Raw genomic sequence first — 70,877 nt, 5'->3', positions numbered from 1 at the left:
GACATGTTTTTGAAAGTTCCAAGTAGTTATCCATTTCTTGTAAAATATTAGGCTGTTTAAAGAATAAACTTTCAAATCTGCATCTGTATTGTAATATATGGAAACGTTGAACTAATGGAGTCATACTTTTTTATTGCAGTATGAAATAAATCAACAGTCTCTTGTGTGGGCTGTTTTACATCTCTGGGCCTCTGTACAGGACATTTCCTGACTCATTATGTAACCATATTTATATTTTTACTATTTATATATTTATATTCTATTTATATTATGTTAACATGAACTCATGGTGTAGGAGCTTCCTTGCATTTTTTGTCATTATAACGTAATATTATTAATAATAATAATTGTAGTAGTAGAAGCTGTATTATAATAACAACTACAACCATACTTGGCCTACTTTTGTGGCCGCCATATTGGATTTTATCCAATCTTCACCCAATTAGATTCTTGTTGAAAGCATGGCCTCATTTGACCACTGGGGGACACTAATAAGTTATAAAGTGCCTTTGCTAATCACTTTTGATTCGTTAGCCTTTTAACAGGGGTTGCTATGTCTAGTGATATCTTGCGGGATCCCAAGGATGAGACATTAATGTGGCCACCATATTGTATTTAATTAAAAATCTTTCAGAGGCAAAATACCTTGACGAATCCACCAAATTTGGCACAGATCATCCTCAGACAAAGCCTCACAAAATGAATCAAAATTTTCAAGATTTTTTTTTTCGGTAGCAAAGCTGCCAAACAAGACATAGACAATCTTTGGTCAATTGATGTGAAACTTGCTAACAGCTGTGCCCTTGACATAATTACATAATGACATCATGGGCTGCTTGGCCCCCTCATCGCTGCTTGCCAGCTATATTTTGTAAACATTCTGTAATTAAAAGTAATTTTATTTATTCTTTACAGTGTAACAGCTATATTTGGGTATATTTGAAATGTGGGTCTGTCATCATTCGCTTTTTTCCACAAAGTGACCAAATCAGGAGACCTCTAAAGAGACCAGGATGTTTTCCTGCCTATTATTTTGCAGGAGAGATGTGCTCTCACACATCTTGAAGATTTAAATAAATGCTAGCATCGTTTACAGCACCTCCAAGTGCAGGGGGGTGGGAGCCATCAGTCAACGGTGGAGTAACGGCAAGTCTACGTCTAAAAGTAACGTCAATAAAATATTTGGGTGATGTCACAACAGGACTGAAGAGAGACTCTGCTCAGAGGGTGGGGGGGGGGGGGGGGGGGTGACTTGAGAGGAGCGAGGGCTTCTCCACTACGTGTCTTGAGTGGGGTTCAAGTGGGTGGGCTGTTGCCGAAGGTGTTCACAAAGTCCACACTGTCCCAGACAGCGCCCCTCCTCTCCCTCCTTCCCTCCCTCCCTCCCCTCTTCCTCCTTCCCCTGTGTGGAGGCTGGCCCTCACTAGACCCAAGCCTGAGGAGCTCTGGAGATTGCCCTCAGACGTCTCTGAAGAACCATGGCCATCTACAGACACTCCTGCTCCAGTGGGTCCAGACTCATCCTGCTGGCTCTCCTCGGCCTGTGTGTGGCCCTCACAAGGACAGGTACAGTGCCTCTACTACCCTGCTCTAGGCAACGGACGCCAAATGGCATATTGCTAGATTCTTGGGGTGAAAATGAATGTAAAGGCCTTCATCGCATTTTCTGCCTGAAGGACTTCCATGCCCTAATTGCATATGTGAAGCTCTGTCTACAGAATGACTAGTTCTACTCTAGCGGTTCTGGAGACGGGGGGAGTGGGTGGGGTCTATATTTATGTGTATTGCTTGTTCTGTATGCTCAAGGTACATGTTGTTTTTCCTCTCCGTTTGACACAAAGGTATGATTTGGAGAACATTCGTTCTCCTTAGACACCTTGGCGACGAAACATTTTTGAAAGTGAATGCTCACCTTCACAAAATTGCCGATCTGCTCCAGTGATCGTTTAGGACAACGTCAACAATATTACTCTGCTCTCTAATGTTAGGCCAGATTGTTTTGCTTGTCTTTAAATATACCATTTAGTTTTACACTCCATTTCACAGAATAGAAGGCTCATTTTTAGCTAGATAAAATGTTCATGTCTATTGGTCTGACTGTTGGCAGTTCCCTCTGAGGACGGATGGAATGAAAGCCTTGTTGGCTCCTGCCTTCTGGCATATGAGTGTTAATCCTTGTCAGTGCTGTGGGAACTATAGACATAAGAATATATGTATATACATATTCTATGTCTATGGTGGGAACAGGAAGGAGGCAGATGTAGCCGTGGCTAGCCTCCCAAAAACAGCTCCTCAAAGGTGAGGGTCCAGAGGCAGGGGTGTAGTGGTCCCTGGAGAAGTGGGTATACTCTTCATTTCTGTAAGCAGCCCATACAGCAAAGGATAATAAAGCTGACTGAAAAAACAGTGGGTATACTGCGTATAGCTGTGTATACCCTGGACTACACCACTGGGCAAGGGTGAGGGCCAGAACAAGTGAACAAAAGCACAGTAACCTCATGCTTATTGTCATTCACTGTGCTCAGTCTATCACAATGGCATCCACTGGACTCTTGTGACATCAAACTCTTAGTAGAGAGATTAAAGTGATTTTGTAATGATGGTGAGGAAAAGATGGAATTTGATGTTAGTTTTTAGGTTATAGTGAAGTAATATTTAATTGAAAAATGAGAGTCGGATGGCATTTGACTTTCCGATGGCTAGATTAAATTGTGCTGACTCATTCTTGCATGTGGGTGGCACCCAAAATCCACTTTAAAGCTCTACAATTAGAAACATTTGTTCTGTGTGTCCAGTTCTGGTGGCAAACACGGTCATCTACTGCCGTGTAGGAGTTTGAGTTTGAAACATCCAGCTTGTTTTTGTCCTGGTCTGAGGTGTGGCGTGGCCAAGGCTAGCAAAGTAAAGATGGCTCCTGGAACCACCCAAACAAGCAGGGTCTCTCTGCTGGTTTTGTTCACAGCTGTCACCACACCCATCAAACAGAGGTGAACTGAGGACATGGGCAGTTTGGCACAACCAGTTTGCCCCCCATTTCAGGCTGTATGCTGCCTTCACACACGCCCGTCGTCTTTGCCATCTCTCTGCTCAATGTGAATTCCTGACTGGAGGTCATCAGGTGACAGTTGTTCATTTTTGCTAAATGATAGCATTCACCATTGACCATAGACAAGCATGGCGCCGGGAACCATAATCAATGCTCCATAGCACCATAGCACTTCAATTGCAGTTCTTTTGAAACTCACTTTGAGACTGTGGGACAGTGTATGTGCAGTGGTGTACTGGTCCCTGGAGAAGTGGGTATACTCTTAATTTTTTTAAGCACCCCATACAGCACAGGATAAACGCCCTGTTTTGAGAAGTGGGTATACGCAATGCTGACTGAAAAATAAGTGGTTATACTCCGTATACCTGCGTATACCCTGGACTACACCACTGTGTATGTGTCACTAAACAGGTTATTCAACCAGGGTGCTCTGAGTCACATGACCAAAAAAGATATTTCTGTAATAGAATAGAAACAGACCCAGTAATCTGGGACGTGGACGTTCCACAGCAGAGGAAAAGCCTGGCAAGATGAATCCTCACCCCAACCATTCTGAACCCATCAAGCCATAGCTCAAAATACAGAGTACCGGAAAAATACAAAAAAAAAAAAAAAAACGTGTAAACAGGGCCTGGCTAGCGCAAATGGAATATGTTGAGGGGGGGGAGGGGAGCAACACTCCTTCATTGCTCAATCTGCTCATCCCAGAGTGTGTGTGTGTGTGTGTGTGTGTGTGTGTGTGTGTGTGTGTGTGTGCTCATCCCAGAGTCGGAGTCTTTCCACAGACTTTCATAAACAAGGTTATTTAACATGCAGTGCCCAGGCTAGATTTGGGCTTGGCCGTTGGAGCGGTGAGCTGCCCTCCCTGACCGCACAAGCAGCCTTTTGTGCCCCAGCTGTGAAGGCCTTATTGATGGAGGCTGCTGGCCTGGGGCCCGCCGGCCCGTATACCTGCGGCTCGCTCCTGCTCAGGAAGCAGCAGAGTATCAGAGAGTAAACACGCCAGCCAGCATCAAAAATACCCCTCGCTTCACTCGCACCTACGCACGCCAAAATTACACCGCTGGCGTCGTTAAAGGAGATAATTACTCGTCCGAGTGTCATGGTGAAAGGGTGGTTATGTAACACCTGTGATGACGTCCTGATATTTGAGCACTTTTGTTGTTTGTTGTTTTTGTTGACGAATGTCCCTGTACCCTGTAAATAAATGCTGTGTGTGTGTGAGAACATGCTCTCCACTGGCGGCTGAAAAGATGGGGGTTATTTTATTACGGACCCTGAACAGCTAAGAAGGAGAGATCCCAGATCCCTTTGCTGTTTTCAGAGCGGAGGAGAGGAGGAGCGGAGGACCCCCTCTGTGTTCGGGTCGAAACCCCCCCTGCTTGTGTCAGTCTGTCATGCAGAAGGGGAGAGGGGGTGACACGGGAAACTGGGGTCATGTTACCATGGCTATGGTGTCGGTGTGAAAAGTCGCGTGGCTGCTCCATGCCAGAGGCTGTGGAATGTGGGTGGTAGATGTGAGAGGAGCAGAGGAAATGTGAGGATGAGGGTTAAAATGGAGGAGAGAGGAGTAAGCGACTGAAGTTACCTGCAGCTAGCGTCAGGACACAAAGGCCCTCTTTTAGCGTCACCGACGGCCAGCCGGCATGGCAACACAGAGCAGCCATTACTACGTCCCCTCCCCCCCTCCCCGTGGCATCAAAGTGGGCCTGTGGTTAACATGTTCTCCCCTCCCCCCTCCACGCTGGCCTCCAGTGCCTTACCTTTATGTTGAGGTAAATAAGGCACTACTTTAGTCACCTTGTTAGCATCCTGAAGGAACGCAGTCATCTCTTCTCAGAAACTCGGCTTCCTCGAAAACACCAAAGACCCTCTTCATCATGGCGGATATGAAGGGCTCGCCTGTTCACAAATGAGTGAGAGGAGAGCGTTGGCGCTTAAAATGACTCTTGAAATGGCGCTTAAAATTACGCTTGAAGTGACGCTTAAAATGGCGCTTAAAATGGTGCTTAAAATGCCATTGTTTCCACAGAAACAGTTGCAGATCCTAATCCCACACTACAGAGTGATAACCAGGACACACTGTCCGGAGGAGGTGCCTTAGATGTGACTACGAAGGAGCCCTTTCAGGAGCTGCCAGAGAACACCATGACACACCCAACAGCCACGGAGGAGGAAGAAGGTGAGGCATTTTAGTAGATTTAAGTCCAGGACACCATGTCCAAGAAGCCAGTGGTACACCACTTGGTTGACACTTTTTAAATTTAGTTTTCATTTATTTGCAACCTCACACTGTTTCAACAACACGGTCAGAAAGTAGCACACTCTCTATTAGCCATGTGCACTATAATTAGTTATAGGTAAACGTTCATTCTGTATGGTTCTGTATGACTGTCTGTATGTTTACCTGCTCAATTATGCATGGGCAACATTTTTAGCAGTGCAGTATTCTACACCGTTCACTATTAAACAATGGCATTTAGTAAAAGATGCTACAAGAGACATGAACACAAAGGCCTCCTTAACACAATTAAGCAATAGAATAGTACATTATATTTAGAATATAGGATAGAAAATCAATTTTTATATAAAAAAGGAAGTTATTTCTTCAGAAATATTACATGTATGGTTCAAAACTGAGTTTATTAATGTGTAATGGATTTGCTGGGTCTGGTGGTCTGTGTGTAGGTATTTTAGGGCCGGGTGCCATCACCGCCATCGTCATCGCTGTGTTTCTGGGGGCGTCTGTGTTACTGGCACTCATCGTCATCACACTGAGGAAGTTCACCGCCTCCTAGACAGGGAGGGATCCCCTCTACCCTCTCAGCTCTCTCTGATCGACAGGGATCCCCTCTACCCTCTCAGCTCTCTCTGATCGACAGGGATCCCCTCTACCCTCTCAGCTCTCTCTGATCGACAGGGATCCCCTCTACCCTCTCAGCTCTCTCTGATCGACAGGGATCCCCTCTACCCTCTCAGCTCTCTCTGATCGACAGGGATCCCCTCTACCCTCTCAGCTCTCTCTGATCGACAGGGATCCCCTCTACCCTCTCAGCTCTCTCCTAGACAGGGATCCCCTCTACCCTCTCAGCTCTCTCTGATCGACAGGGATCCCCTCTACCCTCTCAGCTCTCTCTCCTAGACAGGGATCCCCTCTACCCTCTCAGCTCTCTCTGATCGACAGGGATCCCCTCTACCCTCTCAGCTCTCTCTGATCGACAGGGATCCCCTCTACCCTCTCAGCTCTCTCTGATCTCCCTCCCCTTCATCCAAGTCACATGGCCACCGCAGGTTTGGATGTCATTGAAAGTGGACCCCACAGATTACAAAGCATTACAAAAAATGTGTCAACTAGTTATATAGTTTTGTAATTATAGCAAATTTATAGTCCCTTTTTTATAAGAGGTCCTTCTGAATTGTGATTCTGGCAGGTTGTTCCAGTACATGATCATGTAGTGTTCTAATAGATATAATAGTGAGACTTAATGAATGATATTAATGTTTACTTTCTCTCTGAAAATAGATAGTGTGTGAGCTGGTTTTTTTTTTTTGTCCATTTGATGACATGTAGGTTTTTACTATTATTTTATTATTTTTGGGTCCTCATGTCCCCAATTACAGTTAGCATGGTAAGCATGAGGAGACGGACCTGTTTGTTTGTGTTGGTTTCTGTGTTCATTTTGAATGTGATTGTATGTATGTGTATGTATGTTTGAAATCAATCACAACAATCTCAATTTTGTCAACAAACCAGTTATTATAGAAATGTAACAAAAACTTTATGAAATGAAACATCCTTAAAAAAAAATCTTCTGAGGTCTCTCAGATATATTTTGTTATAGTACCTTGGTAAACACAATGAAATATATTTGATTTAGAACAGTAATCCAGTTTAACATTTTATATAATTTGTTGTTTTTAGTTTCACAGTGATGGTGTCTTAAATACAGGGACGTGTTGATGTACTATGCACTAAAATGATGTAAGGTTTTAATCCAAAACTGGAGTCCATTATTTGTATTTGGCAGCATTGGTCTGTGTTTTTGTAGTTAAACCTTTAAGTGTGTTGGTATTTGGAAGCTGTATCATTACAGTGATGTGGTTTATAAGACCACATTTCTACTAAATTAAATTTTAACCTAATACTTAGGACATTGTTCATCCTTTTGCCTTCATATTATTTTGGTCAATAATGACGACATCTGTTTTCATAAACAGTAAAGAATAACGTGAGAATGAAACACATGCACACATATCTATATGAGTCTATATATACACCTATAAACACATGTCTCCAATTAAAGTATACTTGGTTAGAGACATTTAATGTCAATGAATGTCAATGAATAATGAGGTGCCTAAATACAGAGGATTGATGACATGGACAAACTCTGAGGTTGTGCTTAGTGTTGAAATAGTGGATAAATAGTGCCCCCTAACGTTAGTATCAGGAAACACCATTGACTTTTATGATTAAACTTTTTCTAATGCCTTGTTTCATGTAAATAAATAATAACATACAGCCATCCCTTATTGTACTTGCTGATATTTTATTTCACATTTTCAGAATGATGTACAGTCAGTCATAGCCTGTCCCTCAAAGACCAAACACAGTAAAGACCATAGTCCAGGGGTACTCCATAAGAAACCCAAAAGGCCCACTCACCAAATGTCCAGGGTCAGGAACAGTGACGATCAAATCAATCCCAAAACAGAACTCCAACAAAAACTTTTGAACAATGCACAAAAGGTCCACTTATTAGTGTGAAAGGTCAAACCTTTTTTGTGCCACCTGGGGCCGTATTCACAAAGCCTTTTATCTTACCACTAGGAGTGCTCCTAACTCGCGCTAAAACCTTTTACGTAGGAGTAATTTCTTAAAAGTGATTCACAACGGCTCTGAGACCTACTCATACTAAGGATAATACCAACTCCTAAGCTTAAGATAAAAACTCCGTTGCTATGGATGACGTCGCTTCTCATGCACGAGTTTAGAAGAGGTGAGGACGGTGATTGGTTGTTGACAGGCTCTCTCATTAAAAACTCATTCGTGACGTCTCTCTAACAATCCCACTATATCGACTGAAAATAAGAGAATAACCTAGGCTTCAAATTAAGTCATATTAAATAGTTATGGACAGTGCAGTTAGCAGAATGCACACGCATGATGACAAGTTTGTGCATCCAACGGGAATGACACTTTGCACGTTAAGAGAAATATAAAGCGATCAATATAAAATATGGCAATTGCATGTAATCAAGGCAGTAATAATTAAAGCACCCAGCAAACTGTAAGGCTATTATATTTCCAGCCCTTGACCACTTCAAATATCAGCACATGCGGCCCTTTAAGCCCTCCAATCTTTTAATTGATCAAAGCGAAACGAACGTGAAACGTATAGCCTCAGCGACAGCCTACTGGTCCCAGGACCAATAGCCACTGTCACCCCAGCGGCATCCAGCTGGTAAGTTCTCAAAAACCTGCTGCAGACCGCTCTGCGTTGAAATGCACAAGTCATATACATCCAACTGTTGGATGATGTGGGGTCTACAGTGCGTTGATAGTTTGATGAATTAAACGGCTGAATGATGATCCCCAGTGTCGTCATTTGCGTTTTCCGCGAAGCCAAATAGCCTATCTTTATGTTTCCAAACATTTCACTTCGGGACACATCGTTGTTTAAAGGCGTCATTGCATCCCGCGCTAATTCTACGACAATATTAATACCTTCACGGTTTAAGCAATGTCTTTTATCAATTCCAAGTCGGCTGCAGCCATCTTACGATTTTTTGTGAATAGGTCTTAGTGACTTAGGAGTCCTCATGAGGAGTTTTAAGCTGTCCTAGACTTAGGTGCTACTTTTAGGGATAAAATATTTTGTGAATTGCTCTTAGTAAAAAAAAATAGGAGTCCTACATTTAAGACTGACACGCCCATTATTTTTAGGAGTTTCTCCTAAATTCGCCACTTATGAGCTACTTTTAGCCCTAAGATTCTTTGTGAATACGGCCCCAGTTCTTTAAACTTGGGGCATAAAAGGTGTGAGGGCCAGGCGGAGGCACTGATGTAAGTGCTCCTGTACAGTAAGTTTAGGTATAGAGAGATAGATAGATAGATAGATGAATACTTTATTAATCCAAAGGGAAATTTAGGTCATCCAGTAGTTTATACACTTATACACTTACTTGTTTTTTAGGAAGGCCTGTGAAAAGACCATTGCAGTAGTCAACCCTACGTGAAATAAAAGCATGAATGAGTTTTTTAAAATCATTTTTTAATATAAGTCCTCTAAACTTTGCTATGTTTTCGAGATAATAAAAAGGTGACTTAGTTATTACTTTTATATGGTTGTTTAAACTGAGGTTTTTAACTGTGTCCTTGACTTCAAGAGCCCGCTTTAAAACATCCAGATATTAATTTTGTCAATGCACTGACATAGAGATTGTAGGGGACTAAGGTCGTAAAGTGAGAGTACAAGGTCCGTTTTTGGTGTCATCAGCAAAGCTGTGATAAGACATCTTATTGTCTTTAATGAATTGTCCAAGCAGGAGCATCTAAAGGTCCCTGGGTGTGTAAGTATATCATGTGAGTGAACATGAGATTCATGATCAAGCAGCTGCTGTGACCACAACCACAAAAGACACTTCCGTTTTTCTTATAATTGGCAAGCCACCCATCCTGCAATTCCTAAATAAAGGTTGTGGGTTAGCTCTGTGCAATGTTTTGAACGATTCTAGCGTAACTGAATCAGCCCGAAGTAGTGCGGTAGTAGAATTGTATTAGAATACTTTTCTAAAGTAACTAAAACAAAGAGGCCCAGACTGTGAAAACCCGAAGAAGTGTGGTTTAGGCCCGAAGTACTGGGGCCCAAGGAAATTTCAAGAACACGAAGTACTGCAGTTGTGCCTGACGGACAGTGGCAGAATTATTTGAGCCGGTGTATTGGTGAGTGAGACAGGGTGTTTAAAACGACCTGAAGAAGTGTGGTCAGCCCAACGTATTGTGGCATAGTAACTTGATGATAGCCAGTAGTTGAACACAAAGCATTATAGACAAACATTCAGATTTTATGACACAAATCCATAAGCTTGTGATTTGATCCGATGTAACGGGTAATAATTTGAATATAAATTGTGGATGTGGTTGACTGTTGAAAGAGGCTATTTAATTGTTTTGTGACACCACAGGTCAAAGAGGTTTCAAATAGCAACAAAGAAGTTCCTGTCTCGTAAGTATGATCAGGGCCACTTGATAACCGTACCTGAAAATCCGACCCAATGGTCCAGTCTGTGTAGTAATATGCTATGATCACCAGTGTCAAAGGTTGCGCTAAGGTCCAATAACACTGGACTGATGTTTTGCCTGATGCAGTATCAAGGTGTATGCCATTTAAAACCTATAAGAGCTGTTACAGTGCTGTGATTAGCACGGAAGCCTGACTGAAAGTCATCAAAATACCCATTTAAGGTTAAGAAGACTGTGAGATTTTAAGTGATTTTGTCAATGAATGCTTGATTGGATTTGGGCCAGGTATGGAATGGAAGCATCTAGATTATTATTTGTCTGCTGCTATGAAGTGAAAAAGTTGGTGGGCAGAGTATCTAAACAGCATGTGGAAGAGTTGAGATTCTGTAAACAGGTTCTCAAGGTGAAAAATGACTTAGTAAATTAAAGACTTATGTTACACATGTTACACATCTTTACATACAAATGCAAGTGGCAAGTTGTATAGCAAGTGACAAAATGGTGGGTCTGTAACTTACCAGTGGATCGCCCGAAAATCGATTAGGATACAGCTGACAGTGGTCCACTGGTCTTTTGCTATCTGGGTCAGCAATTACTGCAATCTGAGTGGCCATGTTGCTTCCTCCTAGCCAGATAGAGAGAAAGAGATCCTGCCTTGAATGAAGGGGGGGGGGGAGCTGCTTCCTCCTCTGCTCCCAATCATGAGGATGACTCCATCTCCCTAGCCTCTGATGAGGAAAAGGTGTGAAACATGGGGGAAGAGGAGTGTGAGTCCCACCTTTGGCCTCATCCTCTCCTCTCCTCTCCTCTCCTCTCCTCTCCTCCCCTCCCCTCTCCTCTCCTCTCCTCTCCTCTCCTTTCCTCTCCTCTCCTCTCCTCTCCTCTCCTCTTCTCTCCTCTCCTCTCCTCTCCTCCCCTCTCCTCTCCTCTCCTCCCCTCTCCTCTCCTCTCTTCTCCTCTCCTCTCCTCTCCTCTCCTTTCCTCTCCTCTCCTCTCCTCTCCTCTCCTCTTCCCTTCAGACAGCCAGCACACCTGCTGAACACCGGCTAAAGGATAACTCGTCCAACATGTAAATGCCTGTTAATGAGATATGGGCTCAACTCTGCACTGTGTCTGACTGTATAACGGTCACCATCCGCTGCCCCATTCAGTCCACATGCCTGAGGTACCCGTGGCTCAACCTGTCAGAGAGGGGTGACAAGGACAAAGTGCCCTCTTCGGTCCAGACGTGACTGACATGCAGGTGGCTTTTGAGGCTAACGTTAAGCAGGGGGGGGAAGCTCTGAGAGTCAAGTCAAGTCAAGTCTTTTATTGTCAGATCCACAGAACAACAGAGACGGACTGGGCACTGACATTTTTAGGACATGACACCGTACCACACTACCATAACATAGCAAGACATAACATAACAACAAGCACTCCACATGATGTAACATAACATAACTTAACAATAAGTACTAACATAAGATATATGAAATGAAATACAAGATAGTAGACCTACTAGAAAAACAATAAATATACAATATAGATACTAAACATAAATACACATAATAAACAGATACGTACACATACCTACATGTCTTACTAACTGAGAGAGCAATACTTAAGCAATATAGCACGAGTGGGAGTGGGGTAGGTAAGGGATAATCCCACGGGTGGTGTTCGGCCGTAGCCACCGAGGCCGCCAGGCCGAGTGGCGTAGGCAACAACACCCGTGGGATTATCCCTTACCTACCCCACTCCCACGAGGGCTATATTGCTTTTATAAAACAATTCTACAGTCAACAAATGAACATTTCAACACGAAGTTATTGATTAAAATGTTTTTTTTTCGCCATTGTTTCTCCGCAACAAAAAATAGTTCCATTGTCAACGTCTTGGTTTGGAATTTTAAAAACTTTGAATTAACGGTTATCATCAATGCGAATGTTTCATCGCGGAGTGATTTATTTTTAGCTGTGAAAAGTCTCGTAACTGTAGGTATGTTGACGAATAACCTATAGCATGGAACGTCTCTCGTCCAATCAGAAACAGCTAAATTACGCGCTAGAACCCAATTGTTTTATAATGCCTCTTAAGCATCGCCCGGGGCCCCACCTGCCTCCTGCTACCCCCACCCGGAGCCCGCCCACAACGCAGCCGTGCTGGAGAATCCCCTTGGTACAGCTGCAGTCACAACGAGCTGCAGGTGCTACATGCCCACGGCGCCAAAGCCTCTGATCCAGGCAGACCTTTGCCCCCCAGAGCTCCGTCCGTCCCCAGTGCCCCTCAACCGCCCGCTCAACCGCCCGCTCACCCACAGTCAGACAACAGGTGTTCAAAGTTCAAAGTTCAAAGTTCTTTATTTGTCATTGCCACAAAGACAACGAGACAGTAGAGGCAACCAGACTTCTTACACAGCTAAATAATAATAAATAACAATTAATAAATAGATTCATAAATATCATACATAAAATAATAATAATAATAAAATAATAAATGCAATATATTTCCCTAGGTGTGGACTACGGTTTGGGTTTCCTTTCTGCCAGCTAGGTGGCAAGGACTTCAGTATCTTTACGTTTGCTCCCCTGAATTATGTTTGCTCCCACATAAAAACAGTATACGGTTTGGGTTTCCTTTCTGCCAGCTAGGTGGCAAGCACTTCAGCATCCTTACGTTTGCTCCCCTGAATTATCTTTGCTCTTCACATAAAAACCGTCAATAGGAGCACAACATTGTACAGCGAAGCAAAACATGATGCCTGAAGCACAAACTGTGTTTCTTTTCTTCGTCAGGTTTCAGGTCTGATATGCCCTCAGCTAACCCAGGGCACGGTCTCAATTCAACAGCCTCCCTCTATTGTCTCGGCGTCCAGTATATTTCAGCCCAGTTAATCTGGACACAAAAATGCTCCCTATGCACTCAGTAATGATCTGTGTTGTACTGAGTGCATAGGGAGCATTATTGTGTGTCCAGAGTAACTGGGCTGAAATAAACTGGACGCGGAGACAATAGAGGGAGGCTGTTGCATTGAGAGGGAGCTGTTGCATATATGGTGTAATTATACACTGCGTTTGTGCATAGGCTTGTGACTGCTGCTCCTTCTTCAGCTCATATTGAGCTAGCTGCTTCATGCCCCCCCCCCCCGCTGTTCCTCGGATGAGGTACTTTACGTACAGGACAAAGGATTTCAGATCATCTCAAGTGTACTTTATTGTCAAAAAATCTATGTAACAGGGTTAGCACAGAAGTTTGAAATTGTGCTTGACCAGTTTGACCAGTTTGACCAGTCTCCACTGATTGTGATCTGACCAATTGTTGGTATGCTCGCAGCCTGCACGAGGTTGGCGTTGTCAAAGCAAAGTCTTTTCACACTGGATTGTGCAGGCTATTAAAGCCTCTTACAAACGAAAGGTCTGAGGTCTGCCACAGGTGTGCACCCACTCTACACGTGGTATGGGGACCTCTTGGGCTTTATGTCACAGCTTAAAGCTAATCTGTTTGCTTAATGAGTCAGTTCTGTTACATTCATGTGCATCATTGGATATCACAGCACCATTGTTTGCACAGTGTGTTTTGCTATCAGCGCCTTGTTGCAATTAGGCTTGGTGTCTGACTACTGCTTTCACTGGGCAAGAAGCAGATTGTGCCCTAGCTCTTCACATTACAAGACCTTTCCTATATCCCAATATGTGAGCTGACTCTCACAAAGTGACAGATTGGAGGACGTCTGGTGTCTTTGAAGCCTTGGTCCTCTGGGGGAATGGAATGGAGTGAGACAGAGCTTAGCACAGAGTGTGGGCTTGCCTTGTTCTGACAGGAATTGTCTACAAAGGGAGCAACGACGGGCAGTGAGTTATAAAGCTCATGACCACGGCGGAGTTAGGCTACTCCCCTGCGCAATCATTGCCTACCTAAAGGCTCTATTGCAGGTGTTTCAGCGACTTAAGCTTCATTTATGGTTGGCCTTTAACGAATGCACGCATGCATGCAAGACACGCAAGAGCCCATTGCGTCGTTGCGAGCCCCCTCCGAGCACCTCTTGCGGGCCTCCCCCAAATTGTGTAACTATCCGACAAGGCTATGCAAGCCGCAGGGCTGTGATTGGTCCAACCCATATGTATGTGTACCTTGTGGGCAGTAGCATGTTAACATTAGATAGCTGGTTCAGACACCTTAAGGCCTAGGGTTGCCGAAACAATAAGGGAGACAGAGGCGAGCGAATTGTAATCAAACAATGGTATTTATTAATTAACTTGTCCTCCAAATGGACAGCGGAACAGTCAATGGTGTAGTTCAAGAGCGATAAACAGGTCACGGAAGCACCTCCTATAAAGGCCACAGCCACACCTGCCCGCCGATGTGTGTGTGTGTGTGTGTGTGTGTGTGTGTGTGTGTGTGTGTGTGTGTGTGTGTGTGTGTGTGTGTGTGTGTGCGCGCCTGCCCGCCGGTGAAGCCCCTCAGCTGATCAAGAGCGACCCCGCTCACAAGCAAACCACACAAAGGTTGAATAATAAAGGGTGTAAGATCGACCCCTGGGTGTGTAAGAAATGACAGTATTTCCTGTGGGTGAACGTTGGTCCGAATGTTGGCTAGCCTTCGGATACCCCTTGGCTTCGATTGGTCCGTTAACGACATCATTTTCGGGAATCTCACATTTCCTGTTTCATTCTCTTTATCACAATACCGCCCAAACCCCTAACAGTATTGACGTACGTACAAACCAGCTCCTCATCCGTCTTCTCTTGATGTTGTTCTCGTCTCCAAATATGCATTAAAAGCAACTTCCATGTCAAGCAGCTCCAGCTCCATCAACAGTCTTTGTCTGTTAGTTGCCATGGTTTACTGTGTGTGAAGAAAGCCGGGAGGAGGTAAATAAACATTTGACAAATTCCACACACAAAGACGTCATGGGGTAGGCTTCTCTAAGGTTGTCTTCGACAAAAACAAATTAGCTCCACCTACTGTTCTGGCGGTGAACTGTTTTCAGCACCCATAGCCGGAGAACCATAAATGAAAAAGAGTCGAATCCGTCTGTCCATCGGTCCATAACGGAGTTGTAGAAGTTTATTTCAGCCTGGAGTCGGATAGTTTTGGGAGGTGAACGTCAGGCCACGGAGAGGTGCTTGGAGAGGGTTTCCAACGTCTGAGAGGGCTCTCTGTGTCTCCGAAAACGGACAACCATAAATAAGCCTTAAGTAGTACAGATGAGTAGGCTACATTAAGCATGCGGAACCGCTATCAAGCATCAAGCTATCCATCAGAAACATGTCAGATGGATTCAGGGGCGTTTCTAGGATTCCAAGAAAGGGGGGCTTAGCCGCAAGGGGTGGGCCCATTTGGGGCCGGGGATATTCATTGTTTCAGTTCATAGATTTGTTCAATCAGAAAGTGTGTGATTTTGCCTGCATTCAGTACATGATAGACACAGAATGTCAGGGTCATAGTGAAATTTGAAACACAAATGTGAACTTTTCTAATCTTTTAACTTTTTTTACTAACATTTTTAAAGAGAAAGAGATAATTGTCCTGCTTGTTCAGGAAAGACGGATAAACTAGCTTTCATATCTGCTCCCAGAGGGGAAAAAAGGGAAAGTTTCAACTCTTTACTTGTTTTATTATGAGCAGAAGGAAATACGATTCAGATCAACATTTACATCTACTTGGTTGTGTGTGTGTAGTTTTTGCATACCAGTGATATTTTATGCTCCTTTGGACACTATGGATGGAGAATGGACCTGACAGTGTCAACTCTTGAGTTGTTTACTTGTTTTATTATGAGCAGAGGGAAATATGATTCAGATCAACATTAACATCTATTTGGTTGTGTGTGTAGTTTTTGCATACCAGTGATATTTTATGCTCATTTGGACACTATGGATGGAGAATGGACCTGACAGTGTCAACTTCTGAGTTGTTTACTTGTTTTATTATGAGCAGAAGGGAATAAGATTTTGATCAACATTTATGTCTATTTTGTAGTCCGTGTTGATATTTTATGCTCATTGGACACTATCACTGTAAAGATGAACTAGTTTAATGTCAAATATACCATTCAATGGGGGAAAAAACAGACATAACAAAAACAAAAAAACATATTTCAAATACATCTTATTTATCAACTGATAAATATTGTATGATGAGCTGAAAGGGAAGGCAACCAATGCATTCATTATAATTAAGTCAAACAAGGATTCACTAGCATTAACTTATTATACAACAACTTTCTATAGGGACTTATATAATTGTTTCGAAATACTAAAGAGATATCGATAGTTATTTCTTGTATTTCAAATTCGCTCTTTCACACTCTTGCTCACTGGAGACAGTTTAACAAAATAGCCAGCTAGCTAGCTTAGTGTAAACATAGCCCACTACAATATTCCCTTTCATTTACCTCAAGTAAACCTAAATGTAAGAAGCAAGTAACAATCGTTAACAACTACAGATAACTACATTCTGTAACTACCTATACTTACAATTTCACTCCTTGCCTTATTTACTTTGAGCTAAACTCCTTGGCTGTAATCCTGGCTGTCGTATCACGTTTCTGGGCAGAGTGAGAAATCCAGTGCAGCAGCCTCCGCAAGATCCCCGGGGTTTATACCGTTAAGTATGATGAAAGCCTATTTGATTGTAATTTGAAGGGGGAGAAAACATACAAACCAGAACGCATGCACAAATGAATCACGTAATAGTTATAAATAACTTGTCCATGTGAGAAACAATAGTTTAATTTAATGTCATCCCCCCCCCCCCCCCCAAAAAAAAACGATTAAAAAAAAAGCCAATGCCAAAAACATTCGGGGGTCTGAAGAACATTTTAGGGTGGCTTCAGCCCCCCCCCCCCAAAACATGTCTAACGACGCCCCTGGATGGATTCATACACATATCATGTGATACATTTACACAATATACAAACAACATAAACATGTATGCAAGATACATACAAAATTGATCATGGATAAAGTAGGGAGAGAGCATTCAAGTTTTGTAGAACAGCTATGGGTACCGTACAGTGTGCTAGTAGAGCAATGGAACAGGAAACTATGGTGGCAATTATTTACATTTGCAGTAAATGCTAGCACAGAGTATGGGGTAGAATAAGTTCATGAAAGTGGTGGCTGTGGGTAGGTGTAGGCCGAGGGTTTCTACGAGGAGTAAGGTGGAGAGACTATCCCACAGTGAAGAAAGGCTAGACTTGGGAGGCGTAATTAATGGATGGCAATGAAAAGAAATCGATGAAGAAATCGGCATTTGCTGCGCTGCGCGTGGGGTTATATTTTTCGTGACACTTAAAGTTCTTGCGTGAAGAACTTTTTGTCGGGTTTTTATTTTTCGTGGTCAGCAACACCTGAAACGTTAAAGTTCTACTTGCATGAAGAACTGTGTTCTACAATATTTGAATGCTCTCTCCCCACTTGATCCATTATCAATTTTGTATGCAGGCTATCTTGCATACCATGTTGTTTGCATCTATTGTGTAAATGTATCACATGAATGCTAGTATGCTCATCCGGATGCGTGTTCTGCCATGTTTCTGAATCACGAAACGGCAACAAAATCATGAAAAGTAGGTATTTTGGAGGAATATCTTCTATCGTTAACTTTTGGCAAGTAACCGTCTAAGTAAGGGATAATGTATAGAACGCAGGTCATTGTCGGGAAAATAAGCCCCGACAGGGCGAACAGCACCCCGACGCGAAGCGGAGGGGTGTTGATTCACCTTGAAGGGGCTTATTTTCCCGACAATGACCGGCGTTCTATACATTATCCTGCTTATTATACGGCTAAAACTAAAACAATTACTTAACACAGTGTGTCTTTTTACAATGTATTTGTTTTTGTTACAATACGTAGTGTTAAAAAGCAGAGAAATAGTTCGCCAAAGACGTTGAACTTCAAAGACAGTTGAACATTCTTTAGAACACAGCTGCTCAACCGTCCGCTGAAACTCCCTTGATAAGTTACCGTACTACTTGCGGAGTGCTACGAAAGATGTGAATCAGAGGCAAAAAGGCCACTTTCCTTGACAGCGGTCATTAAGTGCATAGCAACGGTCAGTTATCGGAAAATAGTTGACCGCAGAACGTTGGGAAGCCCCATTCAAGTGAATGGAGCATTCTACAGCATTAAGAAGAGCCGTGTAATAATAAACGGGATAATAGGCTATCGTCCAGCGGCCATTATCCCTTACATAATGACCACCGGACTACATTATCCTTATACGGTTCCTTGCCAAAATGATAGAAGATAGTATCAGAAGTCCCATTACTTGCTGCATATTATCCCTTATCCAAACACGTTATGTACATTTTTTTTTCTGGATTATTGGAAGGGGCGGCTCCCCAGGCTTTAATTAATTGTGTTTTTATGTATTTTAGGCTACAATATTGCCCGTATGTGATGAAAAAGTGCAGAGCCGACAAGAATGTTTAGCAGATAGCATTAACAATTCCTAGGATGAGGATAAAATGTGTAATTCGGAGTTTGTTCATGGTAATAGAACAGTTACGCAGTTGAAACAGAACCATGTCTGCCCTCTGGTCTCCCTTCGAAGACCATACGACCGTTGGGCGCTTTTACTGATGTTTGGCCTCTCTCTTTTTTTCGAGTATCTCTGTCTATGCTCATAACGTATTTTGGTAGTCTCTGGCAACGGCTCTGTCACCTGATACTATTTCCTGGCTGCCGTGGTGGTAAGGCATCATAGATGGGACGGGCATCATACTCACTTTCATTTCCAGGATAAGTGCACACTGACGACCGAACGACTGTTGAATTGGTAAGTTTGTCTTGTACGTCTAAGGAATTATTTCCAAGCTTTAGCCTATCATTACATCGATTCCACATGTTCCTAATTAAGCAGAACCCGTATCTTATTTGTCAAAGTGGCACATGTTGCGTGTTAACGTAGCCGATATGCGTAAGATCTGACTCCGTAACGGAAAAAAATCAGTTCGAATAATAATAACATGGAATCTTATTATTATCGTTTTAATTTCACTTATGTCCTTTCAAAGTTAGGATCAGCAAATGTATGTGCAGGGCTAAGCGGAAAAACTCCAAACCTAACCCGTTTGTCTGCTTTGTCTTGTCTTGCATGTTTCCTTCAAGATAAAAACTGGCTTCATGGCTGATGGAGGTAGGTTGATTAATTAAGGAATAAACAATAATCAGTTAACTCCATCCTTGTTATGGAACTTTCTTCACCTGGATTCAGTTTACTGTATAATGTTCTAACTTTTTTTGACACTAGCAACGTTCTTAAATAGTAGCCTATAGGCTACATTTAGAGTTAATTGTTGAAGGACGACTGGGGTTACATGAAATAGCCAACCGTTAATAGACTAAAACCCTCTCTTGACTGATCTAACAGACTTTTATGGTCTTTGTTTTGCTTCCATAGTTAAAACCGTTGTTCTTCAGCCACAGAGAGATACGCCCATTCCCAAACTGCCTGGTAAGGAAATGAATTTTTTTTTCGGTTACATAACTTCATCTTTCTGAAACATGGCTCAAAAAGCATTCTCCCACGGCTGTGCCTGATATTTCCGGATATAATGTGTTTAGGAGAGACCGAAACAAGAGGCGGGGAGGGGGGTTATGTTAAGAATACAATCAAATGTAGCCTAATCGAATGGTCACAGGATCGATCCTGTTGAGCATGTACAGTAGTGATTTACCATCAGTGTGTCCATCTATCAATGTGCAAATATACAGATGACACTTTTCTTTATACACATGCAAAAACCAAAGAACAGGCTACCACTAAACTAACCGCAGCATTGGTCCATGTCTCTGACTGGCTAAAAACGTCATCTCTACACTTGAACACAAATAAAACAGTCTGTATGTTCTTCTCCAAGAAATCATCAAATACACCACCCCCTGATGTCTTTATTGAAGGAGAAAAGCTCACAGCTGTATCTGATTTTAAATATCTGGGGATCATTTTAGATTGCAATTTAACATTTAAAAAACATGTCAAAAAGGTGGCCAATACCATTACATTTAACTTGGCTAATTTTAGACATGTAAGGCCGTACTTACCTACAGAGGCAGCCTAACTTTTTATGCATGCCAGGATCTCTCACATCTCGTACTGTTACACAAGCTGGTCACAAGCAAGTACAACAACTCTTAAATCAATAGAGACCCTTTACAAGCAGACCCTAAAAACCCTAGACCAGAAACCTATCAGTTATCACCACTGCCATATAACAACTAAGTATAACTTATTCAAATTTGACAGTTTCTTACAGTTTTTAGATGCCTGTCTCCTTTTTAAAATATAACATGGGCTGGCACCTCCACCATTACATGAGTTTATAGAGCTGAAGGATGGCAATGGCTTGGTAACTAGGGCAGTCACCAGGGGAGACTGTGTTATACAGTATAGACACAGTACGTTTGGACACACAGTCTTCTCAGTACGCGCCTCTAATTACTGGAATACTCTCCCTACTGATGTAAGAGAGTGCACCAGTATTGGATAAAAAATAACCAAACCTGCAACCATAATTAGGCCACTGCATTACTTACACCGTAACGTAGTTTTATGTCAAACACCTTGTCTGTCTGGTTTTAACAATTAGTTATCTTAACTGCACTATTTTGTCACACTGTTGTTTACCTTGTATGTCTGTCTGTTTTTTACTATTTGTTTTCTTAAACTGCACTGTTTTGTCAAACTGTTGCTTATCTTTTTCCGGTAGGAGGTAACCTATTGTATCACTGTTAGTATTATTCTTGCACCATGGGAGTCAATGGCAGCCCCTAGAACCATATGGTAACTTTTTGTGAAATTTGGCACACTCATTAAGGACAGTCCCTTCTTCATTCACAGCAAGTTTCATGGCTCTCATTACACCACTCTAGCGCCACCAACAGGTCAAAGTTGGACTTTTGTAATACATGCAACTATTGAACCGTATGACCGATTTTCAAAAATTAGGTACCATTGGATTCCCTGGATCAATACGAATTAAACCCACCCCATGGCGTCAATTTCCGGTTATATAGATTTTCCGCTTTTTCCGGTTTTATCAAAAACCTTTGAAAGCCTACTCTTCCTACAATTTTTGGCAAATCTTCATCAAAATCACCAGAGGTGATCTTTAGACCTAGTCTCACAAAAGTTATCGAACAGAATTTTGATCCTCACAACCGTTTGTCCTGTACAGCCACTCAAGTTCAGCAGAAAAGTCGCCAAAACAGGAAGTGAAGTCATATCTTGGCAAATCTTTGAGAAATCAACACCAAACTTGATATGTCACTGGAAGACACTACAACATGTTTCCATGTGCAAAGGCAACTTCATATCTTGAAAAATGAAAAGTGGATTTTTGGTGAATATTTGAAACATGCATGCTTGGCTAATTTCTAGGGTGATTTTCTATAGAAGGTCTGCCTCTCTGCTCCTCTGCCCCTCCGCGCGTCAGGCCAAGACGCACACACCTCATTTAAGGACATTGTCTGATGACCAAAACCCCCGCTCACTCTTACTTTGAAGCCAAGGCCCTAGTGGATCTTCACTGTATTGCATTTGAAATGTATTATCCCATTGGAAAGTCTGCAGCAAGAATTTTTCTATACAGTGACAAATTGTCACAAAAATACATTTTCCCCTGGTTCGCAATGTTTGTAAGAGGAAACCGCCATCGCTGCTTGCAGCTATATTCATTATTATTATTATTATTATTTCTTTTAATTATATAATTTCGTATTATTATTTATTGATTTTATTTCCATATCTCTCTGTCATACCATGCCAAGGGACAACGGATGAAAACTAGCTAACCAAGCTAATTCCGGTGCATTTATATTTTCTGGGAAATGTTTATCAATGTACACTGTCCCTTTTCAAATAAACGCATCAACTAAACTAAACTAAACTTCATCTTATTGCCTTCCCCCAGATTATGGGCCGCCGCTGACGGACATGACACCCAATCCACAGAGACCTACAGACTGCCCTCCCGGTCTGGAATATCTTACTCAAGTAAGGTCTCCATTTATGCCTGAAACTCTTTATTTCAGTTCAGTTATAATATTACCTTGGCGACAGTCGTACAATTGCAGCAGTGCAGTTATTGTATATCAGTGTTTAATTTGATCAACATTTCTTTTTAGATTGTATGTACTTTTTTATGCTCATATTTGTTCAAATTATGATTTTTTTTTGTATCTATTATGCATCACAGTAATAAAAACACATTGTGATTGAAGCAGGTAAGAAGTTGTATAAGAACTTGTAAGAAGTGTAAGCTGTAGTGCAGAAATGCAATGTCCAGGCTGCTTAATAGTGTTTATGTATGTGCTTAAACTATAATGCTTACATTGTCTTTATATTGCTTTTGTTCCTAATACAGATTGATCAACTTCTTGTTAATCAGAAAGTGGAATTAGCCGAAGGTATCTTCAATTATTTATTTCATACCTGTCAAATACACACCCGCACTGTCACTGATCTAATGTCCCCTTCCATAGAATGGCTAAGTATATCATTTTGACATTGTTACCAGTAAATCAGCAGCACTAATGTAAATGTGCCTTCATTTCTGCCACACAGCTATATTGGGATGGGAGACGAACAACAAGTATGTGGTGAAGAACATAATGGGGCAGCAGGTGTTCTACGCGGCGGAGGAGAATGACTGCTGTAACAGGCAGTTCTGTGGACCCATGCGCTCCTTCGTCTTACACGTCCAGGATAACCACGGCCTGGAGGTGCTCACGCTCAGGCGCCCCCTCAATTGCTCCGCGTGCTGCTTCCCATGCTGTCTCCAGGAGGTGCAGGACGCTTGTGTCAGAGAGAGAGAGAATGATGAGAATGTCTGTTGTTTTTAGTGTTTTTAGTGAATGTTCGGAAAAAATGGTAATCTTGCTTCTCTTACAGCTGGAGGTACAGGCACCTCTCGGAGTCCCCATTGGGTACGTCATCCAGGACTGGCATCCGTATCGCCCAAAGTTTACCATTCAAAATGAGAAGAGGGAGAATGTGTTGAAAATTGTAGGCCCAATCTGTCCATGTAAATGCTGTTCAGATGTGAACTTTGAGGTAGGGCAGCCGAAGTACATTCCTAACTCTCTACGTCAATGTAATATAATAGGATCAGATAAGACAATTCATGTTTACAGGGATTTCAAGCGAACCATTACCTCGATGTTCGTCTTTACAAAGCCTGTATTTTAGACAATAATCTGCAACAGATTTTTTTTTTCCAACATCTAAATTGTTTTCTTCAGGTAATGTCTTTGGATGAACTCACGACAGTTGGCAACATCTCCAAACAATGGGGTGGTCTGATGCGCGAAGCCTTTACTGACGCAGACAACTTTGGCATCAAGTTCCCCTTGGACCTAGATGTGAAGATAAAGGCTGTCTTGTTTGGGGCACTGTTCCTCATTGTAAGCAAATCAGATAGCTGACACATGACCATTTAAACTTGTTTGTCTGGTTTGTGTTTAGCTGGTCACACCTGTAACCTGAGTTTGCTTATTTTTCAGGATTTTATGTTCTTTGAACACAGTAAATAATAAGAATCTTCCATCTATCAAGCTGTTCTGTAAGTACCACTTGAACATAAAAAAAAATATTTGGTTTGGTTTGGTGCTGGCACATTCCACAAATGCACTAAATGTGATGCATTGTTTGGTGCTGGCACATTCCACAAATGCACTTAATGTGATGCATGGTTTCTGTTGTAGGTGAACCCTGGAACGCAGCATGACATCAAAGGGTGTGTATGGAGTGTATACTCCACTGATCAATGATTCCTTGTCCTGTTGAGCACTTGGTTATACGCCTATGTATGGCCTATGTATATAGAGTCAACATAACCACATATAAAGCATTGCTAGATTTCAAATCTAAGAGCTGTTTAAGTGCTGCTTAGCTTTGTTATAGACTGACAACATGTTTTTGAAGCTGTAGGACAGTAGTGTGATGAGACAGGACATAGTGGATTTATAATCACATTCCTCATTTTTGGAATGCCTGGATGGATGCCTACTAAAGTAGAGTGGTGATCAGTAAAGAATAAATAAGGGTTAAACACAAGAGATACTGACAAATTATACATGTTTTTGTAGAACCAGTTGGCACTGGCACCTTATTGTAAAACAGGTAGCACACCAGAAGGTTTTTCCAATTTTGTTGTAATACAAAACAACTGCTGCTTCATTTTCTAAGAGGTTCTATGTAGCTAAGTCAGTTCAAAAGCTATACTGATCTGGAATACTCCATACCATTACATACCAACACATGTATGATGCTTTTGTTATACTCTGAAATGCACTAGATACATTTATTTACTTGAAAACATGCAGAGCACGCCATGCTTCAAGCTATGCACCCACTGCGCCCTCACACAATTCCATGACAACCCCACACTACAACATATACCTTGAGCTTGATGTCTTCAACGCTGCCAGTTGGAGACTCTGACATCACACATTTCTGTTTCAGTTATAGCCAAACACAACCTGTCTTGACACTTCGTTTTTGCCAAACTCCATAAGATACCTGTACCTTTAGTATTTGTATACCTTTTAAACTTCATAGTTGCATATACGAAGACGTCTTAGGAACCAGGAAAATATAGGTCACAATGTATAACAATATGTGCTCTGAGGAAACCTAACCCAAGACCAAGCCACTGCTTCTGCCTTGGTCTGACAGCTGAGCTCCAAATGCATTGCTATTTACAGGGTTTTATCCAGAAGTTCTGTTTATTCGAATTACTTGTTATTGATTACTGTTACTGATAAAAAATAAATAAAATGTAACATCCTTCAAGGTGTAGAAATGTGTTTTTGTTGACAAAAAATGAACAAGCTTCTGGGCTAAAATTGAAGATGTCACTCTGAAGGCATAAGTAAACAGTGTTCCTCATCATCACTATGCACTATACACACCTTGTCTCGACCCTTTTTATCTGTTTTTGTTGTACATGTCTTGGCACTTCAAATGGTCAACAAACGCACCTCAACCAAAGTGATCAACATCCAGGCAGAAACAGTTGTCATCAATTACCCTTAAAATATGTCATTATTGTAGGTCTAGAAGCATTGTTTCACAACAACAACAAAAAAGCACTTACTGCATCTTTAGCTATGTGTATGTTACTCTTTACGAAATCAATTTCATTCATGTTACATTTGAGATCACTTCACACTTTTTAAACCTGTGGCTAGCACCCATTATGACACTGAAACTTATTCTTAGTCAGGTTACAGTTGGCCTGCTAGTTTGTAAGATGTAGTTTACTGCTCACAAAAACTCTCACTACCTCAGAAGAGGCGAACAGCTGCTGAGAAAGGCTGAGCTCTGCTGCTTCCCCAAATACAACCCCAAGGGGTACGTGCCTCCCAAATACACCCCTCTGGGGGTACGTGCCTCACCCTAACCCCAACCCTCTGGGGGTACGTGCCTCCCCCTTACTCAACTGAGCCAGGCAACAATTTTTTGAGTTTGCAGTAGAGTTTTTAGAAAAAAAGTCACTTTCATTTGCTCATATGACCTGAGCTTTAAAATAATTTTAAAATCCGCTGCTATGTGACGGAACAGTGTGTCTCAGCTTGACAAGCCTCTCCCCAGGCTGAGTCTGGAGGAAGGGTTCTTGGCCCGGTGGAAGCGCTCGTGCCGCAGGCAGTTGTCCTGCCGGTTGAACCTCTTGCCACACAGCCTGCAGCCGAAGGGCCTCTCGCCGGTGTGGACGCTCTGGTGCGTCTTGAGGCGCGTCTTCTGCGTGAAGCGCTTCCCGCACTCGGTGCAGCGGTAGGGCTTGACCCCGGTGTGGCTGCGCTGGTGCGCCTCCAGCTGGCAGAAGCGGGGGTAGCTCTTGCCGCACAGCGAGCAGATGAAGACACGGTGGTGGGAGCTGGCACTCAAGCCCACGCTGCTCCGCCGGTGGAGCAGACCCGGTGTCCTGGGTCTCACGAGCAGGTGGCGGCTGGACGGGAGGCCATGTGCGTACGGTGAGTGAGTGTGTGCATGTGTGGGGGCCTGTGAATGAGAGGAGCTGTGTGTGGTGTGTATGTGGGAGCCTGAGGCTGCATGCGTGGGGTGTGTCTGCTGTGAGTCTGTGGGTATGAACGGGGGTGCCCCGTGTAAAGCCGCTGTGGGAAGAGTGACCATGTTGAGTGAGTATGAACCGCTACCGTTGTCTGTCCTTGAGCGTGTCTGTGGCTGCACTACTGCCATGTCCACTCTCTCTTTAGGATGGCTCTCTTTAGTTTGGACGATAGCATTTGGGAAATGTTGAGAAACAGACATGGACACACGTTCTTCTTTCACAGACACAGAGTTAAATAGATCAAGGTGTAGGTCCTCTGGAAACTCTCTAGAGCCGTCCTCATTGATAGCTGAAGAGAACAGGTTTCCTTCCGAAGAACTGTTGTGCTCAGTGTTGTAAGAGCAGCCTGGATCATCACCTTCCACCTGACAGTTTACTTCATCAAAGGATGGCCAAGATTGGACAAGTTTGTCTAATAGTCCACCACCAGAATGCGCTTGTATGCCCCTTGACCTATACTCACAATCTGACAGAATGGGTGTCTGGCCGACTTGAACTTCCTCTGGCTCTCTCTTCAGAGTAAAATCCGACCCGTTTACTTCCTCTCTGCTGTGCGTTGGCTGAGGCAGATTATGCAACATCTCTCCGTCCCCTTCATGTAAAAATGGCGTGATTTCATCTTCTGTAGATGGTTTTTCCTCTTCTTTTGAGATGGCCTTTTGCGTAGCGGTGCTACAGTTCGAAAGATGGTATTCTGAAGGAACACATATAACGCAGTTATTTACCATCTATGAAAAAAATGCTTCACATAGCTCAATGAAAGGGAGAGATATAACAATACGCACTTAACCTCAGCTAGCTAAACTGTAAAACAGTCCTTTTCAACTTACCATCGTCAAGGCTCTCAACTTGGACACCAACAGACACTCGTTCAGGAATCACACGTATGGCAGTTCGCTGGGCATTCCTGAGGTTTCGCTCTGTCAAAAATAGTCTCTTCTTCAGAGTCTCTATCTCATTTTCCCTCCGACACATCTCCAGTCGTATTACTACATGATCGTCTTCTACGAGTTTGCCTATTTCTGCTATAGCGGCTTTAGACAAAACATCCATTATAGCAGTTATCTGTGTTTGGAAAGTAGTAGACATTTTTGACTTTCTTTAAGTGTTTTCATAAGCCGTAGTCCTTCAATTTCTTACACTTCCATTCGGAAAATTCGCTAAAATGTATGTTGATGTCGATTTCCTTTGCGTTTCCGTGGATGAAACGTCACCTGAATGGCTAAATATTGCCATCTATTGGAATGGAAGACATTCAGCCTCGAATTTGTAAGAATCTTTTGAATTTCGGTCGTGTCACCACAAACTGAATCCAGTTGGTCAAAAAAATAAGTTCTGTTATCGGGTAGTCTAAATCTACAGTTCATAATATTAAACTAGAAAATGCATTTCCTGAAGGAAATACCAGTGCATGAAATGCAAAGGTTAAGAAAGGAAGAAGAAAAGAAAGAAGAGTGAAAGAAGGAAATAAGAAAGGAAAGAAGAGTGGAAGAAGGAAAGACAAAAGGAAAGAAGAGTGAAGAAAGGAGAGAAGAGTGGAAGAAGGAAAGAAGAAAGGAAAGAAGAGTGAAAGAAGGAAAGAAGAAAAGAAAGAAGAGTGAAGAAAGGAAAGAATAGAATAGTGGAAGAAGGAAAGAAGACAAGAAAGAAGAGTGAAATAATGAAAGAAGAAAGGAAAGAAGAGTGAAGGAAGGAAAGAAGAGTGGAAGAAGGAAATAAGAAAAGAAAGAAGAGTGAAAGAAGGAAAGAAGAAAGGAAAGAAGAGTGTAAGAAGGAAAGAAGAGTGAAGAAAGGAAAGAAAAGTGGAAGAAGGAAAGAAGAGTGGATGAAGGAAAAAAGAAAGTCAAGAAGAGTGGAAGAAGGAAAGACAAATGGATGAAGAAAATAAGAAAGGAAAGAAGAGTGGAAGAAGGAAAGAAGAGTGAACAAGAGTGGCTCTGGATGAAGAGATAAAGAGAGAGTGAAAATATTGAAAAAAGGAGATAAAAATGGAGTGAAGAAGAGAGATTGAGTGTGAGAGAAAGTTGACTGAGAGAGAAAGATGGAGAGATGGAGAGAAAAAAAAATAGAGAATGGATGGTGTCTTAATGTTCCTAGTTACAGTTAAATTGAGAGGGACAGAGAGAGAAGAGGTTCTTTGGATTTGGCACAGGTGTCAGTAAAGCACAGGTGCAAGCCAGTTTAAAGACCCTATTATGATGTCATAATGGCCCAATGTAAGTCAATGGGAGAAATTTATATGAGTTTTTCTTTAATATCTTAAAAAGTATAAAGTTTAGAAAAGTGAAAAATACATAGCATAAGTGTCGTTTACAAGACCTACGTGACAAAGTTTGAATGAAGTTTCTACGTTAAGGTAATTTGTTCAATTTGATGTAGCCAATCCACAGATGAACGAAAAATCAGCTGTGCACTTTGTAATTACAGTGCATGAAATGCCCTGTATTGTTATTCCTAGGCTTCTTCTTCTTATTCTTGTTACCTTTTTCTGCGATTAATTCTGCCCTGTAAAGGACACTTATGCTACGTATTTTTCACTTTTCTAAACTTTATACTTTTTAAGATATTAAAGAAAAACTAATCGAAATTTTCCCATTGACTTACATTGGGCCATTATGACATCATAATAGGGTCTTTAAACTGGCTTGCACCTGTGCTTTACTGACAGCTGCGCCAAATCAAAGGAACCTCTTCTCTGTCCATCTCAATTTAACTGTAACTAGGAACATTAAGACACCTTCCATTCTCTACTTTTTTTCTCTCCATCTCTCCATCTTTCTCTCTATCCCTCTCAGTCTACTTTCTCTCACACTCAATCTCTCTTCTTCACTCCATTTTTATCTCCTTTTTTCAATATTTTCACTCTCTTTTTCTCATTCACTCTTCTTTCCTTCTTCCACTCATCTTTCCTTCTTCCACTCTTCTTTCCTTCTTCCACTTTTCTTTCCTTTCTTCACTCTCCTTTCTTCTTTCACTCTTCTTTCCTTTTCTTCTTTCCTTCTTCAACTATTATTTCCTTCTTTCACTCTTCTTTCCTTTCTTCACTCTTCTTTCTTTTCTTCTTCCACTCTTCTTTCCTTTCTTCACTCTTCTTTCTTTTCTTCTTTCCTTCTTTCTTTTCTTCTTTCCTTCTTTCACTCTTCTTTCCTTCATCCTCTCTTCTCTCCTTTCTTCACTCTTCTATCCTTTCTTCTTTCCTTCTTCCACTCTTCTTTCCTTTCTTCTTTCCTTCTTTCACTCTTCTTTCTTTTCTTCTTCCTTTCCTAACTTTTGCATTTCATGCACTGGTATTTCCTTCAGGAAATGCATTTTCTAGTTTTAAATTATTATTAGGGCCCGAGCTGCTGAAAGCAGAGAGGCCCTATTGGAACTGTTAGTTTATTTATTTTTTTTATTATTTTTTTTTTATTTAAATGTTTTACTTTTATACACAGACACATACTTTCACAGACACAAAAACAAAAGGAGGGGGGGGGGCGGGGGGTGCTGCAGTGTTCTTACTTGGGGTTTTATATCATTTGAGTCCTCACAAAGTCCAAAGGGCCCTGAGTGTCACCAGGCCTCTCCGTTGGGTCCAGAATTAGGGCAGCCTGCTCCATGGCAAGTATGTCCATAAACTCATTTTTCCAGTGGTCCATGTTAAAGCAGTTGTTCTTGCGTTCTTTCCAATTCAAGAGAATAGTCCGCTTTGCCACTAGGAATGCTAGAGACAGTACATGTTGTGTTTTCCTTGCTTGTAATCCTTCTATCCCATTTCCAAGCAGGCACACAATTGGGCAAGGGGTAATCCATATATTAAACATTAAGTTCAAGATATTAACAATGTCCTGCCAAAATTGCTTAACAGCAGGACAATTCCACAACATATGTGCCAGTGTCCCCACCGAGCCGCAACCATGCCAGCACTTATTTGACACAGAAGGGTCTATTTTATTCACTGTTTCTGGAGTCATGTAGGCTCTATGGATTATTTTTTAAATATCCATAGAGTTTATTTTTATTCTTGACGAAACTTCCTCGAAAACACACCAAATTTGGCAGGGATGTTATGCCGGGAATTCTAAGATCTTTTGCGTTGAAAGAATTTTCGGGCGGGGCAAAATGGCTCTGTATTGCCCCCTAGAAATTGCAAATACCCCTCTGCATTGGGGTTATTTTGGCATAGCTCGACGAAATTCGGTACACACCTTTATCATGCCCAGACGTACCAAAAAGTGTATTGACGCCATGGTGGCAGGTCAACAGGAAGTCGGCAATTTTGAGTGGATTGTGCATTTTGACTGCATTTTTGCCCCTTTACACACCTCGCATCTGATCGAACTCCTCCTACAGATTTAATGGAAACGCCTTCAAACTTGGTCAGGATACTCTTCAGCCATGGGGGATCAAAATGTATGTACGGATTTTTGAAAATCTCAAAGGTGTGGGCGTGGCAGACCCTCAAACTTTTACTACTCAGCACAACTATTGTTCTATTGTTCAACTATTGCTCCCCTTTTTTCTCCATAGACTTGCATGGCAGAACTCTGTGGCATTATGACATCATGATAGGGTCATTAAATTGGCTTGTGCTTCACTGACACTTGCGCCAAGATTCCAAGGCTCCTCTTCTCTCCCTCTCCATTCAACTGTATAACTAGGAAGGCTGTGCGGTGCGCGTCGGCCATCGACCAGCGCCTTCCCCGACGTGCGCGCGCATGCTCGGGCCCGCTCAACGCTGCTTGCAGCTTTAATTTAACTTTTTATTCTTTGTATTTGTAAAGGACTTTTACAAAGTGGGATCCATTGAGCGCTCTGCCTTTAAAATATGGTGTGGTTTATATATATGTTACTGCTGATTGGGCAACACCCACCGAAACAAGAGATAACATTCCTCAAATCCCGTTTCACACCAATTCGAGGAAACCTGGTGCACACGTCCACTTCCTTAAGAAACCTAAGCATGTGTATTACCTATTATTACGTAAGGGATAACGGCCGACGAGCTGTCCAGTTCTACGAAGTTAATGGACGCTGCGGGGCAAAGAACACCACGACGCGGAGCGGAGTGGTGTTGGTCCGCAGAAGTCCATTAACTTCGTAGAACTGGACAGCTCGGAGGCCGTTATCCCGCTTATCTCCCGTTTACAACATCCAAAAATGTTTTTATTATTATTATTATTATTATTTAGAATTTCCTTTATCTTTAGGACATTTAATATGCATAATAACCTGATGAATTCTTGATTTGAAGCCTAGTGCTCCCGTTAGAGAAAGTAGTGCGTTTTTTGAAGAAAAAAAAACGTTACGTTGGTTGTCAATGGTAACCATTCATGAGCATTGATATGGAACGGCGATTTAACGTTTCTACTGGGACTACGTCCAAGGTGTCCGGTTATACGAACTTAATGTACACCCCATTAGCCAATCAGAAAACAGTATTTCGTTCCAGAGGGAGATAATGATGAATAAATTAGACAATAGAACAATACAGAAGAAATCAGACATTACTGATAATGCAGTCTGAATGGAGCTGTGGTACAGTCGTAACACTTTTTGTGTTTTGCCTTGTTGCAAAAATATTAATACCTTACATAGATACATAAGCTATATACACCCCTTTCTCTATTGCTTACTTCAGTAATTGAAGCACAAGTGTCTTACTATTTTTCAAATTGTTATCCAAATGTAGTGAGGGAGTGTTAAGTGGCCGAAGACCACTGTTACATACCAGTCTCAAGGGGTAAAGTACAATTTATGGCATTATTCAAACAAAACACAGCATCTATTTTCTAAATACCAGTTTGATCTTCACCACACATCTCATCCTGCTAGCTATAGCACGACACTTAAAAGTAAAAAATGTGTCCGACAAAACGACTTCTAACAATAACTTGACAGAGACTGAGATGCAAGCTGACATTTGAAATATAGCAAGCTGATGCCATCACACGTTTGTGAGTTTCATCACATTATACAACACCGAGCCTGGACATTGGCCGGCAAGGGTGCAGCACGGGGGAGTGTAGCCTACCTATGCCAGTCATAGAGGAGGCTGGTGGCAGGAGACAATAAGGGTGCAGCAGGGGGGAGTGTAGCCTACCCATGCCAGTCATAGAGTAGGCTGGTGGCAGGAGACAATAAGGGTGCAGCAGGGGGGAGTGTAGCCTATATGCCAGTCATAGAGTAGGCTGGTGGCAGGAAACAATAAACTAGGCTTCATTCCACACACCTTTTCTCTGCCACTTCCCCTTAATCTCCCCTGCCCACTATACTCACTCTTAGTTCCCCTTCAACACCCCACTACTCACTCTTAGTTCCACTTCAACTCCCCACTACTCACTCTTAGTTCCACTTCAACTCCCCACTACTCACTCTTAGTTCCACTTCAACTCCCCACTACTCACTCTTAGTTCCACTTCAACTCCCCTGCCCACTACTCACTAGTTCAAGTTACATGTTGGGAGCCTTTTAACATTTTCAGTCAAATCAAAAGTTGTTGACCAATTAAAAAAATATGTACACTCTGGCCAAAGGGCATCTGAATATGACTTCGACATGCATCCGTTGAGCACTTACTCTCCCAACCTTTTTCATTTTGGAACCCGGCGGCAGACATTTCTCCGGTCCCAAAAAACAATGCTAACTAATGCTGGACAATACGGCCTCACACTCATCATTCCAATTCAATAATAATTTAATCAAATACATCGAATCTTAAATGAATGAATACTGACTGAAATACAATTAAGGAATTAAATGGAGAAAATGAATATATACAGCCCCAAAACAAGAGGTGATGTGTTTAGGGGCTTGAGTTTGTATAGCAGTTTGAAAGAAGTCTGAACATAACATGGATACCTCTTCATTTAAATGGTGTGGCGGGGCGACTACAGAATATAGTATAGTTAGTAGTAAAATAACAAGCAACATAGAAGAAATATCTGTTTACATCGCATTATCTGTGCTTTCCTGAATATTATATCCTTTGGATTCGAGTCCCTACCTATAGGTATAGTATTGAGTAGTAGTATATAGTATTGAGCCAGTGTTACCTCACAGCTTGTTCTAATTTGAGATACACAGGAACAGTTAGAACTCTCAATATTCATTCAACCAAGGCATATAGAAACAATTCTGGGTTATGTTGTGTAGTAATAACCGATTCATTTTTGAAGTCCATGGGAAATGTCTTCTTTACTCTTCAATAAACTTGTCTCTGTCAAGTCTTTTGCAATCTGTGTTGCCCCTGTGTCACAGTCACTTGCTTAGTCAAACTTGTTTAGTCATTGTGGGTAAACTACAACTATCACTAAATATGGTTTTGTACCTAACTGTCAAATGCCAAATAACCCTTAGTTAGGTCTTTCTATTTTCAGTGACTGTTGACACTATTGGACAGTGTTTATAGGCCATGGGAATCTCCCATCAACAAATGTCATTACTCATCAGCACATCCTGTTACATTTGAAAAAAAAATGGGAAAAAACCCTGATAGCTTCCTCTTGTACTTGTTAATATGTGACAACCTGTTAATCTGTTTCTGAAATAATATGTTGTGGCAACAGTCGTCTGTGTTCTTTTTCCTGTCCTATTTATCCATACCAATTTGCTTCCATGGGAAGACAATAAAAGTTTAATCGAACATGAAATAATGGTTGTTTGTTGGTTTCTTATAGTTTAAAGCTGTGGTAAAAACGTATTGCATAAGTGTTTCGACTTTTTAAATACCAGACAGCTGTGGTCTGCTATGCTGTGTCAATACTTCCTCATTATCTTGTGTAAATATGATTGTATTCTGCATCAACGGACATATGATGGTCATTTCCAAACAATACTAAAAAGGGATCTGTGGGATTCAGTACAGACTTGACTCCCATTAACTCATTAAAGCTTGATGCAACATTAAGAATGATGTGTTGAACGTTGTGTGTTGGAGAAATCTTGTAATCTTTGTGAAACCCAGAACATGATGCATCCAAACTCGCATGAAATTATAGAAATCAAAGTTCTATAAATACATTTAATTTGTTTTTGACACTGTGTGACAAACACACCATTCCAATGATTGCATGGCACAAATGACAATTATCTAATGACGTCTCACAGTAAGAAAACCCAACAGCAACGCCCAAATAAGCCACAATAAGAATGAAAGGTGATTTAGAGTTCAAAAGAGTAGCTTCTTTTCAGCTTAAGAAGCATTGGGATTAGCATTCGAAGTAACATTTTGCCACACATTCATTTTATTCCCAAATGAGTAGGTGTGTTTACAGGATGCTATGATGTATGATGACTAATGGTAAAGCTCTTGTGACAGACCCATAGTTGCTTAATGGTTCCTGCACAAATCATTTAAAAGCCTGCCAGGGAGACATAAGCAGCAGTAACCTGTGGAAGAAGAACAAAGCAATATGAAGAATCCCACCCTGTGTATTTTGCTTAGTCTGGTGATTGCAGCTCAAACCAACCCGCTATCAACACCTCTCAACAAGGAAGATGAGGACATGGCAGAGGTATAGTATGCTGAAAGTACTGTGAAGGACGGCAACAGTTAAAACCAAATTTGATAACTATTGGTAATTGATCCTTTTTCTGCCTCTCTTGCAGAAGTACCTGAAAAGATTCTATGACTTGAAAGAGCCGAGTGATTCAGTAATCCTGCGCAAAACAGGCCAGCAGAAACTGAAACTAGGTGAGATGCAAAGTTTTTTTGGACTCCGTGTGACAGGAAAGCTGAACTCTGAAACTTTGGAGGCGATGAAAAAGCCTCGCTGTGGGGTTCCTGATGTGGCTGCGTATTCCACCTTTGGAGGATACAAATGGAGGACAAACAAGTTAACCTACAGGTACATAGAATTATAATACTTGCTGGTTTGTGCATAAAACAGCACTAAATGCATGGATGGTCACATGTAATGCATTGATTGTGTTTAGAATTGAGAACTACACTCCTGACATGACTGTGGCTGAAGTGGATGATGTCATTGAAAGAGCACTACAAGTGTGGGCAAAGGTCACCCCCTTGAGGTTCACCCGTATCTACAGTGGCACAGCTGACATCATGGTCTCCTTCAGTAGCGGAGGTAAACATTATATTATGTATTATATATTAAATGCCATGTCTGGAATAACACTAGATTCTTTTCAAGATAGTAAAATGCTAAATGAACTAGCATAAGTGTCCCATGTACTCTATGTTTACAGTACAAAAGTACTAAGTAGAAAAGAACATGATTATGGCACTTTGCCTAAAATATGTCAGTGAGTGTAAAAACATGATTATCAGATAATCAGACCATATGTGTTGATAATTACTGACACAAAGTACTGACAACAACAGCAAAATGTCAGTACTGCACTAAATGAGTGAATGTCAGTACTGCACTAAATGAGTGAATGTCAGTACTGCACTAAATAAGTGAATGTTGGCCCCATATTGCTTGTTTTTAGACCATGGTGATGGCTCTCCCTTTGATGGGCCCGGCCGGACTCTAGCTCATGCATTTGCACCATCTCCTGGAATTGGAGGGGATGCTCATTTTGATGAAGCTGAGACCTTCACTTACCGTTCCTCTCGTGGTAAATATTTTCATATCATCTCTATAACCATTTATTGAGATTACTGAGATACTTTACACTGTATATTTGAACTCTTAAATGTACCTATTTGTACCATAGGTTTCGCCTTGTTCTTGGTGGCTGCCCATGAATTTGGACACTCCTTGGGCTTAGGCCATTCCCAGGACATTGGTGCCCTCATGTATCCTACGTACATCTACAGAGACGTTGACAGTTTTGTGTTGCCAGCAGATGATGTCAAAGGGATACAGTCACTTTATGGTAAGAGTTCCTTTCAAATAACCCTTAACAGTCTAGCTGGATAATATTTGCTCCAAATTCAGCGTCTAACATACCAGAGCACTTTGTTTGGAACAGGCCCAAACCCTGATGTGAACCCTGAAGACCCTGTTCCTACACCTCCTGTTACACCTAATGCCTGTGACCCTAAGCTGGAGCTTGATGCAGTCACAACTATGCGTGGAGAGACAATGTTCTTCAAGGACAGGTACAGAGATGTAGTGAGCAGTACATAAGCTATGCTTTAGGTTATGCTTAATTAAATATACCTTTTTTTCAACCTCAGCAGAAGTTGATGAAGTTCATGATAACTTAAACAAATTTGCTTATGAACGCTTTTGAAGATTCCTCTGGCGGAGTGATCCAATGAGGCCAAACCGACAGACAATCCTCATCAGCACCCTCTTCCCTGACGCCCCTGACCATATTGATGCAGCCTACGAGAATTCACGATCAAATAGAGTGTTCTTTTTCAAAGGTGCAAACTACATGCTACAATGCAGTAGACATTAACAATTTCATTTCACATCTCTTGTGTCTCTTTATAAGTGTTTTGTAACCTGTAAAATGTATTTATTTGACATTTATATAACGTTTATTTATTATCTTACCTTTTTCTTTCCTACTGTGAGGAGCATTGTGTTACCTCCGTGTATGAAATGCGCCGTACAAATAAAGTTTGATTTGATTTGATTAAACGTCACTTACAGAAACTCTTCCCATATCTCCAGGTCAAAAGGTGTGGTCTATGTTTGGCCATGCCATTGAGAGGGGCTACCCTAGGAGCCTGGGCAGCATGGGCTTACCACATCATGTCCAGTCCATCAGCGCTGCACTCCATGATCCTGAGGCTGGCAAGACTTTGTTCTTCGATGGCGAGTACTACTACAGGTATGTGCCACAGAACTGTCCATTTGAACTCCAAGTCCAAGTGCCTTTTAATTGTGTTGTATCCCTGAAGTCTCATAACTGGCTCTGCTGTGCAGCTATGATGAGAGACGGAGGAGAATGGAGAGGGGCTATCCAAAACTGGTGGCAGATGGTTTTCCTGGGATGACTGGAAAAGTGACAGCAGCTTTCAGTTTCAGAGGTATGCAGGCATTACATTTATACAATTGTCTTACAAGTTACCCTGTGAATGTTGTAGAACATCCTAAATAAATGAGTCCTTTAATCTTCTTTTCTTTTCCTCCCTACTTATGTTGCAGGTTATGCATACCTCTACAATGGCCCCCGCATGTTTGAGTACCACTACAGGACCAGGAGATTGTTCCGAGTGCTGAACACAAACTATTTCTTTAACTGTTAGGAGATGTTACTCTATTAGGTCAACTCCTATTTTCTCTGTCTTACTTATGAATGTTCTAGATATTTATTTTGTACGAGTTATTCGAATAGTCAACATATACATTATTTTAGCCTCAAGATGTGATTATTTCATTGAGTGAAAAATGCAGTAATATGCAATAAAATATGGCCTTCTGATACTTTCTGATTTTCATTGTATTATTTAAACATAACTAGGCAAGCCTTACTTCATTTTAAATGAGGAGTCTGGAAAGGGATAAAAAGTCATGGCATTAGTTCATTTGAATCTAACAAGCAGAATGGTACCCTTGCGTCCCTTTCCGCACGAGCAGGGCAAGGACGCAAGCCTAAGCTGAAAACCGTCAGCCAGCACTGCATAAAGAACCGTCATTTATCTAGAAGCGATAAAACCACATAGGCACACGATTACTTTGTCAAACCTTTGTCAAGCACTACAATACGTAATTACATCCACAAATGATGTTGAAACTTTACTGTGCCAAAGGGGAGCCTTATATTAACCGAATCTAGAAGCGCCGTTGACTTCTCTGGGTTCGGAGGCATCTGGGATGGACCATCTCACAGGGGAAACATGTATTGTGTCAGACAATTAGTATTACAGGTCTTTTTTAGAAGAAATGGATGCCGTGTGCTCCGGACCAATGAAGAAAATGACCATCCAGACTGTTACCAGCAACAAGTCCAAAAGCCAGGGTCTGACATGGTATGGGGTTGTGTCAGTGACCTTGGCAAAGGTAACTTACATTTCTGTGATGGAACCATTAATGCGAAAAAGTACAGGATTTAGGAGCAACATATGCTGCCAAAGAGACTTCATTCCAGGACGCCCATGCATATTTACATTTACATTTAGTCATTTAACAGACACTTTTGTCCAAAGCGACGTACAAGGGAGAGAACAATCAAGCTAAGAGCAATAAAACCTGGTGTAACAATAAATACTGCTTATATTAAAAAAATAAAAAATAAATAGAAAACGACAAAGAAAGAAAAAGAAGTGCGGGCCTGTCACTGCTTAATGCATATATCAACAAGACAATGCAAAACCACATTCAACACAAATTTCAAAGGCATGGCTGAGGAAGAAAAGTGTGCGGGTGCTGGACTGGCCTGCCTGCAGTCCTGACTTGTCTCCAATAGAGAATGTGTGGCGCATTTTGAAATGCAAGATTCGACAACAAAGACACCGTATCGGTGCACACCTTATGACGAAGTTTCACCTGAAACCCTCCATCATTGGGTGTATTCAGTGCCTAAACGTCTTTTAAGTGATGTGAAGAGAAATTGCAACTTTATAACATGGTAAATGCTTTACTGTCCCAACTTTTTGGGAAATATGTTGCAAGAATCGAAATTGAATTTAGTGTTTATTTTGAAGAAAACATAAAAATTCGTGAAGTAAAACATCAAATAATTTTAACATACCGTACCAACGACTAAAACAAAAAAAAAATTTTGGGCTTACAGTCTATATGATTAACACAGATGTTAAAGAGACAGAAAGAAAGAGAGAAATGAGTGAGTATAGCGAATCAATCCATTTAGCAGTCACCCGGTTGTATCAAAGGAATTCCTAAGAGATCAAAATGTAGTCCACACCATTCAATTAGGCTTCTCAGTAATACACAGAGCGTTTCAGTTCAGTCGATAATAGGCATTTGACACTAAATTGTGACTGGAGTCATGGATAACCAGCTCATCAAATCTTTCTCAAGTCCCAGGTTTGGTTCTCCCGCACTTAGCACATGGTACTGCTCTGGAGGAACGTCTTTTAGGTGTGTCGCCTTCAAGAGATACGGTAGAGTTTGCCCCACACAGGGTGCACGATTCACCCTTTTCCTTTGACTTGTGGGTAAATATGTGTGTCTTGAGCTGGCCTTTGCAAATAAATACCTTATCACAAATATGACAGTGGAAAGGCCTCTCTCCTGTATGAGACATCCGAATGTGTACCAACATCTGGCTCATGCAAGGAAAGGTGACCCCACACCACTCACAGATCAGTAGTTCTATCTCCTTGTGACTTAAACGGTGTTTTTTTAAGTCCGTTAGCCGATAAAAGACCTTTCTGCACTCTGGGCAACGCATTTGGTGGAATTCTCTTAATTTTTTCCTTTTTCTTTTCTTAGCTGGTAAACTCCTAACTTCGTTTGTCTCTGATGTAGTTGTTTCTGTGGTCTCTGCCAGAGCTAAATAATGGAGTTTTCTCGGCCTTCCAACCACTTTTTTTCCAGGTACTGATGAATTTTCATGGTGTTGAACCTCAGAAGTCTGACTGTGAGTCAACGCTAGTGTAGCCGACTCCTCTTCTTCAGTCATGCTGTCCAGCTCTGCTGCTTTCAGTTCAAACTCCAGCGCACCCAATTCACTGTCGTCATACTCAGACCTAGTGCAATAAACAGGATCCTCAGACTGTCCAGCTAGCGTGTTCTCCCACTCTTCCTCAATCAGCTCCAATGTTTGACTGTCATCAGTGATTCCTGCAGTACAATTTCATAACCTTAATTCATTTTAATATAACCTACAGAGTAAATTTAATTTCACACTTCTAACTACCAATTCTCTGAGAAGAAACAATTCAATGAAATGCTCAGTGTGCTGGTTCTAATTCAGTTACAATACATTAACCAAAGCACACCATTAGGCGATAGCTTCTGTTGTAATATGGCCTTACCTATAAAATCATATTGTTTTTCATCAGAAAAGTCCCACTGAGTGACTTCCGTGGAACAATCAGATTTCGGCTCTTCTTCGTTTGACGTTTGGTGATTGACTGAAATGTCATCGTAGGGTGAAACTGAAGGCTTCTCTTGCTGGGTGTTTCCCACCACGTTCACATCAGCTTGTGGTAATTCCAACTTTTTCAGCTGATCAATTTCTTTCTGTTTCTTACAAAGTTCTTCGATAAACGCATTAAAAGTGTTATCAAACAACGTAATGATTTCAGCAACTGCCTTTTTGGCCAAGTTATCCAAAATAAAAGCAACGTGCGACTGTACGGCCGTCATCTTTCCACACTATGGTAAGAATATGTTGGTTGCTTTCTTGCTAAGCTATCTATGATTGCAAGCTACATCCACTATTTTGTTGCTTAACTACACTGTGTTCCAACAATTGTTGCAAGTATCACACTGATTTAACAATATACAACACCAATCGTATGTTACTTAGAATGAGTCTGGTTACTTATTTCTCGTCCACAACATATGGTCCACAAGGCTTCACTTTCTATAACGTGTTTCTTTCAGTTCTTCTTCTACCGATAACTACCTCAATGCAGAGCACAACACGGATAGATTGTCGCCATCTACAGGCTCGGATGTTCATTCAACTTGTATTTATTTCTCGGGAATACACACAGGATAGCCATAATTTTCAATGATTCCAAGATTATGAATACAAATAAAACTGAATAAATACCACAAACACACACAGCAAACAAAAACCTGGCTCCCCTGAGTCCATGGTCGGACCTAATTAAGCCAAAGTGGTCGTGCCCTATTTGAACGGTGTCCCATTTTCATAAGAGGAGACTGGCTGAGAAAGACATTAGCGAACACTGAGAAATAGAAAGAGGACTTGTTTTAAGGCATTAAGGTAAACCACTTCCCTGCTAAAAGGTGAAGTGTTTTGTGACTAGTTGTATAGTTACTGTTGGCCTTGTCTTGTGTGTCTCTGTTCTTTGTTTGGCCTGTATGCCTTGTCTGTGTGCTCAGTGTATGTGATTGTTTTCTGTATGGCCAGTGTATGTACTTAGCTCCGGGCTGAGTCACGGTGCATGTTTTTGGGGCCTGGCTTGGGTCGTACAGGTGCCTGTGATGGGGTCTAAGTGGGACAAGCAGGTGCCCAGGGTGCAGGTAACTACGGCCTGGGCCCTGTTCGGCGTAGAACTGAAGCTAAGATAATCAGTCTAGCTCGCCAAATGTCGCTGTTTCACCACTAAAAAAGAGAATAAGAAAACTGAAAAACCTAGCCCCATGGTACACTGATCAACCTCGTGCACTTAAACAAACCACACAAAAACTAGAAAAAAAATGGTACTGCACCAAACTTTAGGTATTCCTCCTGGCATGGAAGGATAGTCTTCTAAGATATAAACGAGTACTCTCTGAGGCGAAATCAGCTTACTATTCTTCATTGATTGATAGTAATAAAAACAACCCAAAGTTCCTATTTAACACTATTTCTAGGCTAACAAAAAACTACAACACAATCGAACATTCGGTTCCCATAATCTTTAGTGGTAATGATTTCATGACCTTTTTCAATAATAAAATCCTCAAAATAAGAGAACAAATTCAAAGTTTCCTCCCCCTCTGTGACCCTACACCCCTTCCAAAATGCGCCATGGCAACACACCCTCAACCGGGTGCTATCCTTGAATTATTCGCACCCACCGACCTCCCTGAACTAAACTACTTGATCCTCTCATCTAAATCATCGACGTGCCTACTAGACCACTAGAATGACACTGACCATCCAGACTTTTACCAGCAACAAGTCCAAAGCCAGGGTCTGTCATTGTATGGGGTTGTGTCAGTGCCCTTGGCAAAGGTAACTTACATTTCTGTAATTGAACCATTAATGCGAAAAAGTACAGAGATTTAGTAGCAACATATGCTGCTTAAGAGACTTCATTCCAGGACGCCTATGCATATATCAACAAGACAATGCAAAACCACATTCAGCACAAATTTCAGAGGCATGGCTGAGGAAGAAGAAGTGTGCGGGTGCTGGACTGGCCTGCCTGCAGTCCGGACTTGAATAGAGAATGTGTGGCGCATTTTGAAATGCAAGATTCGACAACAAAGACACCGTATCGGTGCACACCTTATGACGAAGTTACACCTGAAACCCTCCATCATTGGGTGTATTCAGTGCCTAAACGTCTTTTAAGTGATGTGAAGAGAAATTGCAACTTTATAACATGGTAAATGCTTTACTGTCCCAACTTTTTGGGAAATATGTTGCAAGAATCGAAATTGAATTTAGTGTTTATTTTGAAGAAAACATAAAAATTCGTGAAGTAAAACATCAAATAATTTTAACATACCGTACCAACGACTAAAACAAAAAAAATTATTTGGGCTTACAGTCTATATGATTAACACAGATGTTAAAGAGACAGAAAGAAAGAGAGAAATGAGTGAGTATAGTGAATCAATCCATTTAGCAGTCACCCGGTTGTATCAAAGGAATTCCTAAGAGATCAAAATGTAGTCCACACCATTCAATTAGGCTTCTCAGTAATACACAGAGCATTTCAGTTCAGTCGATAATAGGCGTTTGACACTAAATTGTGACTGGAGTCATGGATAACCAGCTCGTCAAATCTTTCTCAAGTCCCAGGTTTGGTTCTCCCGCACTTAGCACATGGTACTGCTCTGGAGGAACGTCTTTTAGGTGTGTCGCCTTCAAGAGATACGGTAGAGTTTGCCCCACACAGGGTGCACGATTCACCCTTTTCCTTTGACTTGTGGGCAAATATGTGGGTCGTGAGCTGGCTTTTGCAAATAAATGCCCTATCACAAATATGACAGTGGAAAGGCCTCTCTCCTGTATGAATCCGATTGTGTACCAACATCTGGCTCTTGCAAGGAAAGGTGACTCCACACCACTCACAGATCAGTAGTTCTTTCTCCTTGTGAGTAAAACGGTGTTTTTTTAAGTCCGTTGGCCGATAAAAGACCTGTCTGCACTCTGGGCAACGCATGTTGTAGATTTCTCTTAATTTTTTCCTTCCTCTTTTTCTTTTCTTAGCTGGAAAACTCCTAACTTCGTTTGTCTCTGATGTAGTTGTCTCTGTGGTCTCTGCCAGAGCTAAATAATGGAGTTTTCTCGGACTTCCAACCACTTTTTTTCCAGGTACTGATGAATTTTCATGGTGTTGAACCTCAGAAGTCTGACTGTGAGTCAACGCTAGTGTAGCCGACTCCTCTTCTTCAGTCATGCTGTCCAGCTCTGCTGCTTTCAGTTCAAACTCCAGCGCACCCAATTCACTGTCGTCATACTCAGACCTAGTGCAATAAACAGGATCCTGTGACTGTCCAGCTAGCGTGTTCTCCCACTCTTCCTCAATCAGCTCCAATGTTTGACTGTCATCAGTGATTCCTGCAGTACAATTTCACAAAATTCATTTAAATATAACCTACAGAGTAAATAATCAAATATAATCTAATTTCACACTTCTTACTACCAATTCTCTGAGAAGAAACAATTCGATGAAATGCAGTGTGCGGGTTCTAATTCAGTTACAATAAATTAACCAAAGCACACCATTAGGTGACATCTTCTGTTGTAATATGGCCTTACCTTCAAAATCATATTGTTGTTCATCAGAAAAGTCCCACTGAGTGACTTCCGTGGAACAATCAGATTTCGGCTCATCTTCGTTTGACGTTTGGTGATTGACTGAAATGTCATCATAGGATGACAACACAGAAGGCTTCTCCTGCATGGTGTTTCCCACCACGTTCACATCAGCTTGTGGTAATTCCAACTTATTTTTCAGCTGATCAATTTCATTCTGTTTCTTACAAAGTTCTTCGATAAACGCATTAAAAGTGTTATCAAACAACGTAATGATTTCAGCAACTGCCTTTTTGGACAAGTTGTCCAAAATAAAAGCAACGTGCGACTGTACAGCCGACATCTTTCCACACTATGGTAAGAATACGTTGGTTGCTTGCTTGCTAAGCTGTCTATGATAGCAAGCCACATCCACTATTTTGTTACATAACTACACTGTGTTCCAACAATTGTGGCATGTATCACACTGATTTAACAATATACAACACCAATCGTATGTTACTTAGAATGAGTCTGGTTACTTATTTCTCGTCCACAAGGCTTCACTTTCTATACCGTGTTTCTGTCAGTTCTTCCTCTACCGATGACTACGTCAATGCAGAGCACAACATGGATACATTGTTGCCATCTACAGGCTCGGATGTTCATTCAACTTTTTTTTTTTTTTCCGGGAATACACAGAGGATAGCCATAATTTTCAATGAATCCAAGATCATAAATACAAAAAACAATTACCACAATACCACAAAATATCACTTTAAAATACAGCAAACAAAAACCGGGCTCCCCTGCGTCCATGGTCGGACCCAATTAAGCCAAAGTGGTCGTGCCCTGTTAGAAGGGTGTCCCATTTTGGAGACGGGCGGAGAAAGAGAAATAGGACTTGTTTCAAGGCATTAAGGTAAACCATTCCCCTGCTGAAAGGTGAAGTGTTTTGTGACTAGTTGTGTAGTTACTGTTGGCCTTGTCTTGTGTGTCTCTGTTCTGTGTTTGGCTTGTATGCCTTTTCTGTGTGCTCAGTGTATGTGATTGTTTTCTGTATGGCCAGTGTATGTACTAAGCTCCGGGTTGAGTCATGGTGCATGTTTTTGGGGCCTGGCTTGAGTCGAGCAGGTGCCTGTGATTGGGCCTAAGTAGGACAAGCAGGTTCCTAGTGTGCAGGTGAGTACGGCCTGTACGTTTGATTTGTATGTTTTATTTTATGGGCACCTGTTATGGGGTTGATAGTCCCCCTTGGTTATTAAATAGTGATGATATTTGTGAGCTACCGTCTCATGTGCAGTGCTTTTCACCATCTTCACCCAGTCGTGTGGCAGGGGAGCCCACACCCAACTATTATGGTACCCTAGTAATTATTACAATAAAGAACATTTTATTCATAAAATACATGCAATGTCAATATTATTGGAAAGGGGACTAATATAGAAACAAAATAATAATAATAAAGATGTCTGTAAAGGTGTGTCTGAACATAATGAAGTGTAGCCAATTTTGAGGCATTTTGATTACTAAAACACAACAAAATCAAATGTCATACAAAAACCTTTGCTTCGCCTCGTTCAAATGCAATGGTTTTTTTTAACGGTTGCTATTCACGGCCATATCACTGTTGTTGGATTTATTAAATACAAGCAGGACCACACTTCAGTCGCAACAGATAGCTACAATTCATTTGTGTGAAATAAATTGCATAGGTCACATGGACATGTCTAATAAATTCATGTCTAAAAAAAAATATTAGGACATAATTGTCCTTGTTCATAGTGCCACTAACTTTATGAGGTACACTAGTCCCTCGGGCAGTACAACAAGCCCACAACATGATGCTGCCGCCCCTGTTATGTGCTTCATGGTTGGGTGCTGTGCCCACAACATGATGCTGCCGCCCCTGTGCTTCACGGTTGGGGTTGTGTGCCCACAACATGATGCTGCCACCCCTGTGCTTCACGGTTGGGGTTGTGTGCCCACAACATGATGCTGCCACCCCTGTGTTTCACGGTTGGGGTTGTGTGCCCACAACATGATGCTGCCACCCCTGTGCCCCTGTGTTTCACGGTTGGGGTGCTGTGCCCATAACATGATGCTGCCACCCCTGTGCTTCACGGTTGGGGTGCTGTGCCCATAACATGATGCTGCCACCCCTGTGCCCCTGTGTTTCACGGTTGGGGTGCTGTGCCCATAACATGATGCTGCCGCCCCTGTGCTTCACGGTTTGGGTTGTGTTCTAAGACTCAGGACACTTCTCCACCCTACACAGCAGATTAACGTGGTGATTTCAAACGTTTGGATAATACTCCCAAGGAGACACCTGACTAACCAGTGCAGTTAAGTAAGGCCTTACTTACTAGTGCAGGAGCTATAGCTTATAGTGTTGTCAATGACTGGTATCTGATCTAGGAACAGACCACTAAGAGCAGTGCATTGGATGGTTTGCTCTCCCCTGACGGCATTAAATAACCTGCTAGTGTGAAAAGGGATGCAAGGGTACCATTCTGCTTGTTAGATTCAAATGAACTAATGCCATGACGTAAGAAGTTGTACTGCAGGGATCAGTGATGAGTCACACATTGGTGCTGATTAGGTATGTAATCCAAGGATTTCAGTTCGTCACCTTACCAGACTCCTCATTTCAAATGAAGTAAGGCTTGCCTAGTTATGTTTAAATAATAATATGAAAGTATCAGAAGGCCATATTTTATTGCATATTTCTGCATTTTTCACTCAATGAAATAATCATGCACATCTTGAAGCTAAAATAATGTATATGTTGACTATTCAGAATATTCGATACGTGCAATAAATAATTGTTACCTTTTTCAACATTAACGTTTCGAATAACTCGTACAAAATAAATATCTAGAACATTCATAAGTAAGACAGAGAAAATAGGAGTAGACCTAATAGAGTAACATCTCCTAACAGTTAAAGAAATAGTTTGTGGTCAGCACTCGGTAAAAAGTCCTGTCCATGTGGTACTCAAAGATGCGGGAGCCATTGTAGAGGTATGCATATTCTGCCACATAAGTAGGGAGGAAAAGAAAAGAAGATTAGAGGACTCATTTATTTAGGATGTTCTACAACATTCACAGGGTAACTTGTAAGACAATTGTAAATGTAATGCCTGCATACCTCTGAAAATGAAAGCTGCTGTCACTTTTCCAGTCATCCCAGGAAAACCATCTGCCACCAGTTTTGGATAGCCCTCCTCCATTCTCCTCTGTCTCTCATCATAGCTGCACAGCAGAGCCAGTTATGAGACTTCAGGGATACAACACAACTAAAAAGCACTTGGACTTGGACTTGGAGTTCTGTGGCACATACCTGTAGTAGTACTCGCCATCGAAGAACAAAGTCTTGCCAGCCTCAGGATCATGGAGTGCAGCGCTGATGGACTGGACATGATGTGGTAAGCCCACGCTGCCCAGGCTCCTAGGGTAGCCCCTCTCAATGGCATTGCCGTTCATAGACCACACCTTTTGACCTGGAGATATGGGAAGAGTTTCTGTAAGTGATTCTGTAAGTTGTTTAATCAAATCAAATCAAACTTTATTTGTACGGCGCATTTCATACACGGAGGTAACACAATGCGCCTCACAGTAGGAAAGAAAAAGGTAAGATAAGTAAATAAATAAACATTACATAAATGTTCAATAAATACATTTTACAGGTTACAAAACACTTATAAAGAGACAAAGGGAAAGAGATGTGAAATGAAATTGTTAGTGTCTACTGCATTGTAGCATGTAGTTTGCACCTTTGAAAAAGAACACTCTATCTGATTGTGAATTCTCGTAGGCTGCATCAATATGGTCAGGGGCGTCAGGGAAGAGGGTGCTGATGAGGATTGTCTGTCGGTTGGGCCTCGTTGGATAACTCCACCAGAGGAATCTTCAAACGCATTCATAAGCACATTTGTTTAAGTTATCCCGTTATCATGAACTTCATCAACTTCTGAGGTTGAAAAAAAGGTATATTTAATTAAGTATAACCTAAAGCATAGCTTATGTACTGCTCACTACATCTCTGTACCTGTCCTTGAAGAACAGTGTCTCTCCACGCAAAGTTGTGACTGCATCAAGCTCCAGGTTAGGGTCACAGGCATTAGGTGTAACAGGAGGTGTAGGAACAGGAGGTGTAGGAACAGGAGGTGTAGTTACAGGAGGTGTAGGAACAGGAGGTGTAGGAACAGGAGGTGTAGGAACAGGAGGTGTAGGAACAGGGTCTTCAGGGTTCACATCAGGGTTTGGGCCTGTTCCAAACAAAGTGCTCTGGTATGTTAGACGCTGAATTTGGAGCAAATATTATCCAACTAGACTGTTTGGGGTTATTTGAAAGGAACTCTTACCATAAATAGACTGTATCCCTTTGACATCATCTGCTGGCAACACAAAACTGTCAACGTCTCTGTATTCGTACCATTTGTACATGAGGGCACCAATGTCCTCGGAATGGCCTAAGCCCAAAGAGTGTCCAAACTCATGGGCAGCCACCAAGAACAAGACGATACCTATGGTAGAAATAGGTACATTTAAGAGTTTCAAATATACAGTGTAAAGTATCTCAGTAATCTCAATAAATGGTTATAGAGATGATATGAAAATATTTACCACGAGAGGAACGGTAAGTGAAGGTCTCAGCTTCATCAAAATGAACGTCCCCTCCAATTCCAGGATATGGTGCAGATGCATGTGCTAAAGTCCCGCCGGGCCCATCAAAGGGAGAGCCATCACCATGGTCTAAAAACAGGCAATATGGGGCCAACATTCACTTATTTAGTGCGGTACTGACATTCACTCATCTAGTGCAGTACTGACATTCACTCATTTAGTGCAGTACTGACATTCACTCATTTAGTGCAGTACTGACATTCACTCATTTAGTGCAGTACTGACATTTTGCTGTTGTTGTCAGTACTTTGTGTCGGTAATAATCAGTGCATATGGTCTGATTATCTGATAATCATGTTTTTACACTCACTGACATATTTAAGGCAAAGTGCCATAATCATGTTCCTTTCTACTTAGTACTTTTGTACTGTAAACATACAGTACATGGGGCACTTATGCTAGTTAATTTAGCATTTTGCTATCTTGAAAAGAATCTAGTGTTATTCCAGACATGGCATTTAATATATAATACATAATATAATGTTTACCTCCACTACTGAAGGAGACCATGATGTCAGCTGTGCCACTGTAGATACGGGTGAACCTCAAGGGGGTGACCTTTGCCCACACTTGTAGTGCTCTTCCAATGACATCATCCACTTCAGCCACAGTCATGTCAGGAGTGTAGTTCTCAATTCTAAACACAATCAATGCATTACATGTCACCATCCATGCATTCACTGCTGTTTTATGCACAAACAAGCAAGTATTATAATTCTATGTACCTGTAGGTTAACTTGTTGGTCCTCCATTTGTATCCTTCACCAAAGGTGGAGTACGCAGCCACATCAGAAACCCCACAGCGAGGCTTTTTCATCGCCTCCAAAGTTTCAGAGTTCAGCTTTCCTGTCACACGGAGTCCAAAAAAACTTTGCATCTCACGTAGTTTCAGTTTCTGCTGGCTTGTTTTGCGCAGGATTACTGAATCACTCTGCTCTTTCAAGTCATAGAATCTTTTCAGGTACTTCTGCAAGAGAGGCAGAAAAAGGATCAATTACCAATAGTTATCAAATTGGGTTTTAACTGTTGCCGTCCTTCACAGTACTTTCAGCATACTATACCTCTGCCATGTCCTCATCTTTCTTGTTGAGAGGTGTTGATAGCGGGTTGGTTTGAGCTGCAATCACCAGACTGAGCAAAATACACAGGGTGCGATTCTTCATATTGCTTCGTTCTTCTTCCACAGGTTACTGCTGCTTATGTTTCCCTGGCAGGCTTTTAAATGATTTGTGCAGGAACCATTAAGCAACTATGGGCCTGTCACAGGAGCTTTACCATTAGTCATCATACATCATAGCATCCTGTAAACACACCCACTCATTTGGGAATAAAATAAATGTGTGGCAAAATTTTACTTCGAATGCTAATGCCAATGCTTCTTAAGCTGAAAAGAGGCTAAATACTCTTTTGAACTCTAAATCACCTTTCATTCTTATTGTGGCTTATTTGGGCGTTGCTGTTGGGTTTTGTTACTGTGAGACGTCATTAGATAATTGGTAATTTGTGCGATGTAATCATTGGAATGGTGTGTTTGTCACACAGTGTCAAAAACAAATTAAATGTATTTATAGAACTTTGATTTCTATAATTTCATGCGAGTTTGGATGCATCATGTTCTGGGTTTCACAAAGATTACAAGATTTCTCCAACACACAACGTTAAACACCTCATTCTTAATGTTGCACCCACAGATCCATTTTGGTATGGTATGGAAATGACTCAAGTCCACCACACGTCCGTTGATGCAGTATACCATCATACCATAATCGTTTCTACGGAACCATAGAAGAAATTGGTCAATGACCGCACATTTTTGAAGAGTAAGCCATTTTACCCATCCTGCAAATAAGAGAGCCTCATTTAATGGGAGGAAAGCACATTTAAGTTCAAAAAACAGTTTTATGCCTTCAAAAGTAAAATTTCCATGATCATTTCACACAAGTTTTAGTGCTTTGGTTAGCTACACTATGAGTCTATATTGCTAGCATGATTTTAGCTCAAAACTTCTGGATGATACATTTTTTCCAAAAAGGTGGGATTGGGGTTTGGGGATTTGTGCCAAGGAGCCTGGGTTAAGTTTTGCCAGTGGCACCCCATTTAAACATATTATTTAACTGTAATTGTATCCGGGTGGGGTGACCACGCTCTCCCTTCGCTACAGACATACTTAATTTGAGACCAGAAATACCAATAGACCATCATGCCACGGAGTTACAGTATAAGAGGAAGACAGGCAGGACTTCCACTCCTCTAGACAACATGGACAGAGCAGTGGAAGAGGTGGAGAAGAGAAGGCCCACTCCTCTAGAGGACATGGACAGACTAGAGGAAGAGGTGGAGAAGAGAAGGCCCACTCCTCTAGAGGACATGGACAGACTAGAGGAAGAGGTGGAGAAGAGAAGGCCCACTCCTCTAGAGGACATGGACAGAGCAGCAGTGGAAGAGGTGGAGAAGAGAAGGCCCACTCCTCTAGAGGACATGGACAGAGCAGAGGAAGAGGTGGAGAAGAGAAGGCCCACTCCTCTAGAGGACATGGACAGAGCAGTGGAAGAGGTGGAGAAGAGAAGGCCCACTCCTCTAGAGGACATGGACAGAGCAGAGGAAGAGGTGGAGAAGGCCCACTCCTCTAGAGGACAGAGCAGAGGAAGAGGTGGAGAAAAGAAGGCCCACTCCTCTAGAGGACAGAGCAGAGGAAGAGGTGGAGAAGAGAAGGCCCACTCCTCTAGAGGACATGGACAGAGCAGAGGAAGAGGTGGAGAAGGCCCACTCCTCTAGAGGACATGGACAGAGCAGAGGAAGAGGTGGAGAAGAGAAGGCCCACTCCTCTAGAGGACATGGACAGAGCAGAGGAAGAGGTGGAGAAGAGAAGGCCCACTCCTCTAGAGGACATGGACAGAGCAGTGGTGGAGAAGAGAAGGCCCACTCCTCTAGAGGACATGGACAGAGCAGAGGAAGAGGTGGAGAAGAGAAGGCCCACTCCTCTAGAGGACATGGACAGAGCAGAGGAAGAGGTGGAGAAGAGAAGGCCCACTCCTCTAGAGGACATGGACAGAGCAGAGGTGGAGAAGAGAAGGCCCACTCCTCTAGAGGACATGGACAGAGCAGAGGAAGAGGTGGAGAAGAGAAGGCCCACTCCTCTAGAGGACATGGACAGAGCAGAGGTGGAGAAGAGAAGGCCCACTCCTCTAGAGGACATGGACAGAGCAGAGGAAGAGGTGGACAAGGCCCACTCCTCTAGAGGACATGGACAGAGCAGAGGAAGAGGTGGAGAAGAGAAGGCCCACTCCTCTAGAGGACATGGACAGAGCAGTGGAAGAGGTGGAGAAGAGAAGGCCCACTCCTCTAGACAACATGGACAGAGCAGTGGAAGAGGTGGAGAAGAGAAGGCCCACTCCTCTAGACAACATGGACAGAGCAGTGGAAGAGGTGGAGAAGAGAAGGCCCACTCCTCTAGACAACATGGACAGGGCAGTGGAAGAGGTGGAGAAGAGAAGGCCCACTCCTCTAGACAACATGGACAGAGCAGTGGAAGAGGTGGAGAAGAGAAGGCCCACTCCTCTAGACAACATGGACAGGGCAGTGGAAGAGGTGGAGAAGAGAAGGCCCACTCCTCTAGACAACATGGACAGAGCAGTGGAAGAGGTGGAGAAGAGAAGGCCCACTCCTCTAGACAACATGGACAGGGCAGTGGAAGAGGTGGAGAAGAGAAGGCCCACTCCTCTAGAGGACATGGACAGAGCAGAGGAAGAGGTGGAGAAGGCCCACTCCTCTAGAGGACATGGACAGAGCAGAGGAAGAGGTGGAGAAGAGAAGGCCCACTCCTCTAGAGGACATGGGCAGAGCAGTGGTGGAGAAGAGAAGGCCCACTCCTCTAGAGGACATGGACAGAGCAGAGGAAGAGGTGGAGAAGGCCCACTCCTCTAGAGGACATGGACAGAGCAGAGGAAGAGGTGGAGAAGAGAAGGCCCACTCCTCTAGAGGACATGGACAGAGCAGAGGAAGAGGTGGAGAAGGCCCACTCCTCTAGAGGACATGGACAGAGCAGAGGTGGAGAAGAGAAGGCCCACTCCTCTAGAGGACATGGACAGAGCGGTGGTGGAGGTGGAGAAGAGAAGGCCCACTCCTCTAGAGGACATGGACAGAGCAGTGGAAGAGGTGGAGAAGAGAAGGCCCACTCCTCTAGAGGACATGGACAGAGCAGAGGAAGAGGTGGAGAAGGCCCACTCCTCTAGAGGACATGGACAGACTAGAGGAAGAGGAGAAGAGGTGGAGAAGGGGAAGTCCATTCGTCAGGTGGTGAGGCAGATGAACATATGCAGGATGGCATTAAAACAAAACAATGGAGAAGAAAAAGATAGATGGAAAAGAAATAAGGCCAGAGTATAAAAGAACTGGACCTGCCAATCAAGTCTCTGATGGACAGGAGAAGGGGCTGGCTTGTAGAAAATTGGCCTTTGATGTTGTAAAATAACTTAAAATAAACCTTAAATGAGTAATTTTGTATTGAATTTGTCTAGCTTTTATATAGCATCACAGTATCTGAGATGTAAATATACTGTTTTACTTCAATAATGAATGCCACAATTTACCCCAATGTATTCTCTCTAAAGGCACAACTTACCCCGCACCGGGGGCAAGTTGTGCCACAAGACCACTTTTTTTTCAGAAAGATATATCTGTTAAACACTATATTTCAGATTCAAAGTGATTGTTTCCAGGGATGCACCACATCCTGAAATATATGTACACATTTGAGTCGTAAGTATAACTGTCATGGGTTCGCTTTAAAGTCACTTTAAGTAAAAACTGGCACAACTAACCCCACTCTCCCCTATTGTTTCAGAAACAGATAAACAGGTTATCTCATAGGTACAGTTAAAAGAGGAAGCTATCAGGGTATTTTTTTTTTTTTCAAATGTAACGGGATGTGCTGATGAGTAATGACATTTGTTGATGGGAGATTCCCACAGCCTATAAACACTGTCCAAGAGTGTCAACAGTCACTGGAAATAGAAAGACCATAGGCATGGGTTATTTGGCATTTGACAGTTAGGTACCAACCCATATTTAGTGATGTTGTAGTTTACCCAGAATGACACCTATCGGACCACAAAGTTTGACTAAGCAAGTGACTGTGTGACAGATTGCAAAAGACTTGACAGAGACAAGTTTATTGAAGAGTAAAGAAGACATTTCCCATAAGCCACGGATACATGTGTCAATTTAAGCCACTTATATCGTGTTTAAGCCATTTATAGCTCATAAGCCACTTATAATTGCCTCATGTAGCTAACGAAAAAATACGCTGATGTCTGAGCCTTTCGAGAGACGTGGTCTACGTTTACGCCGAACATGCTGTGCCACATTCCCCGAATACCAGCCAATCAAAACATTACCAAACCTTTGGGCATGAGTAGACCAATGCAGGACAGTTACAAAAATAAATCTGAGAGTTGGTCATTTGCGTTGAATTTGATATACACCATCTTGACATTGTAATCAGAGAACTAATTTCTCTCTCTTGGTCTCAGGGCAGTGAAAAGCTGTATATTCTTCTGCTACTGGGTGGCGCCAGTGGGTAAGGACCCCGGGGTCTCACCCTCCCAAAGCAGGCTGGAGGAGCAGTATGTGTTTGGCAGCTCAATTTCACTGCTGAAAACGCACAGTAAACGCTATTCTGTGACACAACCACCATGGGGAAATAATGAGGAAGGCATGTAGCCATAAAACAAATGAGTTAGTTTCATCCTCTTGACCAATGGGGACAAGGCTACGCTAATCACACTAAGGAGAGGAATTCAACATTTTCCTAAAACACAAACATCCCACAACTTGTCACAACACTTGTCTGTAAAAGTGTTATTACTTTGTTGACGCATCACAGGATGTTAAATGATTCAACTCAACGTGGAGCTCCTCTCCCATGTTGGTGTAGAACTGCCAAGAGTCAAGAGTGCTGGTGCACCAACCCCCCCCCCCCGAATTGTTTCCACACACACCAAGACATTATTTGGCCCCATCACTGTACATTGAAAACACACATCTGGAATTAATACAGCATTATAGAAAAACTGTTGGTGGACATAAATGCCATATGAAACCAATGAATCCATTTGTTGCTTAGCACCAATTTTAACATTATATAGTGTGCATGCAGCCTAGGCTATCTATCACATAACATAGAACAATCTATGACAAAGTGTTGTCTTCTATAAATTATTCCAATGCAAGTTAAGAGAATCCACAATTGTACGTCAGCAAATGCAATATGAACACTTGAGGGCATATTATTAAGTTAACCCTCTATACCCCAATAGAATTCACTGCAGCGAATTACTGCCAAAACAAGATAATTCCTTTATTTTTTGTTATCCTGTACACAAACAGTTACAGTTAAAAAAATATATAATTAGAAGTTTGTTTTGTTTGAAAGTTGTTTGTTAATATGATATAAAATATGTATTAGTGACATCTACAAATATTAAAATGCATAGCTTCACATAGGCTACACCCTAAAGTTCAATTTCATAACCAGGTCCGTTTTGGACTTCAGTTTTGAACAGTAGGCCTACTGCAGACGTATGTATTACATTTAATATCTTCTTAATGTATTGAATTAGTATTTCTTTTATATTTATAACACTACTAAACCATAAAGATAACCAACATTTTTGCTAATTTGGTGGAAAACACCCATCTCTATGCCTCTTCAATGAATCCTAGTGCAATACAATTGTGGAGGAGGTGAAGGTGTTTGAGGGAATAAACATCCTCATGGGTATCCTTCATTTACCCTCTTATCTTGACTACTGTTCATCCGATCCAGCCTTAAAAGTGACATGTGGCAGACACTCACATAGACAGTTCATGCATATCTATGGACACTAAAACACCATGCCACGAAATGAGGAGGAGTTGTGCAGTTGCGCTTGTGTTCCAGCGACCAATCACAATCTATTCAACATGTACGTTTCCACGTAATGTACATGAAACGATGGTGTGACAACTTTCATTGTTTTGAATGCGGTTGTGGCCCAACTACTAGGACTACGTTACACCTAGGGAGTCTTGAGGAATATGTCAAATGATACGTCTGATTGATCAAACACAGCGCTTTCTTAAAAGGCATACAAATGATCTTGCTGAACAACTGTCAGAGCCTTGCGCCCGCTGTGGATGATGGTCCCATTAAGGAAATACCAAGAATATGCCTGATCAAAACCAATACCTGAATGGTAAAAACGGGCTCTTGTCTGGGGATAATTATTGTTTAATCTTTTTTTAAATATTAAATGAAAATACTGCACTTGAATTTAGATACGTTTGAACAATATAACTACAGAAATTCGGAAAAGCTTTATATGCAACTCTAGGACATCATATTTACGCGACGATAGATGTTGTAGGCCCCAAAAGCTATCGAGGAAGCCATGGAGTCGATGAGACATCGCAAATCAAGGCCGCGGTCTCGTTCAACTGAAAAACAGAGGAAAAAATCTCGCAGTAGATCTAGGTCTTCGGAAGACAGGTCAAGAAGAAATCGTTCAGCGGGAAAAGACACCAGAAGGCGAGTACGGTCGCAGAGCGATAGTTCACAAAGCAGCAGCGGGTCCGCAGGCCCCTACAGGCGGGCAGGGCGAAGGAGTCCTAGCCCAAAATCAAAATACAGAAGCAGGTAAAGTTCATTTTTCAGCTGCATGTAATTCATTACTAATCCTAGTTAATTTTATCCTCGAAAAAGTTTAGACTGTAAACAATGTTATATTTTTTATACTGTGTCCTTACACACATGAAGACCTGCGTAATATACAACTTCAGCTAACTCCACGTTTTCGATCTACCCGTAGTTCCGAGTCGGATGAAGACAGTGGAAAGACAAAACTGAAAAGTAAGAAAAATAAGTCTGGTAGGGATGAAAGACGAAACAGAAGTGCATCCTTGTCTGGTTCAGATTCAAGCGTGGACAGACCACAACACCGTGATGGAAACAGTCATGAAAAGAGCCGCAGGAGGAGTGCCGATAGAGAAAGCAGAACTCCCAGCAGAGAACGACAGTTAAAGAACAGGGAAAGAGAGAGAAGTCCCGAAAGAGTAAGAGGCCACAGGAGTGATGAGCTTAATACCAAAGACAGGAGGCGGGAAAGAGATGGGAGAAGTCGGGACAGAGAGAACCGACAGAAGCGGTCAGTGTCAGGTTCTTCTGATTCTTCCGAGGAGTCCAGCAACGGTGAGAAGTCGTCCTCTCGGGCCCAAAACCCAAAGGAAGAGAAGAAAAAACAGAGAGAAATGATGAAAGCTCTTGAAACGCCGGAGGAGAAGAGGTCCAGACGTTTGGCTAAGAAAGAAGCTAAAGAGAGGAAGAAAAGAGAGAAGATGGGTTGGAGTGAGGAGTACATGGGCTATACAAATGCAGACAATCCATTTGGTGACAACAACTTGCTGGGAACGTTCAAATGGCAGAAGGTATTTGATTTTAACAAGTTACTGTTTGTAGATTTAATGGTATTCAGCGGTTATATTTTGCACTCAGTGAGTGCAACATATGGCATCTGTGTTTCCTTTTTTTTTAAATACCATATGGTAATTTAAAGGCTATTTCTGAGGAAAAGTGTTTTCAAAGCTATTTGAAGTATTAGAGTAAGTTTGATTTCTTCATTAGGCTTTGGAGATGAAGGGAATTTCTCACCTGAGAGAGAAAGAGCTGAAGGACAGAAACAAACTCATCCAAGAGGATAATCGCAGAGAGCTGCAAAAGGTTTGAACACTTCATGCAAATTATGTCATCTTACCTAAAACATTGAAATATTTACAGTGAAGGTCAGCTGCATGTAACGTAATTTTCTGTACGTCGCAGGTGAAGCAATTGCGTCTGGAGCGTGAGCGTGAGAAGGCTATGCGTGAGCAGGAGCTGGAGATGCTTCAGAGGGAAAAGGAGGCTGAGCACTTCAAAACATGGGCTGAGCAGGAGGACAACTTCCACCTGCACCAGGCAAAGCTCCGGTAAGCCACCCATTGCACTGGAGCCTCACTTAACCTGTACACTAGTCTGCAAATGTAGGCCTGAGATGGACTGCAGTACCAATGTTGTGGACTTGTACGTATAGGTCTAAAATCCGCATCCGGGACGGCCGGGCCAAGCCCATCGACCTGCTGGCTAAATACATCAGTGCCGAGGATGATGATCTGGCCGTGGAGATGCATGAGCCATACACCTTCCTCAACGGCCTCACTGTCACCGACATGGATGATCTACTGGAGGACATCAAGGTAAGTGTCTGTATATGGCCTATGCTGACCAGAGCTTTGTGCATCAGTGGTCTGTGTGTGGTATCAGTAGTGTTAATCTGCATCTTTGCATATGTAATCTGTGGCAGACACACATGCCTAGCCATTGAGTTACTTCAGGTTTATTAAAGTCTACACCGTAGTCTTCTGCTCATTGCCGTATGTGTGGTTGACTTTGATTTAAATTGTATTATTTGGGGGGCACTGTGGTGCAACCAGTAGCCCCGACCACATTCGGGCTTGATGGCCACAGGTTCGATTCCGGCCTGATATAATTTCTCGTGTCCAGTCCCCACCTCTTCCCACTCTCATTTCCTGTCCCAGTCTTCACTTCAACTATCGATTAAATGCCAAAAAGCCCAAAAATAAATCTTTAAATTGTATTTCTTTTGTACAGATTTACATGGAGTTGGAGCAGGGCAAGAACGTGGACTTCTGGAGGGACATGACCACCATCACGGAGGATGAAATCAGCAAACTGCGCAAATTAGAAGCTTCAGGCAAAGGACCTGGTACTGTCACTATGAGATCATATTTCAAAACAAGATAGCTCTAATAAGTTCCCTCCTAATGTAGGAAGTGCTAAATGGTATCAGATCAGGAACTTAAGTCACTAAAGACAAACTAGTATGACTAGATATGATCTAAAGGACAAGACCAATCACAGAGAGGAAAATGAATGGGGAAGTCTGCAACGCTAAACATGGCAGATTTTTAACTGGAAATCTTGCCCCGTCTTATTAAGAGCCAATCACATTGTTGGAAACGACATGAGTGACGTTTCGCCTCACCTGAACGTTCTGTTTAAACGCGGATTCACCTGATGTACTTTTAAAATTCTCACCATCCTGTGTGGAGGTTACAGACCTCTCCCCATTCATTTAGATAGAACCCTGATCTTGTTAGCCTGAAATAGCTGCCCAGGGGCGTAACCAAGATCGCTACCGAGTTTGGTATGGCTTAGTCCAGACCTGGGCAAAGTGCGGCCCCTTGGCTGTTCCTGACCGGCCCTCGGAGGTCAATGGTAAATTAGGAATCAAACGTTAAACGATAAAAAAATGTATATTACTATTCATTTGTGTACATATACTATTGCATTCCAAGCTTGCTCTCATGTGTGTGTGTGTGTGTGCCATGTGTATTGGTCGTCTGGGCACACCTTTTTCATGCTTTAAGTTCAGCCTATGGGTCCGGCCCTCCACAACATTCCCAGTATCTCGTGTGGCCCCTTGGGGAAATGAATTGCCCACCCACCCCTGACTTAGTCTATAGTTAAAGGGTTTGGCAGCAGTTCCTTTGTGTTGTTTCTAAGCCTTTGTATTTTCTTCCTTCTTCTAGGGGACCGTCGTGAAGGTATCAACACATCTGTGACCATAGACGTCCAGGCGGTGTTCAGGGGGAAGACTTACAGCCAGCTGCAGGCCCTGAATCTGAACATCGAGTCCAAGATCCACGCCGGGGGCTCCAACCTGGACATCGGCTACTGGGAGAGCCTGATGCAGAATGTACGAGTCTACATGGCTCGTGCCAGGTCAGTAATGACACACACACACACACACACACACACACACACTGGGTGAGGTCATGCTTGCTCTCACAAAGATAACCTTTAATATAGGTTAAGGCATGCTTAGTGCCATCATGAGTGGCATGGATTTGTAATAAATTGATGAAAGTGAATGTAGTATAAATATAGTGTACAGTAGTGCCCTCATATCCATATGTTCCAAGACCTAACGCAAATAGTAGCAAACGCCATCTATAACTTTGATAAATGAAGCTTTATAATAGGTATGTATGTCCATGAAAAATGTAAAAAAAAAAATATCAACAACAATAACTAATAGAATATATGAGTTATTAAAACAATTATAACAATCCAGTTTTTCCATGGTTACAGGATCAGTGGATATGGGGGTTCCACTGTTTGTGTTCTCTGAATATGTATTCATGACTTCAGTAATCTCAAACTATTCCATGCTTCCTTTCTCTGTGCGTTAAAAGATTGATTAGTAGTAAGGTTTGGCTTTCTGCACTGACCCACAGTACATAATCTAAGTGTTAAAATGAAGGTGTGTGTGCGTGTGTGTGTGTGTGTGTGTGTGTGTGTGTGTGTGTGTGTGCCCCCTGGTGTGTGTAGGCTGAGGGAGCGCCATCAGGAGGTGCTGAGGCAGAAGCTGTATAAGCTCAAACAGGAGCAGGGAGTGGAGAGTGAGCCTCTCTTCCCAATCATCAAGGAGGAGGAAGAGGACCTAGAGTGAGTTTGCATCTCTCTTTGTCCTTCCATCTTTCTGTTTGTCTTCCTCTACCTAGATAACCATGCAACCATATGGACTTCAAACAGGAGGATTATGAAATCTGTATAGCGATGGACACAATTGATGTCTGTCTTAAGCTCACTCATTGTTATTGTCTGCATACTGTCTCCAGTTTAGATGTTCTATTCTGTATGACCTCTGTATGACCTCTGCATGACCTCTGTTTGACCTCCTTTGCCCTCTTTTGCCTGTTTGCTTCCCAGAATGCCAGGCGGGTCATCAGAGGCGGGCCCCTCCCGCAGCGCCTTGCCCGGGGCCTCAGAGGACGCGGAGGACAAGGGCGCGTCCAGGACTCACGGAGACGACAGCGAGAAGGAGGCTGAGGACGAGCCCTCCACCTCGTCGGCCGCTGAAGGAGCCAAGGAGGGAGAGGGCGAGGGCCAGGAGGGCGGCGCCACTGAGTCGGTGCTGACGGAGGATGACCTCATCCAGCAGAGCCAGGCGGAGTACGACTCGGGGCGCTACAGCCCCGTGCTCCTGACCAACTCCGAGCTGCCGCTGGACGCACACGTCATCGGGCTCGACGACGACCTGCAGCGCCTTCACCTGGCCCGGCGCCAACTACATCTCACAGGTGAGTGGACCCGCTCACTCACTCGACAACACACACACACACACACACACACACACACACACACACGCCAACTACATCTCACAGGTGAGTGGACCCGCTCACTCACTCAACAACTTACAGTGGAACTCACACATACACACATACACACACTCAACATCATACAGTAGAACTCACACATACAGTACCAGTCAAAAGTTTGTACAAAACTTCTCATTTGTGTTTACTCTTATGATTTTCTTCATGGTAGATAAAACTTTTTTTGTTAAGTTCATCAGTCCATATGTGTTCTTTCGTAGTTTAAATGTCTTCAGTATTAATCTACAATGTAGAAAATAATGAAAGTAAAGTAAAAACACTTCTCTGGAAAATGAAAGATGTGTCCAAACTTTTGACTGGTACTGTACACACATACATCATACTCATATGAGTTCTGAATTAGGATGCTTCTCTTTTTGGATTCAGACTTAATTAGTCACAAAGGCAATAGTGTGTGTCATTAGACTAAACCACTTGCCTAAGGAGACACACCTCAGCATACATTCACTGGCACCGTAGTCTGCCAATTTAACCGTTAACAGTGAAATGTTTCTTAGTTAAGGTGTACATCCTTATGTCCATCTTGTTGTCCTGACCCCAGTGATTTCAGTTTGTTTATTTGATGAAGAGGGACATTGTACATTAATAAACATTAAAATGTAAATGCACCCAATTGTAGCCAAAAGGCTAGTTTCCATTGGCAGTCCCCCTGCCACAGTGAAAATGGCTAAACAACTTTAAAAAGGCATTAACATATCAAACATAACATTGACAAAATAAATATATATAAATATTCTCATGCCCTGGTTTTGTCTCAGGTGATGCCAATGACCATGCAGAAGAGGCGTTTGTGCGGCGTGCCAAACAGGGCATGGGTGCCGACGAGGCCCAGTTCAGCGTGGAGATGCCACTGACGGGCAAGATGTACCTCTGGGCAGACAAGTATCGGCCCCGTAAACCGCGCTTCTTCAACCGCGTGCACACCGGCTTCGAGTGGAACAAATACAACCAGACGCATTATGACTTTGACAATCCACCGCCCAAGATTGTGCAAGGCTACAAGTTCAATATCTTCTACCCGGACCTGATCGACAAACGCTCCACGCCGCAGTACTTCCTGGAGCCCAGCCCTGACAACAAGGACTTTGGCATCCTCCGTTTCCATGCTGGACCACCGTACGAGGATATCGCCTTCAAGATTGTCAACCGTGAGTGGGAGTACTCGCATCGCCATGGTTTCCGATGCCAGTTTGCCAATGGCATATTCCAGTTATGGTTCCACTTCAAAAGGTACCGATACAGGAGATAGATCAGGTGGACCACGATACTGTACTTCATGTTGGCCTAGCACCAGTACAGTTCTAGCTCTGTTGAACCTTGTTTGGCTTTATGTGTCCTTCTCTCTGATGGGGAGTAGTATAGTGTGTTTCTAAAGGGACCAGAGGATGAAAAGCCCTATCATTGTCAGAGCAGAAGTTACACTTGTGCAGATGTCCTCATTTTGAAACAAAAAGGTGGCTTTGATAAGTAGTCGAGGTGTAGGGGGGGCTGAGACTCTAAAAGTGGCCTCTCTTTAGAGGCAGTGTAATGTGCTGTGGGTGGGTGGGCTGTCCATCACTACCCCTATATGAGTCCCATGTCTGGAGTAAGGTAGAGCTTTGTGGCAGTGAAATGAGGGAGCACAATACTGCACCTAGTGGCCCCATAGCTTGTCCCCTCCACATTTGTAATACGTATGTATTTTTTTTTCTAAATCTGTAATTAAAGATATCTGTTGTTAATCTCATCTTTGTCTCTCTTTACGCCGCACATAACCTGTTCTTTAAAATCAGACGCAGAACAAAATGTTAAGAATTGAAGGGCAGATCAATGTGGTGTGCGCTCCAGACCTGGCTGTTGGACTTGATGGATTTCTGTAGCGCTGCCTCCTTTAAGCATGTTCATACATGGCCCCCGTGTTTACAAAATAAGAGAGGCAAGTTTAGGTAGATGATTCAATTAGTCGTGTTTAATCATTCACAGTATTGACTCAAAACTCAACACTACTTTCAACCCACATAGTAACTGACCATATCTAGAACTGGATTTAACCACAAACGCACTAGTCAGTCATCTATTCTGCTCATCATAAAGGCTCAAAGAAAATGTCCTCAGGAAAACTTTTTTTTAAACATTTCTTTACAGTTTGACAATTTTTATTTGACTTCATGAATGCGAAGTTCCTGAACATATCCACACCTTTTAATCAAATGAAAAGTAATGTGAAGTTTCTGAACATATCCACACCTTAAATCAAATGAAAAGTAATGTCTAACAAAGTACAAAAAAAGTCCAAAAGGCTCCTTTTTGTTTGACCCCAAACAAGATTTCATACACAATGGAAAAGGCACAGTGTCCATCATCCGCTCCACAATGAGTGAATGAACCCACAGCTTAGATGCTGGACTCCTCAGTGGAGTGGGCCTCCATTGTGAAAGCGTGCTCCTGATTGCCGTGGTTGTTGTTGCTGTTCCCAGCTGGGACTGGAGCTTTCTCCTCGGCGCTCTGCAGCGGCTCCAGTGTGCTGGCCACCTCTCCCTGGCCTCCCTCAGGGTGCTCCTGTCTTCTCCCTGGCCTGCAAGGCAGCGTGAGGTGGCCTTTATAGTAGTTCCACGCCACTAGTGCAACCAGCGCGACCGACAGCACCACCACCAGGACCTGCATGCCCACCATGCCCCCGGTACTAGACTGGGCCTGAGGGGAGGTGGGCAGCTCCAGTCCTCCCCTCCTCCCGGTCCCCAGGGTGAGTCTGTACTCGGCCTCCAGCCTCCGGTGCTCGTGGCCGTGGGCGCTCTCCACGGACCAGCAGGAGTAGTGGCCCGCGTTGCCCGCGCTGGCGTTGAGGATCATCAGGCTGCTCCTGTGGAAGTGATGCTGCCCCGAGCGCACCAGGGCACGGCCGCCCACGTGCCACAGCAGCTGTGCCAGGTTAGAGATGGGCTCACACGCCAGCTTCACATTGCTGCCTGGCACGAAGGTGATGTTAACCAGCTTGGCCTTTCCTGTGAGAGGGATAAGGATGTTTAAGCAATTTCAAAGGGTAGTCCACAATACATTATTTCTCAAATCTGAAACAGGCAGTTTCCCCCCTCCAGGTGACAAAGATTACAAACCACCATACATAATGGTTTGCAGAATGTATAGTATACACCAACTCTTTATTTCAACTGACAGGTTGTGTAAATGTGCAGAGGTGCTAGACGCTGGTCTGAAAGAACACATTTCAGATGTTCTGGACTTTTCCACTCATTCTCACCACTGGTAAAACCAGGCACACTAATGTATTGCTGTCAGTTGCACTTGAACTTATTTTGACCCCTTAGACCCTATCAGTATGTCCATGGGCTTTAGTCTCCAGTGAATGTGTTGTCCACCGTCAAGCATGTATAGCACTGAGTGAATGAAATATCAACAGTAGACTGAATACACTAATGCATATATAGCACTGAGTGAATGAAATATCAACAGTAGACTGAATACACTACCTGGAGGGGGGCAGGAAGAGACATCTCCATCCTGCAGATTCTGAATCACCTTACTGAGGGAGACATGACAGAGAATGAGACCTCTCTAAGTGCAGTGTGAGGAGGCAGTATGGTCCCACAGTAGACATGGGTAAATGTATGTTCTTTAAGTGCACTGGAGGAGGCAGTATGGTCACACAGCAGACATGGGTAAATGTGTGTTTTCTAAGTGCAGTGTGAGGAGGCAGTATGGACACACAGCAGACATGGGTAAATGTGTGTTTTCTAAGTGCAGTGTGAGGAGGCAGTATGGACACACAGTAGACATGGGTAAATGTGTGTTTTCTAAGTGCAGTGTGAGGAGGCAGTATGGACACACAGTAGACATGGGTAAATGTATGTTCTTTAAGTGCACTGCAGTACGAGGAGGCAGTATGGTCCCAGGGCAGACATGGGTAAATGTATGTTCTGAGGTTGGTGGCTGATGGTACCTGTCTCCCTGAGAGTGCTCTGGGCTGAGGGAGGAGCACTGTGAGGAGGTGAGGTCCCACACACAGTAAGGGTCCCGGGCCAGGACACAGTCTCCACAGGACCGGTACCGCCCACAGGAGCTCAGAGGCATCTGCACCACGCCCACTTCAGAACCCGCAAACAGGTGACCCTGGACACACACACACACACACACACACACACACACACACACACACACACACACACATGCCGGTTACTGGTACAGTACGCATCACAAACAGGTGACCCTGGACACACACACACACACACACACACACACACGCTGGTTACTGGTACAGTACGCATCACAAACAGGTGACCCTGGACATGCAGTACGGATCAACACTGGTTACTGGTACAGTACGCATCACTAACATCTCTACATATTTCTTAAGCACCTTTCTGGCAGGGGCCAAGGAGCTTTTTAAACTGAAGACAAAAGATCATTTTGGATGAAACTTACATTTCTTCCTCCAAAATGAGGTGCACCAATGCATACTGTTCCTATACTTCAGTTTGATCTAGATAGTTTCAACAGCTGGTGGCTATGGCGTACCTTGCTTTCAGAGAGCCGAAGGATCTTGATCGCCTCGGAAGGCTGGAAGAGTTGCACCTCCTCGATTATGAACGCCTCTCCAGCGCCGTCTTTACCGTAATGGACAGCTTTGAGGATAGAGCCGGTCTCTGTCAGAGGTAACATGTCTTATTAGCTCGACCACAGCAACTCTGTTCTCTCCACTGATCATGAGACAACATTTCAACTCCATGCAGTGTGTGTGGTAGCAACATTCAAATGAATTATGAAGTCTGGATGTTTAAGAGTACTGATGAAAAATAAGTATTAAATTATACAAACAGTGCTATTATAATATTATCTTCACATATTTGACATGAACAAACACCCAATACATAACAGGCTCATGTATATATGTCAGACATCTATATTACCTGTTCCAATAAACATGACATGGTAACTAGCTCCATCCAAAGCCACTACACTGGCTACCACAATGCGGGTGAATGCAGCCCCTCTCTTCACCAGTAGGGGGCGGTTGTTTACTGGCTGAATCTCCTGGTCCATCAGCGGACGATCACGGATGAACTGCAAGGTCTTGTCTGGCAGCTCCAGCGAGCTGTTAATGCCCATCTTACGCGTTGCTCCGTCGATACACTGCAACCATTCAAATGTATAAATTAGATAATTAGTTTGACAAAACAGCAGGTACACGTTTTTCAGGGGTGGAGAAACCTGATAATTCAAGAATAATCTATTGATCAGCCTTTTTTACTGAAGGTAGAACATGAACTAATAATACTAATAATAATCATAATTTATGGTAAAATGTTTAGGATAACAGAACATTCAGTGCAACAGATAGATAGGTAAAACATGAAAGGGAAAGGATGGGTGGGGAGTGGACATGCGTCAGGCAAGCCTCACCGCTCCTGGTCGAGGGGCGGGCAGATCGCCGCTGAACATCACCCACTTCACAAAAGAGGTTTCCACGGTAACCGGCGTTTTGAACTTTCCCTCAGTAAACACTTGTTGTATATCATGCATGCTGTAGACACACACCGCTGAGTAGTCTGAAGAGTCCCTGGCAAACAAACAAAAAGAACAAATCGTTTGTCTTTACCACCAAAACCACCTGGTCTTCAGCTTTAGTAAAGTATCAGTGACCGTTCTGCATTGCAGGCCTAGTTATAAAGCACCTCTCCATCATATCACATCACATTTATGTAAGGCTCTGGTCAACCCTCTAAAGAGTTGTTATCGATTTACCTCAAACTTAAGACGACATTGGCACAAAAGTCTTCATACTTTTTAATGCACTGTATTATGTGTGTTGTATCTTTTTGTTTTTCTCTATTTATTGTTTTTAATAATTGTATGTCTGTTACTTTATATGGAACTTGGTGTCTGAAATAAAGAATAAATAAAATAAAATAAATAAAAAATATTGATATTGATGGCATATATTAATAGTAGGTAGACACCGTGAGGCATGAGTGAATTGAACTCTCAGTGACTTTGAACTTAAACAGTTCTTTCAAACTTAAACAGCTCACTCACATCTGGGGGGTGAAGACAGCGTAGAATATACATGTAGACCAGTCGGCGGGGCACGAGCGGAACACGTCCTGCACTAAGTAAGGCAGCTGAGACTCCAGGACAGGGCAGTCCAGACGCGCTTTTACAAAAGATGTCCATTTCCTCTGGAGGGTCCTTTGTCCGCCTATGTCACCCTGTGGCAAAGAGATGAAACAAGACTCTAAGCATGTCAGGCAAACTGGGGAAAGAGATTAAACAAGACTCTAAGCATGTCAGGCAAACTGGGGAAAGAGATTAAACAAGACTCTAAGCATGTCAGGCAAACTGGGGAAAGAGATTAAACAAGACTCTAAGCATGTCAGGCAAACTGGGGAAAGAGATTAAACAAGACTCTAAGCATGTCAGGCAAACTGGGGAAAGAGATTAAACAAGACTCTAAGCATGTCAGGCAAACTGGGGAAAGAGATGAAACAAGACTCTAAGCATGTCAGGCAAACTGGGGAAAGAGATGAAACAGGACTCTAAGCATGTCAGGCAAACTGGGGAAAGGTGATCTTTTCGTTCTGTTGATGCAGGAAACAATTTTGTGAGTTTGCATTTCAAATTCAACTGACTTATTATTATCATTGGCTGGAACTGTATGGAAAAAGTATTATTGGGTCGGGTTTTATTTCACTGGTTTTGTCATTAACCAAGGAGTGTGTTCGCACCCAGTAACCGTGGAGTGGATTGTGTTCGTACACAGTATGTAAATAGTGGCTTGCCATCCACTGCTCCAGCCAATCAACATATTGCCACAAGTGTATGGAACGGAGGGGTGTAATTTGATTGGCTGTTGAACTCAAACATCAACATGAGTCTTTAATTGCTTCAGTATTAATAATTATATAAAACAGTCTTTGACCACAGCTGATTTCAAGTAATTGCAAAAATTTTGATGAGTGCATGAAGTAGCCTACCTTGCAGACCCTTGATGAGTGCATGAAGTAGCCTACCTTGCACCCTTGATGAGGGCATGAAGTAGCCTACCTTGCACCCTTGATGAGTGCATGAAGTAACCTACCTTGATGAGGGCATGAAGTAGCCTACCTTGAGACCCTTGATGAGGGCATGAAGTAGCCTACCTTGCACCCTTGATGAGGGCATGAAGTAGCCTACCTTGCACCCTTGATGAGTGCATGAAGTAACCTACCTTGATGAGGGCATGAAGTAGCCTACCTTGAGACCCTTGATGAGGGCATGAAGTAGCCTACCTTGCACCCTTGATGAGGGCATGAAGTAGCCTACCTTGCACCCTTGATGAGTGCATGAAGTAACCTACCTTGATGAGGGCATGAAGTAGCCTACCTTGAGACCCTTGATGAGGGCATGAAGTAGCCTACCTTGATGAAGGCATGAAGTAGCCTACCTTGCAGACCCTTGATGAGAGCATGAAGTAGCCTACCTTGCACCCTTGATGAGTGCATGAAGTAGCCTACCTTGATGAGGGCATGAAGTAGCCTACCTTGATGAGAGCATGAAGTAGCCTACCTTGATGAGTGCATGAAGTAGCCTACCTTGATGAGAGCATGAAGTAGCCTACCTTGATGAGTGCATGAAGTAGCCTACCTTGATGAGGGCATGAAGTAGCCTACCTTGATGAGAGCATGAAGTAGCCTACCTTGATGAGTGCATGAAGTAGCCTACCTTGATGAGAGCATGAAGTAGCCTACCTTGATGAGTGCATGAAGTAGCCTACCTTGATGAGGGCATGAAGTAGCCTACCTTGATGAGGGCATGAAGTAGCCTACCTTGATGAGGGCATGAAGTAGCCTACCTTGATGAGGGCATGAAGTAGCCTACCTTGATGAGGGCATGAAGTAGCCTACCTTGATGAGGGCATGAAGTAGCCTACCTTGCAGACCCTTGATGAGAGCATGAAGTAGCCTACCTTGATGAGTGCATGAAGTAGCCTACCTTGATGAGGGCATGAAGTAGCCTACCTTGCAGACCCTTGATGAGAGCATGAAGTAGCCTACCTTGATGAGTGCATGAAGTAGCCTACCTTGATGAGGGCATGAAGTAGCCTACCTTGATGAGGGCATGAAGTAGCCTACCTTGATGAGGGCATGAAGTAGCCTACCTTGGTAAGGGCATGAAGTAGCCTACCTTGATGAGAGCATGAAGTAGCCTACCTTGATGAGGGCATGAAGTAGCCTACCTTGATGAGGGCATGAAGTAGCCTACCTTGGTGAGGGCATGAAGTAGCCTACCTTGATGAGAGCATGAAGTAGCCTACCTTGCAGACCCTGGCCACCCGAGACACAGCCAGCTTGTGGTAGAAGTCGTATTCCACAGCGGTCTCACTGAAGAACAGGTAGATCTTGTCATCGTCTCCATCGGGGCTATTCTCACTTTCTGGGATATGGTCCATGTAGATGAAGTTAGGCTCTGCAACCAGGAGAAGCTTGTTTTTGTTAAAAACACATTCAAAAGTATTTAACCTCAACACCTCGCCACTCTTCTCTTCTGAAAGCAAAAGCATAGTTATTTAAGGATGAAACAGTTCTGCTAAAAGAGTGTCAGTTCACTTTGATCACTTCCTTCTTCTGTTGTCACTGGTTATCACCCGTGAACAGTCAGCAGTGTGACAACTGTCCAAAACTTATAGACATTCAGTCAACAGTGTTTAAACTGTCCAGTCTACAAATTGTTCAAAATATATCAGCAAAATAGTTTAATGTGGTTAATTAAGAGAAGTAACAAGGACAGAGGTGCAAGTAAGATGAGCTGTGGTTAGAACTGTATAAAATGGGTTGGAGGAGGCTTTGTCCTCAGTTGAGATGATCCATGGGCATCCCCTTATTGTAGCTTATCAATTACAATTGTTTTTAGACAATTTATATAATTCATTAATACATTATGTCATTGCTCAGAAATCCATTACAGATGATGTAGGCCTAGTACAGCTCGAAAAAACCTGAACCAATTACTTACATATTAAAAATGAATTTCAGAACAAACAAATGCATTGCATGTACTTCTCATTAGGTCATTTTGTTCATTAACAAATGCTGAGCAGTGTCCCTACCCATGCTGAGACCAAACCTATGCCCTTGCTTTAACTGTATGCTGTCAGTTCACACTCAAGCCACCAGCTGTGTGCGTCTGATGACTCTCACACAGTGAACTCTAAACTGAATTAAGCATGTTGTCGTCTCACAAGAGAAGTTCTCATTCTGTATCCTGTTGTATTTAGTTTCAAATTCTATTTTTAGATCAAAAACAATTATCGAATAACGGAGCTGCTGATTATTGACATGGCTTGAACTTAAGCTTTACGATATATATAGGGATTGCTTTTCAATCATTTGCAGTAAATTAAATGACTAGTAAGTCCGATGCTGCAAACAGAATGGACATGTTTATCTTGTGGCCACAGTGATGCGAATTCATTTGAAAAAATATAATGTTTGATTCACAGACGTGTCAGACTTTTCCCCCAAATAATAACACAAGTTGAAATTTTACATTATTCATTATCCTAGGTGATAGTGCCAGAATGTGAGGAGAGTTTTGCCAAATATAACAAAAACTGTTAGCTCATTGCTTGCTCCATCTTTACATCTCTCCATTGAGAAATCGTTGGAGAACACAAATCCAAATGCGACATCTCACCACTGAGCCAGGAGCTCTTGAAGTCGGTGCGGATGGGGTCGGTGCCAAGGGGGTCGGGGGAGCTGCGCATCACCACCGGCTCAGAGCCCAGGAAGTTCATGGAGGTGGCAGAGTACAACTCACCCTCTGACAGACCAGAGAGAGAGAGAGGAAGAGAGAGAGGGAAAGAGAGAGAGAGAGGGGGGGGGGGGGAGATGGAGGGAGAGAGAGAGAGAGAGACAGAGAGAGAGAGAGAGACAGAGAGAGACAGAGAGAGAAACAGAGAGAGAGAAAGAGAGAGAGACAGAGAGAGACAGAGAGAGAGAGAGAGACAGAGAGAGAGAGAGAGAGATGGAGGGAGACAGAGAGAGAGAGAGATACAGAGACAGAGAGAGAGACAGAGAGAGAGACAGAGAGAGAGAAAGAGAGAGACAGAGAAAGAGAGAGAGAGAGAGAGAAGG

The 70,877-nt window shown here is 42.6% G+C and overlaps 8 protein-coding genes across 12 annotated transcripts in view; 5 read left to right on the top strand and 3 right to left on the bottom strand.

Moving 5' to 3' along the window:
- The window catches only part of gigyf2 (GRB10 interacting GYF protein 2), a 26,354-nt gene extending 26,166 nt beyond the window's left edge, over positions 1–188 (top strand). For all 5 annotated transcript variants that reach the window (XM_080858922.1, XM_080858920.1, XM_080858919.1 and 2 more), the window contains one exon: positions 1–188. This exon is cut by the window's left edge and continues 720 nt beyond it. The gene's annotated coding sequence lies outside the window, so the exon portion shown is untranslated.
- A 1,290-nt stretch (positions 189–1,478) lies between these two features.
- snorc (secondary ossification center associated regulator of chondrocyte maturation) lies at positions 1,479–5,844 on the top strand (the record flags this gene model as incomplete). Its single annotated transcript, XM_080859274.1, has 3 exons — positions 1,479–1,566; positions 5,079–5,228; positions 5,735–5,844. 3 exons carry the CDS (start codon positions 1,479–1,481, stop codon positions 5,842–5,844), a joined length of 348 nt encoding a protein of 115 aa, XP_080715400.1.
- Positions 5,845–18,997: 13,153 nt separating this feature from the next.
- LOC308381987 (phospholipid scramblase 1-like) lies at positions 18,998–25,470 on the top strand. The gene is made up of 10 exons (XM_080859667.1): positions 18,998–19,059; positions 19,392–19,419; positions 19,684–19,737; positions 22,196–22,278; positions 22,649–22,691; positions 22,849–23,069; positions 23,176–23,337; positions 23,526–23,687; positions 23,787–23,845; positions 23,988–25,470. The coding sequence occupies exons 2-9, from the start codon at positions 19,407–19,409 to the stop codon at positions 23,814–23,816; spliced, it is 768 nt and encodes a 255-aa protein (XP_080715793.1). The 5' UTR covers positions 18,998–19,059; positions 19,392–19,406; the 3' UTR covers positions 23,817–23,845; positions 23,988–25,470.
- A 9,279-nt stretch (positions 25,471–34,749) lies between these two features.
- Positions 34,750–37,505, top strand: LOC308381686 (collagenase 3-like; the record flags this gene model as incomplete). Its single annotated transcript, XM_080859273.1, has 9 exons — positions 34,750–34,851; positions 34,946–35,184; positions 35,273–35,421; positions 35,789–35,917; positions 36,017–36,178; positions 36,275–36,424; positions 36,928–37,087; positions 37,183–37,286; positions 37,405–37,505. The coding sequence occupies 9 exons, from the start codon at positions 34,750–34,752 to the stop codon at positions 37,503–37,505; spliced, it is 1,296 nt and encodes a 431-aa protein (XP_080715399.1).
- A 5,193-nt stretch (positions 37,506–42,698) lies between these two features.
- On the bottom strand, positions 42,699–44,083 carry LOC308381969 (uncharacterized protein). The gene is made up of 2 exons (XM_080859643.1): positions 43,838–44,083; positions 42,699–43,636 (listed from the first exon to the last, which is right to left on the bottom strand). The coding sequence occupies exons 1-2, from the start codon at positions 43,980–43,982 to the stop codon at positions 42,864–42,866; spliced, it is 918 nt and encodes a 305-aa protein (XP_080715769.1). The 5' UTR covers positions 43,983–44,083; the 3' UTR covers positions 42,699–42,863.
- Positions 44,084–46,749: 2,666 nt separating this feature from the next.
- On the bottom strand, positions 46,750–49,664 carry LOC308381685 (collagenase 3-like; the record flags this gene model as incomplete). The annotated part of the gene is made up of 10 exons (XM_080859272.1): positions 46,750–46,847; positions 46,964–47,067; positions 47,156–47,315; positions 47,589–47,722; positions 47,864–47,996; positions 48,180–48,341; positions 48,442–48,570; positions 48,990–49,138; positions 49,227–49,468; positions 49,563–49,664. The coding sequence occupies 10 exons, from the start codon at positions 49,662–49,664 to the stop codon at positions 46,750–46,752; spliced, it is 1,413 nt and encodes a 470-aa protein (XP_080715398.1).
- Positions 49,665–55,931: 6,267 nt separating this feature from the next.
- cactin lies at positions 55,932–62,489 on the top strand (the record flags this gene model as incomplete). Its single annotated transcript, XM_080859732.1, has 10 exons — positions 55,932–56,176; positions 56,349–56,964; positions 57,161–57,256; positions 57,356–57,501; positions 57,606–57,768; positions 58,184–58,298; positions 59,125–59,317; positions 59,927–60,043; positions 60,308–60,678; positions 61,533–62,489. The coding sequence occupies 10 exons, from the start codon at positions 55,932–55,934 to the stop codon at positions 62,021–62,023; spliced, it is 2,553 nt and encodes an 850-aa protein (XP_080715858.1). The 3' UTR covers positions 62,024–62,489.
- A 658-nt stretch (positions 62,490–63,147) lies between these two features.
- sema4e (semaphorin 4e) overlaps positions 63,148–70,877 on the bottom strand; it is a gene marked incomplete at both ends in the record, with an annotated part of 11,374 nt that continues 3,644 nt past the window's right edge. The window contains 9 exons of the mRNA XM_080859271.1: positions 63,148–63,755; positions 64,239–64,291; positions 64,709–64,878; positions 65,284–65,411; positions 65,676–65,898; positions 66,169–66,325; positions 66,802–66,974; positions 69,059–69,210; positions 70,438–70,563. Coding sequence (XP_080715397.1) covers positions 63,148–63,755; positions 64,239–64,291; positions 64,709–64,878; positions 65,284–65,411; positions 65,676–65,898; positions 66,169–66,325; positions 66,802–66,974; positions 69,059–69,210; positions 70,438–70,563 — 1,790 coding nt within the window. The remainder of the gene's footprint in view (positions 63,756–64,238; positions 64,292–64,708; positions 64,879–65,283; positions 65,412–65,675; positions 65,899–66,168; positions 66,326–66,801; positions 66,975–69,058; positions 69,211–70,437; positions 70,564–70,877) is intronic.

Source organism: Sprattus sprattus (genome assembly GCF_963457725.1).
Source record: "Sprattus sprattus genome assembly, chromosome: 20".
Classification (NCBI taxonomy): domain Eukaryota; kingdom Metazoa; phylum Chordata; class Actinopteri; order Clupeiformes; family Clupeidae; genus Sprattus; species Sprattus sprattus.
The sequence above is the reverse complement of the archived record's forward strand: the minus strand, read 5'-3'. Positions and strand labels throughout refer to the sequence as shown.

Bases quoted from the DNA above. Each gene is read 5' to 3' on its own strand.
- LOC308381987 (XM_080859667.1), top strand. The intron at 19,738-22,195 runs GTAAGGAAATGA...GCCTTCCCCCAG, and splicing joins GCCCATTCCCAAACTGCCTG to ATTATGGGCCGCCGCTGACG. The intron at 23,688-23,786 runs GTAAGCAAATCA...CTTATTTTTCAG, and splicing joins TTGGGGCACTGTTCCTCATT to GATTTTATGTTCTTTGAACA.
- LOC308381969 (XM_080859643.1), bottom strand. From the start codon at position 43,982: ATGCAGGAGAAGCCTTCTGTGTTGTCATCCTATGATGACATTTCAGTC. The intron at 43,637-43,837 runs GTAAGGCCATAT...ATTGTACTGCAG, and splicing joins ACAACAATATGATTTTGAAG to GAATCACTGATGACAGTCAA.